The 72089-nt window shown below is 40.1% G+C and overlaps 1 protein-coding gene across 1 annotated transcript; it reads right to left on the reverse strand.

Moving 5' to 3' along the window:
- Positions 1-449: 449 nt before the first annotated feature.
- Positions 450-42275, reverse strand: LOC117388913 (matrix-remodeling-associated protein 5-like). Its single transcript, XM_055230382.1, has 14 exons — positions 42097-42275; positions 39984-40113; positions 28194-28435; positions 24148-24299; positions 18726-20649; positions 18394-18483; positions 17986-18054; positions 17189-17378; positions 12749-12890; positions 10990-11125; positions 8809-9918; positions 5530-6202; positions 3709-3930; positions 450-2523 (listed from the first exon to the last, which is right to left on the reverse strand). Exons 1-14 carry the CDS (start codon positions 42273-42275, stop codon positions 862-864), a joined length of 6921 nt encoding a protein of 2306 aa, XP_055086357.1. The 3' UTR covers positions 450-861.
- Between the last annotated feature and the right edge of the window lie 29814 nt (positions 42276-72089).

Consider the following 72089-nt stretch of genomic DNA (forward strand, 5'->3'; position numbering starts at 1 on the left):
ATAATTTGGCCTAGTTCTGATAAAAAAAACTAAAAATAAGACCAGGTTATATGAAAAGGTTAAAGGTCCTATACAATACAAAGCTTCTTATTCTAATGTTGTTTCCCCTTCAAACCGTGGAGTTGTGTTCTGCTTTATTCATCACTGCTCATGTTTGAGTCACTCTTGGCTCCAAACTCTTGCCCCATCAGCAGGAGGATTAGCCTACTGAGCAAGATTTGGGACACCAAAGTTTGAAACAGAAAAGCATCAGCTCTGGTAATCCACCCTGGGACCTTCTTAGTGTGAGGCAAATTTGATTTTCTTTTTATAGGTTTTAGTAACAGGCTTACTATGTTTTGTTTTTAATTGTTAATTACTATGGCAATGGTGCTGATTTTTCATCATACTGCAACCTCTGGACACAGTGTACATTATTTTGTGTAAATGACCAAGGTTGATGTGTTCAAAAGAATACAAAAGAATAATGCAGGACTTTTAAGCTCCCAATAATGTTCACTTTGGGAAATGAATTACTTATGTATTTTTCTTTTGACAAAACACAAAAAGGACATAGTTGCTTTTGTGGAGCTTGTAGTTGTTGTCTCACTGCTTCGTAACTACAAAAATACAGTTTTCATCACAAAGTTTCCTCCTTGAGCTGTAGTCTTCCAGATTCAGATCCAATAAGTTCTTAAAAGCACCTTCTCTCCTTAAAATAATAGTTATTATAAAAATACATTTATACACTGCGTGAGTTCTGGTTCAGTCTTTTCTGCTGAGGCTGTGCAGTTGTTGGGCATGAGGACTTTGTGCTGACAGCAGTTCATCTCATTCTGTATCTGTAGTTGGTTTACAATATTCACATATTGAGTTCATGTTTCATATGACATGCAGGTATGTGGCTTTGGTGTCCGCACCAATGACGTTTTTGGCCGTACAGCGGTAGAACCCAGTGTCACGGCTGCTCGGACTCTGGATCACCAGGGACCCCTGGGGACTCAAGTAACGGTTGCCATAGATACGAGCCTGTCCCAGTGCGGTCAGTTTGGACATATCAGGCATTTCCCATGTGATGGTGGCTCGAGGCGTAGCAATGGCGAGGCAGGGCAGCTCCACAGCCACCCCGGGGCGGGTATAGGTGACTGGGGCGGGTCCGGTGGTGATCCTCGGGGGGTAGGCTATGACTATGACCGGTACTGTCACCTCCACCACACCAGAGGGAGCACTAAACCTGCAGGTGTAAGTGCCTCTATCAAACACAGACGCCTGCTGCACCGTGAGTGTGCCGTCTGTCTGCACTGAGTACAGGCCCTGCCTCTCTGAACTGCTCAGCCTCTGCCCGTTGGGTAAGCTCCAGGACACAGGACCCTGGGAGTGTGCAGGGGAGTGTGGAGCGGAGCAGGGCAGGTGCAGTGTTTCTCCATTGATGATGCTGACCAGAGCAGCGGTCTTTGTGCTCACCACTTGCTCAGAGGAGAGGGTCCGAGATGCAATGCTGAGAAGGCTTGTGGGAGTTCTGGGCACAGGTCTGGGAGAGATCTGGGCTCTGCGCTGGTCCACAGGTGAGCCTGGATGTGGCTCTACTCTGTGCGGCTCCTCCCTTACCTCAAGCTCCACCTGCAGTCTGGTCTCCCCTCTGTCTCCCCTCACCACACACACAAACCTGCCCTGGTCGGCCCCGCTGACCCCCCTCAGCTCCAGAGTACCGTTACGGTGCACGGTGAGCCGGCTGCCGTAGTGAGGCGCACCCAAGGCAGTGTTACCGGGCAGGAGCCAGGTCAGACGCGGTGTCCAGCTGCCCCCTGCTGGACAGTGGAGGAAAACACTTTGCCCCTTTATTACCTGCTGCTTCACCGTTAGCACCACGCCTTGACTTAAACTAACATTACCCGCTACGCTATTTCTTAAACCAGTATTAGCCACACTACTACTAATATCAATATCTCTTCTGTTAGCGTCATTGCTAGGCTTACTGGCGACCACTTCGTTGTGGTTTGTTTCCACGTTCAAAACTGCACCTGGTCTACTAGCTAGCTTATTACTATTCACGCCAATATTATTTCTGTTTATTGCTGAATTCTCTGCCCTAAAGCCAACATTGCCAGTGCCGCTCACCCCTACGCTCACTACACTCCTCCCGAGCTGCGTGGTGACTCCTCTGACATGCCCGTTAAGGACGTGATTCCCTGGAACAGAATTTCGTATTGCGCTGGGGACCTCCACCTCCAGCCTGACAACCTTGCTCCTAGTCCCAGCTGCATTGGAAGCCTGGCAGGTGTAGTTGCCGGTGTCTTGCTTTTGAGCGATGCGTAGCTCCAGCGTTCCCCCAGACACCACCACACGCTCGGTGTAGAACCCGGAGCGTGAGGTCCAGGGAATGACGCGGTTCATAGGGGAGAACCAGGTCACAGAGGGGGCGGGGTCTCCGGTGGGCGCGCAGGGCAATTTGGCGGTGGTGCCCAGCTGCACTTTGACCACGCTGTAGGCTGAGTCGTCTTCGAATGTGGGCGGAGATGAGGAAGGCATGATTTTGACTTTGACCTAAGGGATAAAAAGGGACGAGTCAGTGGTCTGTACTTTAGAATTATGTTCAATTCTACCAAAAGTAATATCAGGTAAAATGAACTATTCATTATTAATAACTTTCTCATCATGTGTTATTCATGCCGTTCCATTTGGCATTTTTTGTATTTCACATTACAAGTTACAATATTATAAATGCAATGAAATAACAATATTCAGAAAGCTATATTTCCTCACATCGCAAAAAAAGGTTGGTTTATGTTAATGCTGCCGTATCTGATTTTTACTGTCTTACAAACGTGAAAAACAAAACTAGTTCATTTAAAACAGTTTGCAGTGGTCCATAGTTATCCCTCAATTACCTTATGCATTATGAACATCCAAATTATTCACCACAAGGAGTTTATAAGAGCTTTTCACAACTTTCATAGACCAAGTCAGTAAAGCAGCCTTTTTCCACCTGCGAAATATCACCAAAATCAGATATATCCTGCCTAAAAGTGATGCTGAAAAACATATCAATGCGTTTGTTGTATCAAGGCTAAATGACGGTAATTCCCTACTAGCCGTGTGTCCTAAAAGCTCTTTAACAGGATTTCAACTAGTTCAAAATGCAGCAACCAGGCTCTTAATAGGACACTTCATCACCACAGTGCTGAAGTCCCCTCTGGTTTCTGTCGAGTTTAGAATTACATTTAAGGTTCTCTTCCTGACATACAAAACCATAAACGGCATGGCCCCATCCTATCTGCAAGATGTTATAGCACCATATCATCCAAACAGAGCACTGCACTGTCAAAACACTGGACTACTGGTGGTTCCGAGAGTGTCTAAAAACACAGGAGGAGGGAAAGCCTTCAGATACCAAGCTCATGTGTTATGAAATTAGCTCCCTGCCCGTGTTCAAGAGGCCCCCAGAGTTTCTACATTTAGGACTAGGTTTAAAACGTTCCTCTTTGAATTAGTTTATGGCCAGGTCAGAAGCAGAAATAAAAGTTTTAGCTACACATCTGCAACCTGCCTGTCCATGGGAGTCGATCTCTCCTTCACTGTTTTTCCCTTTTTTCTACTTTTTTTTTCCCCCCTTGCCAAGAAACAGGGTCTAAGGACGGGGGATGTTCTGAAACAGTTATCCATTTGCTTTCTGTTAAATCAATGATCTAACAAATTGAATTGAACTGATAGTTGTGTTGCTAGCGTTACCTTCATAGTATCGCGCCCAGCCTGGTTCTCGGCGTAGCAGGTGTACTCCCCCTCCTCCCCTCTCCCCACGGCCGCCACCAGCAGGGTCCCGTTGTTGAACACCGTCAACCGTCTGGTGCGCACAGCTTTATCTGCCCCCTGAAACGTGCTGCTCACTATGGTTCCATCTGGGAGGCTCCAGCGCACAGAGGGTTCAGGGTGACCCGAGGCCAGACAGTCCACCTGGCAGACAGCACAGAGAGCAAAGAGAGGGCGCTAATGAAGACAGCCTCTCAGAATAATAATGTACCAAGACACCAAGGCTGAAGACGGGAGCTATGTTACAAATGTTGCAGTCTCCCATCCAAGTCCAAACCAGTAGTAATAATAACACAGTGATCATGTAGAGCGGGTTAATATAAACATTTTAAGTCCAGAATGACGAGCCTGACAGCAGCAGTTACAGAGAGAAGGGTGACCATTTTTCAATAGAAGTCAATTGAGACCAGAGCCATGTATACTATTTACAAATACAGACTTAAAAATCTACTAAAAAATCACAACAAGACATTTCAGAAGATATTTGTAGAGCTCTAAACAAATTAAGCAAATTTTACACAGAATAAACCCTCATGGAGACACAGGAACCTTATATTACCTAGCTAAATGCAGCTTTTGATTTGATTGTGATGAATATTTCAGCATTATTTAAGAGGATTTAAACATGAAGAGCTTATTTTGCTTTTTCAGAGATGAATTAAATATGCATGAGTTTCCTGAAGGCAGTGATTCATTCTAAACTCTGTCCAAAAGACTCTTCCTCCAAAAATAACCAGTTCTTTCTTAGGTCATCGTTCATGTTTTTATTCATTCATAAGTCCTTCGTCTCCTGCTCTGTTTTAAATTTGTTGTGTTCAGTTTCTGCGGTTTTGTTTTGCTATGTCAGAACTCTTTTCAAGTTAGTTTTTTTGAGGAAGGATTTTTACACTGAATGCGAGTGGACAATAGGTTACCACGTGGCTGTTGGGTGACCACTTAAGCAATCAAGTAGTTAAGTAATCTTTTAATAACTACTTTCTGAGTATTTTTTTAGGGCATCATATTTTTACTTCTACTTTTACTTCTACTTAGTTCTACTTAGAGATGTCAAAAGTCAAAACTCATTTGAGCAAGTATCAGTACTCAATCAAATGAATCAAATTACCTGTAAATCTCCTGAACAGTTTCATCTTGATGTTTAATTAGCACTAGGATAACTATACCACAAAGTATTATAAACAAATGCTAGTATTTTGTGTTGTTTGGCTAAAAAACACTCTCTTTAAATCGGTAATGAGTCTATTCTTTATCATCAAAATTGAGTTTGAAATTTTAGTATCATATCAACAATACTCCTATTTGAGTAATATATTTGACAGTTTAACAATACTCTTTCTTTCTTTCTTAAAAAAGCTTTATGTTGACAATATGAAATTATTTGAATATTTGTGCTTCTTGCATCGCTCCTTCAGATATGATTTAGTTTGTCAAATTTTTACGAACCGAACTGATTTTGTGCTTTAATTAAAGTTTTGGCCTTCCATCATATTATTTTGAACTAGCAACACTCTCACATGCAAACTTTTTTGGCTGCTCTAACCATCTCTGTTACTGCCAATCACAGTTCATATTTAGTTCAGGATATGCAGACCAGACATAGCTGCACTTGTAATTATAAGTGAGCAAGAAAACCTTACAAAACCCTGCTTTAAAATTCAGGCACTCACGGTTGTGCCTTAAGGCTGAGGAAAACTACTTTCCGCTCTGATAAAAAGGAAGTGTGGAGAGTGGGAAGGGCCTCACCCGGAGCGTTTTACCCAGGGACACCAGCTGATTGACGGGCTGCTTCTGTTGGATGGAGGCGGGTTTGGCGGCGGGGTGGGGGGCAGGCTGGCGGGCTGGTTGTGGGGCGGGTTGGCGATTGGGTAGGAGAGCGGGTTGTGTGGCAGGTTGTGGGCGAGCTGGTTGTGGGTGAGCTGGTTGTGGGTGAGCTGGTTGTGGGTGAGCTGGTTGTGGGTGAGCTGGTTGTAGGGCAGGTTGTGGGTGAGCTGGTTGTGGGTGGTCAGGTTGGCGGGCCGGTTGTGGGTAAGGGTATGGGTAAGGTTGTGGGCGAAGGTGGTGCGCTGGTTGTGTAGCAGGTTGGAAATTGGGTTGTTGGGCTGGTTGTGGGCCGGGTTGGCGATCAGGTTGTGTGGCCGGGTGACGGGCAGGTTGTTGGGTGGCTCGTGAAGCAGGTTGGAGGTCCGGTTGTGCGGCAGGTTGACGGGCAGGTTGTTGGGCGGCTCGTGAAGCAGGTTGGAGGTCCGGTTGACGGGCAGGTTGTTGGGCGGGTTTGGGGGCCACAGTCACGCGCACCAGCCTGTAGTCGTCGCCCACCTTGTTGCGGGCAATGCACAGATAGTCTCCCCCGTCCCTCTCTGTGACACCCCCCACAGACAGGGTGCCGTTAGGGTGCATCCTCATATGCCCGTCAAAACTAGAACAAGACCACAAGCAACGCTGGGTTAGGTCACATAAAATTACTGTACAGCCTTTTGGTTTGTGGGAAGATCCTCAAACCACTTTTTTAGCATCTAAAAATGCATTCGGGCTAATCATTCCAAAAAGATTACCCCATTCAATTCTGTCAGCAGTGGGCTCAAACTCACTGTAATAATTTAGTGGCTTTATGTTCAGTCAACTAAAACGAGACTAAATAGCATCAGTCATAACCAATGTTCCCTCTAATTTTTCACAAGTCTGAGCAAACACACAAACTCCCTGAGCGGTCCCATGGACGACTGTGAGCGACATCAGACGTGCGCACTGTGGTCATGCTGCATCACATCCATCCAAGTTAAATGGTTTATTAAAAGAATCAAATTACCGCATTTACATTTCTGTGATAAGACTTTTAATTAAGTGCTTTAGCCACTTATACAGTGAAAATGACAAAAATCTTGCTCATGACCTGTGTAGTATGTTAATGCTATTGGAAGTATAAATATTTTACTTTAACTATGGAAAAACATGAGCTTCCAACCAAACCAAGACAACTGTAAACTCCAATGTTGAAAACACACTTAACATTTTTATGATAAAGCTCTGACTTGTATTATGAGTATAAGCCATTGTGTGAAGCTTTTGCTGTGCACTGAGTGAGATTGTCCTACTGTGTCTGGGAGACAGTCCAGTAACTCTTTTTCAGTATATGACACGATCATTTTATTTTTACAATTCATAAACTAGTGACCGTCAATGATCAACACACACTGAGAGGAATCTGTATCTGCACAGCTGCTCTATTACTGTACATTTACATAACATATCAAAACACAATATATAATGTGTATTTGTATATAAAATATATTAAACAAGTTGTATGGGTCAAAATAAATATATATTTACAAACCACACACTGCAAACAGTGAATAAACACACACACACTTCAAAATGAAAACAAACACACACTGGAAACTAAGAACACACTGGACATGATTGTACAGTGTGACAGTCATTCTGCTGCAGTGGCTCAGTGGTTAGAGGTTAGTGGATAGAGTCCCGCTCGGACCAACTTCTGTCATTGTGTCCTTAGGCAAGACACTTTGGCATTAGCTAACGCTAATGATTACGCATGATATATTTGACCCACAATTAGGTCAATAGCAGAATAAACCACACTTACCGATCAGGAACAGCATCCAGTCCATCAGCACATAAGGTCCTCTGCTCCTGAGTCCATCATGAGATCTTCACTTGGTTCCACAAACCGCTCCGGGTCCGAGATGCCTCTAGTTTAACTTGTACAAACATCCACAGTGTCCTCGGTCGCGTGCTTCCTTTGTTTTGTCCGTTTCGTCATGTTTAAAACCCAAAACTGCTACAAAACAGTGCGCCAGAGCGCGGGCCGTCGGAACGTTAAGGGGATAAACAGCACTGAGAATCATTAGCATCATTAGCATCATTAGCGAGTCTTCACTCCACATCGGCCACATCGGCTAAAACTCTGGTAGCGGCGCATGAGGAGCCTGTCAATGACGTGGATAAGATGCGCAAATACGTATGTGAATCACATAATTGTCTGGAACAGCTCGTCCCCGGTCACACTCACTGACTCACATTGACAGATAGCGCAGAATGAATTGTTGTGTGTTTATTTTATTTCCAATTCCGGTTTGATGTTTGTGCGCAGCGCAGATTTTCTGTGCGCGGAGACCGTGTCAGCAGTGCGCAATTGCGCACGCGCGCAGTTTAGAGGGAACAGTGGTCATAACTCAAAGCTGAAATTCTTCTACAGAATTCTTATCTGTCTCCTCAATTGTAAACAATTCTACCTTATGCTCATCCAGAAATTGAAGCATAGGATTAAAGGGGACATATTATCTAACATAGACTTATCTTGTTATAATGTTATAATTAGTTCTCATCATTATCTTACTCTTAGTTGTATTTTGATTGATTCATGCATTTTATGTGTTGTCCAGCATTGCTGTTTTCACCTAATCCCTATCCCTAATCACTGCTACACTGCACCTTGTACTTGCAATTATATAAAAAAAGAAAATAAAATAAAAACAATAAAAACACATAAATGGAAATATGCTGGTTATTACAGTGAAAAATGCCACTATGAAGCAGGGGCTTCTCAAATATGCAATTTTGAACACGAAATCTAAGTAATTTTAGATAAATATTCATGTTTATATATATGTATTTGTATTTATTCAGTGTGTTTATATTGCACTTTTTCACCGAAGCAAGTTCCTAGTTTGTGAACTGTGTTCACAAACTATGGCAATAAAAGTCTTCTGATTCTGATTCTGATTTAGAATGAACAAAACTTAAAATAGCAGGACAGCGTCTGGATGTATAAAGACCTGTGTGATTGGTCTAACAGATATCCACACTTCAAACCCTGCCCCTTCAGCCAGGTGTTTACAATAAGAAACATGTGGCTGTAATCAAGGCAGCCCTGTGTTATGTTACATAGTACATTGTAGAGGCCACTTGAGGCAGCACACACGCTTTTGACAGATTATATACAGAGTTTAGTAGCAATAAAGTTGATTTACTGTTTAGTTTCATTTAAACAACAGTGCTTACCTGAAGTGCACGTCGACCAGTTTCCTGCTTGGTGTTCTCCAGATGACGTTGGGCGGTGGGTGTCCTGTGACCTGACAGTGAAGGTCCATGCGCTCTCCAACCTGCACCGTGCTGAGGGAGGGCGAGGTGGACACGATCTGGGCCTTAGTGAACTGAGCGACCGGAGAAACCTTAAGAGGAACCCTAGAAGAACTCTCTGGAAAAACTTCTGAAGAACTTGCTATTTTCCTACTATCCTCCACTGCGGGCCTGGCGTCATTACCCACTGCTCCTGTGAAACGCTTAGGAGAGGGAGTGAAACTGATTTTAGGTAAGGTGTTTGCAGAAATTGTCTGTATCACTGTTCTGGGCCTCTCAATGGGAGACGACGCTGCTACTTCTGTTGCATTTAATGAATTTTCCAGGTCAAGCTTTGGCTGTGTTTTGTCTTTATGAGCTGCTGATGAATATTGCTCCGTAACAATCTGATTCCCTGCTGCCACATTTCCACCCAGCTGCACTCTAACTACCCTCTTTTCCATGCCCACAGCATTGCTCGCAGTGCACTCATAAGTCCCTGTATCTTTTGAACCCATGCTTACGATGTGCAAGGTGCCGTTGGGGAGCACAAACAGGTTGCCGTGGAGATACTGCGAGGGACGAACGTAGATGCCAGAGGGGATCTTCCAGCGCAGGGAGGGGTTAGGTGCACCGCGGGCTGAGCAGTGAGCGTATAGGGGCATCCCGGGAGACAATGTGAAGGCTTCTTCTTTGGGCTGTTGGATCACGGGGGGTAAGGAGGAGACGTGGATACGGACGGAAGCGCTGGCGGCTCCGGCGGAGTTGGAGGCCACGCAGCGGTACATGCCCCGATCGGTAGGAAGGGCGGCAGACAGGTGCAGTGTGCCGTTGGTGTCCAAGGAGAAGCGGGGTGCGTTGGAGGGGGAGTTGGATGAGCGGGAGGTGGAGAGGACCGAGCGGTCAGGGAGCACCCACGACAGCAGCGGGGAGGGGACTCCTTCGGCTCGACAGTCCATGCTGAGGTCGCCGCCCTGGTGGGTGGTTAGTTCTCGGTAAGAGGGCAGCTGCATGCGAGGGGGGCGTGTCCAGACGTCCAGAGTAGCCAGCAGCCTGTGAGATGACAGTAGACCAATAATCAGGGAGCAGATAAAAGAGGACAATGGATCCCCTGTCCTGGGCTCCAGGGTCCTAACGGGGCAGAATTGGACCCTGTTACTATTACTTTATATTAAAGGGGGCTATGGCAGGGCTCCAGACTAACAATTTGAGTTTATTACACCGGTGCGCCTAGGTTTTTCATTAAGGTACACCAGAACATGATTTGGATGGACCAAAGCCTGCTGCATATCTAAGCCATGTTATTATGTTCTTCTTACAATAATAAGAGCTAAATAAATTACTTATTATTATTATTATTATTATTATTATTATTATTATTAATAATAATAATAATAATAATAATAATAATAATAATAATAATAATAATAATAATAATAATAATAATAATAATAATAATAATAATAATAAATTAATAACTGTTAATACATTACAAATCATATCCTATACAACACACAAGAACCTTTTTTCCTGGGCCTCTAAATGTCTGTCAATCAATGTGGCAGAAATTAACATTACAACAGTGTGATTTGTTGAATGGTAAATTTGCAAAGTCATTTGTTTTGCATAAACAAATGGCTTTGGGCTGATAAAAAACATGATTAATGAATTCAAACCAGGTTGGACTACTAATTTTTACTAAAACACAGTAAAGATATATATTTAAGGTTTTACTACAAATATTGAACTATTTTTTTTCCCAATCTGGCAATTATTTAGTTTTCAAATTTTACTTCCTGGTTGGAAATCATGACATTGCACTAGGGAATTACATAACTGTTATGTACCATTAGGCCAAAGCTCCTCTATTGTACACATAAATGAGTATTTGACAAATAAAGATATAAGAAAACACCTTTATTTTGTTGAAATAATGTTTAAAATCAGAAAAATGTGTTTGGTGCGTGTAAATTCTGCCTTACTTTTGGACAGAATTCTCCCCAGCATGATCTCATCAATGTGGAACTCTCTAAAATAAAACTCTCTACTTACTGTCATTTGAGAATGAGAGAATTGTCAAAACTTGAATAGCTCTGTATAAACTTTCTGGATGCCTGCTCTCACCTGTCCCGTCCCATGTAACTGTGGGCACTGCAGATGTAGGTGCCCCTGTCCTGGAGCTGCAGACTCTGGATGACCAGGGTCCCATTGGGCAGCACCTCGAGGCGCTGGGCTCTGGAGCTCACGGACATCACCGCTCCTGAAGCATGCCGTACAAACAACACACAAGGAATTTTAAAGCAGACATGGGCCCATAAATACATTGGACAGACCCTGTCTCTGGCCATTAATGTAAGAGGTTTGTAAGACCCATGTTATAATTTTTCATCCCGTTTTCCCCGCCAACAGTACACGCCCCCTGCTCTTTACTTACTCCGTTCTCAAATTTGATTAGTGTCACATAGCCATTTTGGCACAAATGAAAAGAAATCCGCTAATCATGTGTGGCTATCCATAGGAGGGGCCGACGGCATGCAGCATTCTGATATGATGACGCACTGTAATGATGTACTGGCTGTGACCAGCTCAGTCCTGTGTTATGTCATGTAGTACTTAAAACTGTAGTTGCAGTTACTGCAGTAGGAGGCAGCATACACTCAGTTTGGACTGTTTTTGAACACAAAGCTGCAAATTGACCTAGTTTGCACTAAAATTACCAAAAAATAAGAGTACACAATACTATTAAAACACAATATACACAGTTTAGCAGTGAAGTTGACTTAGTTCTACTTAAAAAGTTTTTGTTTTCGACATTACTAGCAGAGGGTGCATACACTAAACTGACATTTAAAAGGGACAATCATTTAGCAGCACTTGCTCAAATTGCTCTTTGTCTATATACATAATGTCCAAAGTTATACAAAAATACTAACCAAAGTCTTCCAGTCTCCTTTAAATGAGATTTTCAAATGAATAAGATGAAGTCAGTGAGGCACGAACTGTTCCATTACACTTAAATGTCATACGCACACACAGACTGAGAGAGGCCTATTGTGCTGTTTCATGGTGTTAATGGTTATTTCATCAGGGTACAGCCGCTCCTGGGCTTTGGCTCATAAAACACGCTGAGGAGCGGAGAGAAAGCGAGGTCTGGAGCCTAGTGGACTGACATGTGGAGCACTGACCAAAACACATGGGTTTAGGTGTGGTCTGGAGGAACTACAGTCAATACGCAGATATACTTTGATTTAAAATGACTTCAGACTTTCAGAGCCATATAAAGCCAAGGTGACACTGGTCTTAAACGTCTTGTCTTAGTACATGAAATATTAGGCCTTTACAAACATGAGATTTTTGTACAGGTTTTGCAGTTCATATTTCAATATAGTGTTGTCATTCGTGACACTAAAATGTCAAACTCATCAGTATCTTGTAAGGATACTCAATACTGATTCTGATTCCTTGATGATGATAAAAAAAAACAAAAGTTTTTATTTAGAAAATAGAATGTCATTTTCAACATTAAATCGTAGCACTTTCTTTTATATTACCATGTAGCCTTAAATCTGTGTAATCCCTGAGTCTTCCATGTAGGTTTCATAGTGGTCTATGGGTGTATGCTACTCTATGTGTCTTATACTTGTGCTGATACAGCTTAAGTGTGTCTGCGTACACTGGTGTGTGAAGGTGTGTGTGTGAATGTGTGAATGGTTCCTTGTTGTAAAGCACTTTGAGTCCCTTGAAGGCAGAAAAGTCCTACATTAACGTGACCATTTAGCATTTACCAAGCGTCATCCAGGCCTTCTCTTTACCAAAGCTAAAAATGCGCTGGAACTGAATATAAAAATCCACATGTATGGTCTATGTGTAGCCAGTATGTCACCTGTGGAGACTTTGGTCCAGGTGATTGCGGGCTTGGGCTCCCCCTCGGCCTCACAATGCAGCCAGGCGGTGCCCTCAGCTGGGTATGATACGGACCGGATGTGGGGGTCTGAGATTCTTGGTCTGGAGCGAGGGATGGGTAACTAGAAAAAGAATATAGTGGACCTTTAAGAAACATAATTTTTAGGGGGGGAAACGGGGGAGCAAGATCTTGCAAATTCCTATGACATTGTGCACACATTGAATCAAATAACCAGTGCTAAAGTCTGTAAAAAATTGTCTTGAAAAAACACAAATCAAATATATGTGTGTATAATTCAGCACAGAACATGCATTGTTTTCCTCACTAAAGCACAGAGAGATTTAGGGCATCTTCATCCATAAGTTAGTTTAAAGGTGGATTGCACAAGCTGAAATGCTCAAAATTACTATATTTCACTCCTATATTTGTTTAAGCAATTGCCTATAATCTCACACAGTCAATTAGCAAGCAATTAGCAATTCAGGACTCAACACACTGGGTCTTGCTGATACACCACCGTCACTAAAGAGAGTGGGTTTTTCACGATCATAGCAGAGTTGGAAGATGAATTCTGGATCATCAACTAAGAGGCCAGGCTGCACTGCTTCCCAAACACCATCAGAGACTCCACGTAAAATCAAGAAAAAAAAGGTTTCATTTAGTGCAACCAAAAGGGCAAAATTAGAGTCCGACCTGCACTGGAGTCAGACAAGAGTAAATATCAAATCAGCATTTGAGAAATGGAGAGATCTCAGATCTGCTCTGGGTGTAAGAAGGGACCCACAGTTGACTTTTCTTCTGATGATAAGGAAAGGTAAGTCTCTCTTATATTCATCTTACTAATCTAGATGGTAGCCAGTCATTAAATTTGTGTAGTTATGTACATATCGTGTTATTATGTATTTATGCAGTATGTGAAAAGCAAGCTTGCTGTGAACAGGCCACTTGCTGTGTCTTACTGCCAATATAGTTATGATTGTGAAGTAATGTTTGACTTGTCGCAAGCTGCATTTACGTGAGTCATGATGGCATAGTAATAAGTGTTTGCCAGGAAAGCTACTAGTAACTCACAAGTTCACCACAACATACCTCAACAGCATAATACAATCAAAACAGAATCAAAGTTCATCAGGTTCTTTCTGGAGAGGAAGGCCGACGATGTGTCTTTGAGAGTTGTTTGGTTTGTGTTCATACAAAAACTCTGTAACCTGCACAATGCCCCTTTAAAGTAAAAAAGGAGGGAAGCACTCCTCCTCTGTCGGACCCTCAGCATCATGAACGTGCGCAGGCAACAGTGGGAGAGAGGGGAAAAGAAGCTGGAGTAAAAACAGAGAGAACAGAGGAGCAGATCCAATTTTAACCAAAACTGTGAATTGATCTGATTCCTGTCAATTATTTCCAAATCTCACATCTCATCTCATGAAAACTGAGCCTCGTCCCATCCCTAATTATTTGTCATTATTCATATTTTTAAACTGCATTTATACAGTAATCAAAACAAGAACATCTTTCTTCATACCCTTTCTGTAATTAGGAGCCAGTGCGTTGAGCGGCATCACTGCACACTGCACTCTTAATGATTCATTTGTTAGCAGCCCCGCGGTCCGCTCCACAGCTCTGGCACCACCGCGCTCAACTCATTAAGAATTGATCATTTCAGGTCCCTCTGGAGTGAGCTCTCGGAAGACACGCTGCCGATGACTAAACATATGCTTTTTATTCAAACGTGATGCAGGCCCGCCATCGCTGAGCAATCAGAGACTCACAAGGATCTCATACACTTCATACACCAGGTTTACATGCACAGGTAGCTCTGTTTATCCCATTATAGTCTGATTTCTCCAGAGAACTGCTCAGATATCCCAGTCCACATGAGGTCAAAGAGCTGAATAGCTGTGAGGGGGGGCTAAGAGAATGAAGCTGGGCAATATTGATGTTTTTTCCTGTGTTATTATCTATCACAGGTTTCAGTTAGATTTGATTGTTTATTACCAGGGACATGTCCAGACTTTTGTCACTGGAGTGGCCCAAGGTTGGAACCATGGCCAACCCACATCATCAAGGTGATCATTTTGAGAATCTAGCACTTAAATTTTATATATTTTTATGAATAAATAATTCAAATAATTAAAAAGATTTATGTTTATTTCTCTTTTTCTGTTTTTGAGAGTAAAATGTAACAAAAAATGGTGATTTACCCTAATATACTGCCTCAGTGCCCTGAGTTGGGGGGCATCTGGCAGGACCCATCAGATTTCAGTGGTGTCCTGTGCCAAATAAATAGATCTCAATTTGATAAAAAAAATTACTAGAAGTTCAAATTCTCTAAACTGTAAAATAGCTTTTTAGCGGAAATGCATTACTCATAAGTTACTTCCTCTGCACAGGATAAATAAACACACTGAAGCTCCAGTCCTATAACAAAGCTTGACAAAAACAGTGCAACAACAACTATGCGGTGGGTGAGCCATAATTTATGTCACTGATAATGTAAGATGAGTGAGTACACGTCCAAACACACGTCTAATATTTTTTCCTGTTTGTTTCTCGCCCAGGGCAGTTGAACGCCTCTCATAGCGTGATCGGAGTGCACTGTATACACGCCGCTGTTGTCCAAGTACAATCAGTTGGTGTTCTCCAGTTGTGTTTATGCCATTTGAGAGATTCAAAGAGCAACCCTCTCAATCAAAGTTACTGTTCAAAACATTTCTCCTGGTGTGTGCGCAAAACGTGGTGACAAGTTGAACAGCAGGTCATGTGTAGATTCAACTACAGAGGACTTCAGAAAGAAACTACAGTCACTTAGCAAAACATAAAGTACTTAAAGAGGGGGTTCTATAAAGTATTAACTGCTAACACATAACATACTTAGATCATCATGTAACCATTTATTGTTTTGAAAATGCTATATTCACCAAAAACTATCTATTAACATGTTTTATAAGTTTAATTTTCGTTTTTAACATTTAGCCCTTTGCTCCCCGCACACAGTCATTCCCCTTTAAGAGCACTAACATAACACAATCAGCTGCATCCCACTAATGAAGCTACTGCACATCACATGAGGTTTGTCAAGCTGCTGTGTACAGTTTTGTGTCATGCTTTTGTATAACCGTAAGGAGAGTTCAAATAGGGCCGGGAGAGATCGCAATCAAATATGCATGGATGACATCTAAAACCTCTTCAGGGATGTTTTTGATGAAGGAACAACATGAACATGGTAGAAAGCTCCAAAAAGTTGATTTTACATAATACCCCCTCTTTAAAATGTGAGTATAAATTATTGATGTCATGAATAATGGAAAACCTGGAGATATTTTTGAAACAAGTACAAAGAAAAACATCCCCCGTGTATGACATTTTGATTTGAGTAAAATACTGTCAAAATATTCTATATTCTTGTCATGTCTGTAACTCCACTGAGTAAAGTAAAGTGTCTAAGCGATGCAAGTCCCTCTATGACAAAGTCCAACACTGCAAAAAAGCAGCATGTACAAAGACAGGATTTGAACTCACTACACCACTGTCACCTCTAATTTCTAACACGTTTACCAATTTAACTTTTACATATATTTGTCGTTGGTAAAAGTTTTCAGGATCCATCAAAATCGTCTTAAAGCTGCACTGCGTAACTTTTGTGGTGGTGTGTATCTATAAAGATGTTAAAGGACTCACATTGTGCTATTTTCTGATCAATGTTATAATTCCTCATCAAAAACAGACCTGGAGTTGTGTTTTGTTTCATTCACACATTTAACACACAGACCCTGCATATATAGCCTGAGTTCTGCTCTCAAACAGAAAACACTCTGTTCCACCTTGTGATGTCATGTGTTGATACAGGAAGTGCTCCACTGTGTTTTTAAACTCCACACACCTTCACTAGAATCATTTGGATGATTACAGCATTGGATTTGCCGATCTCTACTAAACAAAAAGTTAAAGACAGCTGCTAACTTGAAAATTACACCAGATGACATCACAAGGTGGAACAGAGCATTTTGAGCTTTGGGGATGTAAACAGACATGTGTTAAGGAAACAAATCACAACTCGAGGTATGTTTGATGGCAGCAGCAGTAACAGCATTAAAACATGTCTAAAATATCTAAAAGTGTCAATTTTGCGTAATATAGTGCCTTTAATACTTTTCCCTAGAATGTCCCACAGTATAGCTTTAAATGTGTCATTCAGCAATAAAACTGTAACTGAAAAAATGGAAGATCAACAAATGAAAATGTCTTGATTTTTAATATTGATACTTGCATTCCTTTTCTGTTTGCACACTTTACGTTGCAACACTGACTCTAATCTTATCTAATTCTAGGCAAAGCAAAAACATCTCCATGGAGACAAGCAATGTGACAAACCCACCACCAAAAAAGTTACATAATGCATAATTTAACTTGAACTGGACTCACCCGGGGGGAGATTGGGAGTGACGCCGGGGGAGGTAGATGTGTCCTGCTGCTCTGTGAATCTGGAATAGAATTGGCTGATCCAGGTTTCCTCCAGTCTGTGGGGGGTCGACTCTGCTGCGGTGTCCCAGGAATGAGCCTCTGTCTGGGGTCCACACCGTAAACCATGGGCCTGTCCCTGGTCCCTGAAGTGCTATGTGCGGTTGTTGTAGGAGACTTAGTATTTTTTGAAGAAAATTTTGCAGCAGCAGTAGTAGTAGTAGTAGTAGTACTAGTAGTAGTAGATCTAGCATTGTGCAGTGCTTTTTTTGTAAAGGTAGAAGTAGTTGTAGTTGTTGTAGCTGGAGTAGTAGAAGTAGTAGTAGGAGTAGTGGTGGTAGTAGTAGTAGTAGTAGAAGTAGTAGAAGCAGTAGTGGTAGTAGTAGTAGTAGCAGGAGTAGACGTTGTAGTAGTAGCTGGAGTAGAAGTTGTAGTACTTGTAGTAGTTGGAGTAGAAGTTGTAGTACTTGTAGTAGTTGGAGTAGAAGTTGTAGTACTAGTTGTAGTTGGAGTAGAAGTTGTAGTACTTGTAGTAGTTGGAGTAGAAGTTGTAGTACTTGTAGTAGTTGGAGTAGAAGTTGTAGTACTTGTAGTAGTTGGAGTAGAAGTTGTAGTACTAGTTGTAGTTGGAATAGAAGCTGTAGTACTAGCAGAAGTAGATCTTGTAATACTATTAATGGCTGGAGTATAAGTTGTAGTACTAATAGTAGTTGTAGTACTACTTATTGCAGCTGGATAAGTACTGGTAGCAACTGGAGTACTTGCAGAAGTTGAAACTGTTGTAGGTGCAGCAGTTGTAGTCTTTGTTGCAGTGATAGTACTGGGAGTATCTGTAGTCATAGTAAAAATTGGATTCACATAAATGTCAGTGTGAATATTATTTGCAGCTGCAGTAGACGGAATCAAATTTGCAGTCGTGGCCTCTACCGAATTTGTTGTTACTTGACTAATTAAAGAGACAGGCAGAAGTGCGTCTCTGCTGTTAGCCGTGCTAGTACTTGTACTGCTCCTAGCTAAACCTGATTGCACCCCCTGGGGAGAGCTGGTGGTTATTTTTGTACTGGGAGAAGCAGTGGAGGAGACAGCAGAATTGGGAGGAGGAAGTAACCCATACAAGTTCCTTTCCGTGTCCATGTCATGTTTGCCTGCAGGTCTATTGGCGTGTTTACTTGAAGTCATCTGGAAGCCAGAAGTTCTGAGGGAGACCTGTGCCCTGGTTGTCCCAAAATGTGAAGAGGATGATGGAGTAGCGGGAGTGACTGTACGCATGGTAGACAATGTTGAACTTGGATGTTCTGAGGCCCTTATATAGCTGGTAGTGGTTGTAAATAGTATTTTTAAGCGACCCAAACTATCAGGTGTGACATTCTGGTTTATGGAGTTAGGCAGAGGTCGCGTCAGAGGTCGTCCTCTCGTCCGGTTAAACATACGTCTGTGTAAACCTATGCGTCTTCGATTGTTCCAAGGGCTAGAGGGTCGTAGGTTTGTAGGTCTTTCTTGCCTTTCCGCTACTTTTGGAACAATTTCACTAGTGGTCATTAGCGGCTTGGTTGTTGTCATTGCATCTTGAATACTCATTGACGTAGTAGGCGTAGTAGTTGAAGTCGCTGGTGTAGTAGTAGTAATCCATTGTCCATGAGTGGTCGCTATTTCATGTGGTTCTTGACTTGTAGTTTCCTTGAACTTAGTAGTGGCTTCATTGATTCTTGAACTTCCATCAGTCTCCATGTTTGTTTGAGACTTGGCAGGGTAAACAGTCTCTTCAAACATTCTCGTGTCATCCCCAGACGAACTTTCTACTTCCTCATTAACTTTGCTTTCACTCTTCTCAGTTGACTCAGCTGGCTGGTTGTCGCTCGCTGTAATTGCTTTTTCACGTATCTTAGCCAACAAATCTGCCCACTTTTTCGGATCAATCCTTTGCCTGTTGGGGGCTACCCTGTGTCTACCCCCGAGGCGATTCCTCCTCTCATTCACTAGTCCAGTTCGCCCGGGCCCCCTCCTTCTCTGATTGTTTAAAAATGGCCGCCTGTTTCTAACCACACTTTCCTCTTCCTCCTCCTCCTCCTCCGCCCCATCTCCGGATCCTTCGTCTGACCTCAACAACGGCGCTCGTATCTTCGTTGACCTCCCTGCGGCGGACTGCGGCCTCCTGGGAAACGTGGTCTTGAGTGGAGGGGTTTGTAGAGGTTTTAGCTCAAGCTGCGTTGAGAGTGAGTCGCTGCCATATTGGTTTACCACAATGCATCTGTAATGACCAGCGTTCCTTAGGGAAGGCTTGGGAAGGGAGAGACTTCCATTAGCTTCCATGGTGACCCCGCCTGAAAGTGCTGAACCGTGCCGGAGTAGATTTCCATTTGGTAAAAGCCAACTTGTAAAGGGCGGAGGGGATCCAGAGGCATTGCAGGAAATAGTGATAGGTTGTCCAATTACACCACTTAGTTCAACTGATTCCCTTGTTGCAGATGCAGGCAATTCTATTACTACCAATTGCAATGGCAGAATGTCCGTATCCTTCCCATTAGAGGCTTTGCAGTAGTATAAACCGGCATCGGACAGCTCCAGTTTTTGTAACGTCAACCCTGATGATAAAACCTTCCATCTACTGTTCGAACTCGAAGAAGACGGAATTATTTTAGAGCCATCTGGGAAAATCCACTCCACTTTGTGCCCGCCAGAGCTGAGAATCGGACAAGGTAGTTCTACAGTACTCCCTGCCAGTGCCGACAGCCCTTTGACCGTACGATTGGTTGAAATGAGCACCCACGGGCGACTGGTAGCGAGATCAGAGTGCGCAGACACCCTTGTAGACAGCACTAGGTGAACTGCCTTTCTGTTCGACTTGGCTCGGTTCAGCTGAATGCTAACAGCGGGTTGTAGTAACCAGTGCGGGGATGCTGCCATTGAGGCTTTGACCCCCGTATGATACTCCCCCTCTGTCTCGGGGGCTTGCCTGTAGCGGTATGCTAATGTCGGGGCTTTACTCAGCATGAGCCCCCTTTCGAGTCGCGCGGCTGACTCGCTGTAGTACGCCATGATCCGCCACAGCTTTTCGTAGTTTTGTCGTTCAGCGTAGCACTCCAAGGAGAAAGAGAGAGCGAGAGAAAGAGGGAAAGATTGGAAAGAAGCGAGAGCAGATGAAATATCTGGTGAGGTATATGTTTGAGAGACGTTGCAGGTTACATCCACATTGAAGCCTTGCTGGTCGGCTAGAGACAGGGATAGAGTTCCGAGGGATTCGCGGAAAGATTGGCGTGGTAGGATTTCAGGGATGTCGGAGGGGTCCAGAGGTGTATTGCGTCCAGGGGAGCTGATCAGAGGTGCAGAGCAGGGCAGGTTGGGTTGGTCCAGAAGGCCCTGATGCTGCAGGGAGAGAGGGGAGGCGCAGACCGGACACTGAGGACTTCCAGGGCATTTCATGACACCTGTATAAAACGTAAACGTGATGATTAGTTTGGGTGGGGTATTTTTTCAGAATATGATATAAGTAAGTTAGCACAATTAAGTAGACTTGATGAATTTGTAGGCCTGTCACGATAACAAATAACTAATGTGATAGTTGATGTAAATATAGATGATAAACTGAGACAAATTTATACCACTCACATGATAACCCTTAAGATTATCCCCAAAAAATTATTCTAAATTGTTCAAATGCATGCATGTATACAGAGGACATTATATGTTACTGCCTAAATAACTGCATACAAGAGTAGCAATAATTCATTGACAAATTGCAACTAGTTGATAATAATCTTAGTTGCATTTCTAAAATCTGAATTGTTAACTGGACTATACAAACTCTAAAAAGCATATGAAGACCTTCAATAACAAAGACAGAGGCTTTAGACCAGGGGTGCCCAAACTCTTTTCACCGAGAGCCATATCTTGAAAAATATTTGACACGGAGGACCACAGATCAGTGGTCAATACAGTGGATAATTCAGACGGTGCATTTAACATAGTTTAAATAAGGCTTGAAATATTATTATTAGGTCTGTATGACAATGCAATGTGATGTTATTTAGGTTATATTTGTAGTTCAAATTTGCTGTAAAAAGTACTGATTATGATCAATTGGGCCAGGCCTGAGGGCCAATAAAAAAAATAAAATAAAATATTTGGCCCCTGGACCATAGTTTGGACATGCCTGCATTAAATCATACACACACACACCCACACACACACACACACAGAAATATTCTCTATATAAAATCCTTCAATTACCATATTTCAATCTTCATTTGGTTGATAATGTATTAAAAAGTCTCAATCAGCAATAGAAATAATCATCTGACTTAGTTGACTAATAAAAAAATACATTTTGAAGTTGACTACTAAAATAACTGTTAGTTTCAGCCCTGTTGCATACAGAGCGATTTCCTTATTCCATTCAAATTGAAATAAGGAAATCACTTATTCTGATCTTATGCATTCCTCTTTCACTCTAGTGGCTTTGTTGTGGACTCGACTTGCTCTCTTGACTTCGCACCACAAACACATTAGACACATTTCATCTCGTCTATTGGGATTACGGCTGGCGTGTATTAGCTAAGGCCGCTACTCCAAAGCCTGCATTAGCCTTTCCATGGCATCTTAATTAGGTTACTCCCATCTCGTCATAAATCTGCGATGTGCATAAGTTCATTATTAGCCGATATTTCAGGCCTGCGCAAACACTGGGGCTGTCATGGTGGATTAGTCATGGGCTGTTAAGTCTGGCTGGCACATTGCAGAGTGGGGCTGGTTTTATGGTAGGGGCCAGTCACACGGAGAGGGGCATGACAGGACAGAAGAGGATTAGAGAGACAAGGGGAGTGTGGAGGTCATTATTCCTCATGCATATCATCTGTAATCTCTGGCTATGATTTACACTGTTAATTACAATTACAAATAGGTGATATATTGATTTCAAATTGATATTAAAATTGCGTTGAAGATATGCAAAATTAGAGTAGCAAGTACGCTGTCTATTCTATAACCGGAAAACTGCCTAATAACTGGTTCTCAAGCTTTTCATACAAAGTACCACCACAGAAAATACTTGTTCTGAAACGTCCCTGTGTGTCAGATGCCCTCCCTGTGTCTCCGTGGGGTCTTATTCTGCGTAAAAGTTGCTAACGCTGTAGTTTAGCTCTCTACAAACATGCTATGCAGAGGATTCCTGCATTGTTTCAGCAGTTAATTTTTCAAACTTCTACCAATTGTTGACGCTCCTGGGCATGTCGAGTTTTTACAAAAGAAAACAGAGTTGAACCAAATAATAAAGGCGGTCCATCTCCTGTGTCCCTTGTTAGTGGAAATGTGCCGCCTGTACACACTGCAAACGATGAGAGAGCACAAATACATACAATCCACTATATTCATGTCCATGTCCACAATCGATTTATAGGGCAAAATGTTTCTGTAAGTCTTTTTCAGTTTTCTTAATTGCAAAGGTTATATTTGGAAATATATTTGTGTTTTCATGGCTGCTTTCTGTCTTGAAGAATATCGTTTCAAATGCAAATATGGCTCAACAGTCAGATGCTTTGAGATATTGGTCTTAATATTCAAAATAAGAAGATCCTTGTTATAGCAATTGTGAAAAAGGCAGTATATGCTTTTTAGTACAAAATGTCAGCAATAAAGGTGATGATGTAAATAAAGGTGATTATGTAACTTTTCTGATTGCATTGCTTGGAATGTTCCAGTGTATATGGTCTGTTTATGAATTCAAATCCTGCTGCAAATACCTCGGAAAAACATGCATGCTTACTGTGTTAGTGAGTGGAGTCTCCTCCCCACAGATCTAACCTGTAACCCCACATGTAGGTGGCAGGTTCTTCACCAGAAAAGTTTACAAGTCAGGTCTGTGGAGAGATGACCCCCCCCCCCCCCCCCCCCCCCCCCCCCCCCCCCCCCCCCCCCCCCCCCCTTACATTGAGGGTGCATGTTTTTCAAGGTCTTTTCATGCTTTAAAAACACCCATAATTAAATAAATGCCTTAATTTCTATTCAAACTAAATCTTATGTGATGAGGCTTTCACTATCTTATAAGTGATTAAAGGTGCACTGTGTAACTTTTCTGGTCACCACCAAGCCAAGTTACGTGTCAGATCTGTGGAGAGTCAAGCCCATTCACAATAGAAATGCACATTTTTGAAGGTATTTTTAAGCAATTAAAATACCTGTAACTGAACAAAAAAGCAAGATGGCTACATTAATGCCTTACAGTGTAACATTCCATGCCAAACAATAAAATCTCCATTGAGACAAGCAGGAAGCGTACTTTCCACTAGAAAAGTTACATAGTATGCCTTTAAAGAGGGGGTATTACACTTATATGGGGTATTAACTGCAAACAGATAACATATTTAGATCAACATGTTACCTTCTATCATTTTAAATGCTATATTTGCTGAAAACAGCGGTTAACATGTTTAATAAATTTCTTTCCCCCCTCCCTTTGGTCTCTCCCTTTAGAACGCTATCACATTACAATCAACGTGCATCCCACTAATGAAACTACAACACATCGCATCAGGTTTGTGAAGTTATAGTGTATTGTTTTCCTTCATGCTTTTACATATTTATGGAGAATTGTCGCATGGGAGCCTGGGTGACATAAGCTTGTGGGTTGAGCTTTGTACAGGAGCTTTATGCACAGATGACATATGTTCTGATGAGGGAACAACAGTATGACATGTAGAAAGCTCCAAAAAGTCAATTTTGTATCTTTTTAAATAATCATATTTTAACACTAACTACATATTAGTGATACTACACATTAACTGTTGTGTGTTTTGGCTCTTTCTATCTACCCCACTTTTAATTCCAGCTTGTCTTTCATGTGTGACTAAACCTGCTGGCTAAACCCTCACTGAGCAGTCCTTTGGCAGCAGAGCAGTGTGGAGCTGCTGTGTGGCAGTGTGGCGGGGCACCTGGGTTAGACACGGTCCAATCCAGGAGCCAGTTCATTCCACAGTCACAGCTCCAGGGGTTGGCATGCAGTACCAGAGTCTCCAGCAGGGGTGCTGTCTCCAGGAGCTCTTTGGCCACAGTGGACAGGCTGTTGTTGGACAGGTCTAAGTGTCTGTGGAGACAAGCACACAGGTGGTCAGAAGTGGGGAGTACTCAAATAGTAAATACTGAAGTAAATACAATTGTACCTCTGAATAGTTTCCAAATGTAAAGGTTTTTTTTTTTTTTTCATTTCAACTACATTAACTTGAAACTATAAATAAGATCAGGATTTACTCTTATAGTTACTCTTACTCAAGTAGTAGTTTTTCCTATATACCAGTACTTTTTAAAAACTTTTCTTAAGTAATTTCTGGAGCACTACTTTGTAATTCTACATGAGTAATATTATTTTGAACCCCTCACAGTAGTGGTCAGACTCCATACAAATTACTCTCACTTGAATAATATAATATACAGTGTAACAGTACTCTTACTTGAGTAAAAGTTTTAGTTTCTCTTCTTACTGTGAATAAGTCTATGAGTGAGTGGTTTATGTTGACAATATGAAATGATTTGAACATTTGTGTTTCTTGCACTGCTTCTTCAAAAATGACTTTGTTTGTCTCATTTTTGTGTCTATCCTTTGAAAATACCATTTTCTTTTATTTTACTTTTTTGTTGTTGAAATGTATTGAAATTCAAATTTGACTGAACCCTTTCTGACCTACCAGAGTTCTTGTTTTGTATTGTATGCAGTATTACAGGTAGAAACAAAAAACGTATCTAGTTTGAAAAAAACAAACTTTCTAAAACTTTGAGTAATTTACAATTTCATTTCAGCATTTGGAAAAAATATGTAAAAATATATTATATGGTTACGGAAAGATAGAAATGACAAATGTGGATTCAACATTTTTACTGGGTTTTTTGTTAATACTAGAAAGTGTTCAGTTAAAACGAGTTTCTTTTTTTGTTAAAACATAATTATTACAGGTTTTAACAAGGTTTTAATGACATTTTACGTTTTAACGTGAACATAGTAAGCTCATACCCAATAGGGGCTAGTCACTTTAAGCAGGTCTGACTACACAATCTATATAATCTGTATCAATAAGCAGGGTGTTTATTATTTTACTTATGTCTAATGACAGAATAGTGTACATGGCACTTCAGCTCCACCGACTTGTAGACATGGGCCTACTGTAATAAGCTTCAGATGTGCCAAGGTGCCTGGAGACCAGCGTGCACATCCAGAGCGTGGAGTGAGAGAGCGCAGGAGTGTGTCTGTTTGTGCGTAACCAAAGGCACACATACAGCTTTATGGGCTCTGGGCTGTTGGGCATGTGCACTTTACCCAATGGGTAAATAATAACACCCTTTCTATAATAATAATAATATAAAGGATCATATCCCGGTTTTCTCTTATTTCCCAAGAGTGTTTGTGCTTTCACCTGCACGAAGATGTTTGTTCAGACATGACATCTGTCAAATGATCATAAGAAAGCACAGCGCCAAAAACGACCTAAAGCGTGGTCCGGCTTTCTCTCCAGCGACTGTTCAGTTAGCCATGTGCTATCTTCTCTGACACCCTGGTGATGATGTGGCTGTTCGCTCCTCTGCGCTCTTCGATCAGGTGTGCTGGGAGAATGTACCCCATTGTGCCCCTGGATGGTGCCCTGCCATCTACAGCAGTGGTCCTCAACCACCAGGCCAGGGACTGGTACCGGGCCGTTACTCAATTGCTACCGGGCTGCACAAAAACAGTAAATAATTTATCAGCAACCACATCTTCTCCGACGTAACTTTCGCCCATCCCTCATGACACGCTAATAAGCTTGTCCATAGATATATAATGTAAATCCTGATAGGAAATCGCCACAGAAATCTATTTGATGTAGTGGCAAGTTTATTATATCTGTGATAGATCTGCTCTTGTCCTCCGTGATGACGTATCACATATAATGTATCAGGCATGTCACCCAAAAGTAGAGCCACAAGTGAGTGAAAGTGAGCCAAAACAAAAGTCTTTGGAGAAAAGGCCAACTGAGGAACCAGAAGAGGAGTCTACGACCTCCAAGAAAAAGAAAGCTAAATTTAACAAACAAAGATTCCTACTTAAAATATGGGTTTGTCACCACAGGTAACTCTCACGCGCAGAGTCCACTCTGCATAATATGCAGGAAAAGCAAATGAGGCAATGAATCCTTCAAAACTGCTTTGGCACAAGACTAAGCACCTGGGATTAAAAGATAAGATTTAGAGTTTTTTGAAAGAAACAAACGTGAGCAAGAAGGAAAGAAGAAACAAGTGCAGAGCTCCCTCTGATGCAGCGGTATGGTGAGTTGTATTTTTTATGCACTTAACTTATTTTTGCCATATTTATCTGCCAGGCGTAGAAGGCCGGTCTGTGAAAATAAAACCCACACTGTTCCGGCCCGTGGTGCAAAAAAGGTTGGCTCTACAGAACAGAGAGAGCTGAACATATGTGGAACCCAAACTGCTCCAACCCCATGTATCAGAGACATGGTGATCTCCATGTGAGTAAAGGCTTGAGCACTCTTTGCACAAGCAAAGACAGTGTGAAGAAATCAGTGGCTATAAACTGCAGCTCAGGATCTACACAGAACAAGTTTGGGCCCAAAATATACAACAGAATTGTGGGATGTCTTGGAGCGAGTAAGACTGGAGTTCACACACAGACGTGCCTCCGACTGTGCCAAACTCAGCAACACAGGATAAACACAGATGTGAACATGGATGACCCTTTCATCTTTATATGTTATACTCGGTGCCACCAACCACTGGGTAAGGTGCACACTGACATGCCCAACAGCCCGGAGCCTGTAAAGGTTTGGCTGAATGCTCTAGACTTCAGGTGCATTGGCCCAGAGCTAGAGTAGGTGCACTACAAGTCGGTGGAGTAGGAATGTCATGCAGACTATCCTGTTGAATGAAAAAGGAAATTAGACATAAGCAAACTGACTTTCCCCTAGTCAGTGCATTGGATATGAAGTTAACATGTTCACGTTAAAACAAGAAACTGATGTCATTAAAACGTGAGACTGAAGTCGTTATAATCTGTAATGATTCCGTTTTAACAAGAAAATGTTCTCATTTTAACTTAGTACTTTCTCGTAAAAACTAAAAAGCTGGTAAAGTATGTCATGTAAAAAGTGAAATAATGCTTTTTCTATGGCAGGTCTCCATGGTTAACTTGAGTCATTTCTTGCACCACTACATTGTACTTCTATTTGAGAAATATTATTTTGAAGTAACAGTGCTCTTATGTAAGTACATTTTTTGGCTGCTCTACCATCTCTGGAAGTGGTATAATAAAGGGTAAGTGGAGTCGCATACCAGCCAAAGGAGACAGGAGGGGAGCCAAAGGACAAGCCAGGAGGAAGTCATCTATCATAAGTTTTACTATCTGCAGATTCAATGGAAAATGTATCTATCTAAACCCAAATCTTTGAAAAGACTCAACAGATTATCCATCACAAGAGCTTATCTCACCTCTACTCTCTGTTTTCATGTGACCAGCTCGATAAAGTCTCCTTTTATCAGTATTTTAGTTTTTGGTTTTGATGCATGGTGTAAAATGTTATTTCTTTAAAAAATAATAATAATAAACTGACTGAAAAACATGAATCAAAGACGCTTCTTCAGTTCTGACAAGGTTCTATAAGTCACTGCCTTATATTTTTATGAATGGAGGAGCTTATTTTATTGAATTATTTGACGGATAATGCAGTCATACAAGGTTTCAAGCAAAGTATACAGCTAATGCAGCACAGAGTATAATATAGCTAGTGCTAATTCATTCTCAGCTCAGTAACTACAGAGAAACTAACACACCCTAGTTGTTCTGTATCTGTTATTCCTTATGTCACGTGAGTTATATCGAAATCTATTTTTAGAAATTTGCTGCTCTTAAAATCACAAGATGGGAGCTGCAATTGCCACAGAATCAGAATCTATGATCTCTTGTATCGTGGATATTTATTATTCCTCATGCAGCACTTACCTGAGGGTGGAATAGCAGTAGGTCTCCAGCACTGAGAGCGTGCACAGGGCCTGGGGATGCAGCTGGAGCAGCCTGTTCCCTTGCAGCTTCAGCAGGCGTAGGCGGGGCAGCAGGAGCAGGGCCCTGGGGTGGATCCATCGGAGCTGGTTATGGTCCAGGTACAGGCGCGTCAGAGAGGACAGGCCCGAGAAGGTGTGCTCCGACCACAGCTCCTCCAGCTTGTTATAACTCAACTTCAGGATCTGACGCACAGGAGAAAAGTAAATATGGATTATTATTCAATCCCTATTCATATATCGTTCATTAATATCGATATACTGTGAATGTTAAAAATGCACGATGGAACCCTTTATAGAGGGGAGTCTCTTAGTCTCGATGGGCATCTTTTTGCTTTGCCTGGAGTGTCCTGTCGATCGATTAATTGACTAAACAAAGGGTGTGTCAAAAGCTCTCAAAACTATTACGTATCTCTATGTATCTGACCCAAACTGCACTCACAAGACTACACCTGCACGAGTTAATCCAATAGTTTAATCTGCCTTTTTACATATAAACACCAAAAAGTGCCAACTCTTCAGCTAACACACTCACTAACCCATCCTTTCTGCTGTTATCACATATAAATCCTTATAATCGAAATAAAATAATTTAATACACATTTTGGTCACCTGAGACATCATCAACAACTACAGCCCTACAAGGTTGTCGTTCCACAGATCTGATCCATCTGTGGAACATTCAAAACAAAGCAAAAACATCTCCATGAAGACAAGCATGTGTGAAACCTCCCCCCAATAAAAGTTACACGGTGCACCTTTAATTTCCTGATCCAGTTTCAATATCATCGGCTCCTGTATCGCTATTTTGTTGCCTATTTAGAGAAAGTAAATATATTTATGTAATGCAGGCTATTCATAGTTTTGATTATTGAGTAAAGTGTATTTTATAAACAAATGTGGATGTAGTGGTTTAACAAAGAAATATTGACGCAAAATTTCAATGGATTAACTATCACTGTACCGCCATATATCCTGTATCGTACATCGGCAACACTGAAAAATTTGCTGGATCGGGTATCGGTTTCCATATATCGGTTCAGCTGATATCCTGGTTGGACATGTAAATTCAGGTTCAGGTTCAGGTGACTATTCGTATCCGTAGGTAAGTTTGTTTTGCAGCAATTTTCAGGTTTGGTGTCAATACATATTATCAAACATTCAAAGATTCACACTGGCTCAGGATCACAATCTAATAAATACTTAAAAAATATAAAAAACAAAGAATAAAGTGCTATGATTTGTACATAAGGACAGCTGCTGAAGGAACAAAGAAGCTCCTGTGACGTTTTTTTCTGCAGCTGGGCCGTACTATTACGCAGAGTTTAAGATGCCAAACACTGGCTGCCAGTCGCTGTGTGCACATGTGCCTCGGTCTAGGAAAGTGTTACCTTACTCCTAAAGTGATGTGAGAAAACTATGTACTGGTCATAGTTGGCACAAACAGTCTCATAATGTTTGAATTTCTATTTACACAAAGTTATTCTGTAATTACTTGAGGGACAAATAACAGTTGCATAAGAAAACTGGATCAGTTTCATCTTGTGTTAATTTAGTTTTTAGAAAATAGGTGCCATTCTCTGTCCCTTCACTTGTGTATCAAAATCGGTATCGGTGCAGCCCTAATCGTACTGAATTGTGAGGGAATCTATCATTTGCAGCCCTATTCACAATGATATGGTACTTTTATTAGAAATGTGCAAAAGGAAAATCCACATTTTGTACCTGAGATATGAGATTGGACTATACATTATTGAATATCCTACACACGCCATGAGCTGGACAAGAATTTCACATAAACCACACAAAGTAATTGGACTTGATAGTTACTAAAATATGAAATGATTACAGCAGCCATTAAGATGTATGTCATAGGCCAGGGGTGTCCAAACTATGACCCGGGGGCCAAATGCGGCCCGCAGACCAATTTATCTTGACCCTCAGGCCTTTAGTTGAACTGGTCCAATTAATCATAATCAGTACTTTTTACAGAGAATTTGAGTAATCCTACAAATATAACCTAAATAACATCACATTGCATTGTCAAATAGACCTAATATTAATATTTCAAGCCTTATTAAAAAAAAAAAAAAGTTAAATGAACCCATCTGAAATATCCACTGTACTCACCACTGGTCTGTGGTGTCAAGTATTTTCAAGATATGGCCCTCGGTCAAAAGAGTTTGGGCACAATGTCATAGGCAATTATCAACAATAAACAACCACAACACAAAACCAATCATATATAGGTACAATACAAGTGTCACATGACAAATACGGATATCTGTGGGTTTCAGAAAGATGAAAAACTAGAACAGTTGCCATAGCAATTAACAATTTATATCTTAATTTATATCTTCTGAATAGTAAAAGTCATCAAAATGTTGCTTTTAACAGGAAGCTGAGACCATAAATAGTTTTAGTTAAGCCTTTTTATCCTATAAAATTTGACACCCACTCAAACGCTCTGTAGTATCTGTGATGTATGTTTATGCAAATTAGCCATATGGTTTCATCATTGATTAATGCAACTTATATCTCGGTATAAAGCTGGTAAGGCTTGAATATAAAACATGTACTTTTATTTTTTGCAAAGTCAATAAAAAAAAAGCTCAAATATTACAAAAACTAGGTCCTCTGAAAATCCTTTGGAAGTAACTTATTCTTTCTGAATTTGCTGATGCGATGCTGTTTGTTTTGTGTCGGCATTGCACTTTTAGAAGAAAGACTAAATAAACTAGTTTTCCACTGTATGTATTATTAAAGCCGACTTTCTGAGAATAGAGGGTAATTAGAATTATTTTCATGACATTATCACACAGGGATTTGACCCAGTTGTCGACCAAGAATGAATTAATTTTATGAATATTTTAAACAATGGCCCTTTGTGGTGAAGTGTGTAGAAAATGGCTTGGATTATGATTTCAAAAAAGAATTTAGCTTGACATTAACATGGGACTGAACTAGGCTTGTCACAATAACAGTTTGAAGTACAATATATTGCTAAAGTAAATATAGACGATAAACGATAATATTGAAACCAAACCATAAAGTAGAGTTATCCCCCAAAATGTACTCTAAATGTATTATTAAAAAAAACAATAGAAGTTCATAGAAGTTCATAATTCATCCTTCTACAGCTCAAATCTTATCAACAACTAACCACTAGTACAAAGAAAAGGCACAGACGATATTTGTGCTCCCCAAAAATATTGTTCCATCTGTCATATATTGAACGATAATCGATACAGTAATTATTGTGACAGGTCTAGACTGAACACCTAAACTCGGCCCACAACCGCATTTCAAATAGAGCTGTTAAACTGGGCAGTACAGGGAGGACTGAAGAGGAGAGTGAGAGAAGAGGAGGGGTGGGGTCATATGAAAAACAGTGTGATTGGTTTAACAGATATTCACACTTCAAACTCCGCCCCTGCAGCCAGGTGTTTGGAAACAAAAAAGGAGTATCAAGCAGTGCTAAAAAAGTTGGCAGAATCATGGGGAATCAGCGTTTCTCTTTTAAAAGATGTGAGACAGGCCTCTACTTTGACAGCGTTTAAATCCAGTCTCTAAATGATTCTGTTTAGCTGTGGATATGACTGACTTTATTCTGCACTCTTCTCTGGTAAAGTAAATTTTATGACGATTATTTATGTTTTGATTTGCTTCTTAGTCCGTGAAGTACCTTGAATTACTTATTTAATGTGTATAAATACAAAAAAACAACATATTTGTCAAATTGTGATACATTGATTATTACTTTTCCTTTATAAAAAAACAAAAAACATGTTCTGAAATGGATTGATTACTTTAGCAGTTCAGATTTCCGTCTCCTCTCTAATTAATAATCAATGCTACTGGACATGCTTCAATGATGCACTTTGAACCGAATCCTGATTTGAAAACATAAATTACAATTACAAAACTTTCACTTTGATTTTTCCCCAAAATTGTGCAGCCCAAATTCAGATCAAAGAGCATATCCAATCTTAATCTTAATTTGCTAATTGCACAACCTCTGAAACTGTGATTTCTGTTTGAGTTTGCCCTCACGGAGCACTACATCTCAACAGTGACAGCATAAAAGAACTACTGGTCATCACATGGTCATAAATCACATTTCTAATAAACGTTATAAATGGAATTTGAACCAAAATGGCCGGGGTGACAAACTCGGTCCAAACCCAAATATGACAGAGCCACATAGTTCTGCAGCGGCTGCTCTCGACACAGGAACACATGGAGGGAGATGGAAGCGAGTACTCGTAACACTGCGTTTGAAAAATATTCAGAATATGTCAAGTTTTACAGGGCTGGACAAAATGACAGAAAAAAGTATCATGATTTTCTAGTTTACATATTCCATCGCTTTTTATGACTTTCAATTTGAATTTTCCTGAACATAAACAATAAAAGGCTTTTAATCATTGCCATTGAACTCAACATAATTTTGCTGATTTGAGATTATCATTAATTGCACAGCTCTAATCTGCGTTGCTAATAGAGCCATGTGCTAGTAGTGAACACATTTTAAGTGAACACAGTTTTTATGTTTTATGGACATAAAAACTGCACAACAGAATTCAGGATTTATACCTTTTACACAACAATCTGGGAAATATTGAAACTAATAGATTTTTGATTTTTGCTAAGAGAATGGGATTAAGTAAATGTGTGAATGAAGCAAAATACAACTGCAAGGTATGTTTTTGATGAGGGAACAATGTGATGATATGATTAAAACTCCTTTTTCTTAAAAATGTGAAAACCAGAACTAGTTCATTTTAAACGTTTGCAGTGGTCCAAAATTATTCCTCACTTACCTTGTGCATTCTGAACATCTTAATTATTCAACATCATGACTTTATAGGCAATTTATACAACTTTTAGAGACATAGTTTTGGTAAAGTAAAATGTTCTGTAATTAGGGCAAGACTAATTTTACTCAGAAAATTGGATACATGACCTTTAACCCTCAAATGCATAACAAAACACCTATGTTATTGTATATTATTATTATTATTATTATTATTATTATTATTATTATTATTATTAGTAATGTATAAATTTTTTTTCTTCCCATCTATATTCTCTATACCTTCCTTTCTCACTTACGAATGAGTAGTACTAGCACTCTCCTCTCCCATCTTCACCTTACCCCCCTCCAAAATCACTGTCACACACACAGGTACACCCCCACACACACACACACAACACACACAACACAGATTTGTCGCATACAATTGTAAAGAGCTGTTACATTCAAAAATGAATGACTCAATCAAAATACAACAGAATAGATAATAATAATAATAGATAATTTGTCTCCTTGAAACTATCGCCTCTATAGAATTTCCTCATGACCCTCATCCCCTGCCGTATATAATAGAAGAGTCCAATATGCTGTTTAAGCCTCCAAATATTTAGGCTAAGTTTGACATCTGTGTTATGGCGATGATATTTACGAGCGGTTATGATGAATGGGCCGGTCTCCAGGGAGGCTACCGAGCAGAGACGTTCAAGCTGCGCAGATATGTAGCATGTGCGGCTGTCAGCTCTGGAAATATGAACACCATTATCGCATTATGACAAATATATCAGCATCTGCCGCCCCGCGAAGGCAACAATCGCTCAGTGAGTAATAGCACTTCCCCATAGAGTGTTCCCAGCTCGGGCGTTTGAGTGATCAGTCCGGGCGTTTGGCTCAGTGTGCGTCTCCACTTGAGAAGAGATGGATGGAACATTAATAATGGATTTGTTGAACGTCATAAACAAAGAATTGGTTGGGGATTGGATTATGCTGAAAGGTGCTATTGAGACTAATATACAGGCTGAGAATGTGGTATTTTATGAGTACTATTCATTCTGCAGACTTTGTTGTCCCAGTAGGAAGACTTGTGGCTTGCATTTGACCCATCCTTCAACCATTTTAATTTGGTTAAAATAGTTTCTACCGTTGAAGTTGGTTAGCTGCATTTGAACACTTAAATGATCAGAACAAGCTCACTGAGTGGACTTTAAAGGAGCCATGTTATGTAAAATAGATGCCCATGTTATAACAGTATTCTCTGATTGTTGATTGATACATGTTTGAGTCATCCTATATTGTCCTGCATGTGAGATTTGAGTGCTCTGAAAATTTCAGTTTTGACCTACCCCCATCACCTCCTACAGCGCAGTATTTATTTGCAATTATTCAGAAAATTCAGACTTATGCTGCTGACCGGAGTGTTAAAAAAATGCGTTGGATGCTTCTACTTGGACGCCTTTGCATTTGAGGACAAATTCCTCCGACGCATGTCATGGATGCCATGGATGCACGTCGAAGAAAAATACTTGACGTGCGTCCAGGGTGTCCGTTGCGGTCTGTGAGTGCCTTTGGATGTTTTGTTTTCCCTGTGTCTTTGTGAACGATGCAGACCAGGTTGAAACAGTGGCTTTATTGTATTTATTACATAAAACTCACCAACGGAGGTGATCGGCTGGGTGGTGGGGTGTCTGGGTCCGTGATTAGCCTTTATGCTAGCCGATGTTCCCAGCAATAATCAAGTTGCTGCTAGTTTGTAGCTGATGTCTTTCTACTTTTTCCAGATAATCACGTCGCTAAATCACTAAGCCTAGTTTCTGATTGGTTGAGGCTGCGTGTCAAACTCCAAAAGTTCAGTTTTTTTCAGCTTTGGACGCATGAATAGAGTGTCCAAAGTGTGAACGCTCAAGACGCGCCGTATTAATGCCAGATTCATGCTGCTCTGACACACAAAAATGCAGGGCGGCCAAGACTTTGCATGTAAACTCGACGCCCCTGACGCCCCGGTCTGAACAAAACATTAGGGTAAAAAATGTGTTTTTCCTAAATGAAAATTCACTTATGTTACACTGAAATAACAGTATGAAGAGCCTATTCTGAGTTCCACAGGAACAGAAGTTACTTTTACAATCCATTCATGGTTTAATACTTGAACCAAGACATTTACAGCTATGTTTATATTTCTTTTATGTCTAACTTATTTGTAGAATCAAGTCTCCATGGCCTCCATGGTCATAAGCATGAGGCTGAGTGCAAAATTATAATTGAGCATGTTTTTAGGAGCTTAACTGCACTTTAAACAAGACTGTGTAAACAAACCTTGCTTATCAGGTTAGCTTCCTTGGGGCTAGCTTGTTTTGCTAAGTGCTGGAGTGATGCAGGCACACACTGGCTCTTGTATCTGGTCTGTATGTGTCTGTATCTCATGCTAATTGGAAGTAAACGACATCTCATTACAGGTACGATTACTGAGAGTGAAAACTGGCTCATTTAAAGGACGAATCTATCCCGGTGTGATCTGACTGCTTTTAAAAAGTCAGTGGTTAAATACAGAGGGAGCTTTTCTTCTGACCATAGCCAAAATACAATAATAATTATGCCTCAAACTTGTAATGCATTTTACAAAAGTGCTCTCAAAGTGGTACGCTACTACTGTAGCCACATCTGCCCTGGAGTAGACTGTAGGAAGCCAATCTGCCACCTGACCATCACCAACACTCATGCACACACCACTTTCATACTAGACAAGGATGCTGAGTAGCTAACACTCTTGCTTCACAGCAAGATCATTCCAGGTTCGATTCTCAGGCCTTTCTGCACAGAGTTTTGCATCCGACATGCACAAAAGGTCAATTCAATCTAAAGCGGTCCAAGCCTAGTTCAAGCTCTGGAGATGAGTCCCGGGTGAAGGATGTGACCTCTAACGACTAACCCTCTGTCTCCCCACTGAAACTAATTTCCTCCAAACATCTAGTGCTGTGATTCAAATAACCACTACTGTCTTTGTGTTACTGTCAAACAAGTACAGAAAGAAAGGCCATTTAGCCCAGATTGAACTGCTAAACTAAATCTGCAGGATTATTGAAATGTGTGACTGACGTTTGACACCTACTAATGTCCAGTCACATTTTATGTTATTTTGTAATTAAACTACCTTTATTTGCACCAACTAGTTGGTGTACTGTAAGTAGCTCCCTGTATGATAAAATGCCCTAAATTGTCATTGTAATGATTTTTTTTTTTTTTTTTTTTTGAGGTACTCTTGCATTCTGCAACTGACTCACTACATTACTACCAGAAGGTAGCAGTGTAGTGAGTCAGTTGGTCTTCAAACCAGGCAGCTTCATGAGAAGTCTAGTACTGCTCCCTTTCATACAATAAAGTGAAGCTGCATTGAACCATGGCTCTTTTAAAATAACTTTGTACTGCTATCTTAGATCTGTCGTGAGTTGGATTAGTGGCCACTCATTGGTATTCCAATGAAAAAATCTCTCCTGCCCAGAAAGGATTTGTCTCATACAGCTCAATGTAATCAGAAACTGCTCATGTTTGGCTGACAGGGCACATACAAAGGTTACACTTTGTAGTCATTTTTTTTACCTATTTTTAGATCATAAATGTTTCTCAGCTTAAAATCCATCTGCTGATCGCAAGAAACTGGATTAGACGGTGACAAAGGAACTGTTTCACCTCTCAGCAGATACTATTCAAGCTAGTAAACGAAATCCCCAGAACATCTGATCTAGATCCAGCTTATACAGACCAATCAGATGAAGAGAGCTGCATAGACTTTACTGTAGACGGTCACAGCAATGTAGAGACTGCTGTGAATCCCTTAACGTTGCCTATGTAGTGGCAGATGCCCAGCCAACTGGCAATGCCCAACATGATAGCAATCATACTCACCAAAATGACACCACTGTGTCACAGCTGGTCAAGCTTCTCTCTGGCAACGAGTCTTTGACTCAAAAGCTCAAAATGAGTGATGTATCTCCAAATCCAACCACTGCAGATGAAGATAGCAACTCCCAGATTAAGTACTGAAAAGTACCAAAGGCTTCAAACGTAGGTCACAGCAATATTCACCAACAGAACTGAATGAAAGTAACTTTCTGCTGATGTCATGTCTGCATCAGAAAGAAAAGCAAAAATCTCCAAGAGCAACCTAAATGGCTGCAGTGACTATGCTCCTGAACACTGTTGCTCAGCCTTGTTAATCGTGTTTGGAGAAAGATCTTTGCCCCACAACAAACTCTTCGTTCTCTTTGTGAGTTGTTGGGACACAAGCCCCTCCATGTGACTGAGATTAATGCTGAGTCTGTCCGTTATGATAGTTGTTGTTTAACTTACCTGACAATGACAATCCAGATCTCACTATCAGTCCCATTCCTGGTCAGCAGGGTCATTCTTACATACATGCTCCATACATTTAAGATCTTCTGGTCAAGCAGTGGATCGTCAAGTCCAAGTCCCCTTATGCAGCTCCAGTGGCCTGTGTGCATAAGAAAAACAGAATCCTCCTGTCTTTGGCTTCTGAATCAAAAGACAGTCCCAGATAGACATCCTCTTCCCCGCATTCAACATGTCATTGACATGCTGGGGGGATACGGCTGGTTCTTCATTTTAGCTCAGGGGGAAGCCTACCATCAAGGCTATGTGGGTGAGGGATCACAGCAAATGACAGCATTTATCACCCTGGGGATTGTACGAGTGGGTGTGCGTTCCCTTTGGACTGTCCAATGCGCCAGTCATTTTCCAGAGGAGCATGGAGGAGATGCTGAGCTCTATGAGAGACAAATGCTGCATCCCATATCTGGATGACATCTTTTGTTATGCTAAGACATTCTAACAATATGTTGAAAGATTAAGGCCTTCAACATGTCCTACGAGCAATTTAACACCATTGTTGCCTATGTTGGGTGCCTGGTCTCTGCTGACAGAGTTTGTATTGACCCCAAACATTTGGAGGCCATCCAAGTCATCAAAGACAAAGCCCCAAGCACTGTTGGAGATGTCTGTAAGATGCTTGTTTTTTTCAGCTACTATCACCCATATACAAGATTAACCAAAGAACCAAAGAAAACAAAGTCAAGTCATGTAATGTATGCAGATGCCAACAAAAACCCATATGCTGGACTGAAGAACATCACAACCCCACAACCCTGTCAAGCCCGCCTGTACTCGCCTACCCAGACTTGAGCCTTACCTTTGTGCTGCACACTGACGTCTTGGAGCGGGGGCTCATTCTGTACTAGTGCCACTGTGGGAAAATGCATGTTATAGCCTACGGGGTTAACACTTACAGAACAAAATTACCACCTCCAGTCAGATAAATTACAATTTCTGGCCTTAAAGAATACCATTTGTTAAAAGTTCAGAGACTCTTTACGATGTTTAACTTTTTAACCTATGTGGTGAATACAGCAAAGCTTAATGCTGCCGGCCTTTGCGGGGTTGGTGAGCTGACTGAGTTCTGATTTGACATTAAGTGTAGGGCAGGCAAACTCATATGTAGACACAGACACACTGTCCAAACTGCCATTAAACGTAGACAGCTATCTAGACGCCTGCATAAAAGAACTGTCTAGAGACACTTTTCAGACCATGTGGGAGTCTGATCCGTAGACTGGACCCGTAACAGAAGCAAATCACAACTCCAAGTACTGTATGTTTTTGAAGAGCAAACTTCATTATTGCTTGGTAAAAGCTCAATAAAGTCATGTTGCCATCACATAGACCTCTTAAAGAATAATTGCTGAACTCCGCAGGGTTGAAGAGTGTTTACGTCTAACCTAATGGGCCCATTGCTCATGAGGGAACCATCAGTGGGTCACAGCTCTATACTGTTTGTAGCCGTTAGCAGGGCCATAGAAGAGCTGTCAAAGTAAACTGTGAAGGGGCACCACAGGCTAAATATTTACCTTCTCATGAAAGGATGCAGTCATGGCCAGGGAAAGTCCACAATAGTTCATCCTGTACAGGACATGGCCTAAACCTGACCTACATATGGGACTGAGGCTGTTCAAATAGTACTTTATGATCCAAATGATCAATCTTATTCTCATAAGGCTCTGTACCTGATTTTTACTGTCTTAAAAACATGAAAAACAGAACTGGTTCATTTTAAATGGTTTGCAGTGATCCAGAATTATTTCTTACTTACTTACTTATGCATCATTATGCATCCGAATAGACTAATTACAATCTAACCACAACTAGCATGCTAATGTGTACTTCCTCATTATCAGACAATAAAACACATCATTAGATGCAGACAGCATGTAGCTGACTTATTTTGACCTCAAGAGCTGCTTTTACAAAATATATGTATTGGGGCAACACATTTACATCTCCACATTTCTCAATACATGGATAAAATCACAGGAACAGTAACAGTTTTCTAAAATATTTGTCATCTTTTTTGGTTACATTAAGTGACCAGCATATTTGCAAAAGATTCTTATCTGAAATTGCTTTGAAAAAAAAAAGTCTGGATCAAATTGAGGACTGTGTATAATGGAATAAAAAGATTAGATTTGATAACGATTTGATTTGTTTTCATTGTTTCATTGGGAAAAATGTCCAAGCAAAATTTCTGCCAGTGGCTTAGAAACTTGAAAGTGGCTGAGCAAGTGGAGGGGGGACTCAGAGCATCAAAAAGTAAACTCATTAAGCATTTAATACATGGTTTTCTGTGAGTATAGCACACATGATAAACATAAAATGATAAAAGGTAACATGGTGATCTAAATATGTTATATATTAACAATTAATACTCCTTAGAGGTGTAATACCCTCTCTTTAAAACTGTTGGCATATAGAATGTTGCGATATCATCTGAAAACTAGGAATTGATTAATAACAAGCTAGATCAGTTTAAAACCATACTGTGGAACATTCCAGACAGTCAGTGTGTGTAAGTCTTACCTGCAGGTTCTTCATGTCACTGAACACTCCTGGAGGGATCTGCTGCAGGTGGTTACTGTGGAGCATGAGCAGCTCCAGGTTCTTCAGACCTGACAGGGAGCTGTTCTGTAGAAGGTGGATGCTGTTGAACCTGCAGCACAATCAAGCAGTGCTCAGGATTTTATAGAACACAGCAGGTTTTACATACTACACTTTTAGAGAAGCAACTGAACGCTACACATTTGAAAGGATTGTGTGCGCACGTGATTATAACTGCTTTGCCTCATCTATGAAAATAAGTGAATCCTAATTTCAAAAAAATGATTATTACACCTGTAGAAACACAATATGAGAACATAACATGATTATTTATAATGATTATTTCTAGAGGTTCTGAGCTTTATATTGAAGTATGGTATGTCTATATCGGCGGAGTTTAAGTTGACTGGATAACGTTGATAAACGTGTGTATGACCTCAGTGACCGCTTTGGGCTCGTATGTCGACCTCTGCATGATGATCAAACATATAGTTGAAACCAGAAGTTTACATACACTATATAAAAACACACACTTCTGACATGAAATCAGACTAAACTTTTCCTGTTTTAGGTCAAATAGGATTAGCAAATAATTTTTTTTTTTTTACAATTTTTTATTACTTTCTTCAAAATCAGAAATTTACATACAGCAGGATTACTATGCCTTTAAACTATTTCGGAAAACCCAGATGATGATGTCATGTCTTTGGAAAATTCTGGTTTATTAGCAACATCTGAGTTAATTAGTGACACACCTGTGGATGTATTTGAAGCCACACCTGAAACACACTGCTTCTTCCTGTAACATCATGGGAAAGTCAAAAGAAATCAGCCAAGATATCAGGAAGAGAATTGTGGACTTGCACAAGTCTGGTTCATCCTTGGGTGCAATTTCCAGATGCCTGAAAGTGCCGCGTTCATCTGTTCAAACAGTTATAAACACGTATAAAGACAGTGCGAATGTCCAGCCATCAACCTGCTCAGGAAAGAGATGGGTTCTGTGTCACAAAGATGAACGTGCTTTGGTCCGAAATGTGCATATCAACCTCATGAACAAAAGCAAAAGACCTTGTGCAAATGCTGCTGAAGCTGGTAAGAGTGTGTCATTATCTACAGTGAAACGAGTACTGTACCGACATGGGCTGAAAGGCCACTCTGCAGGAAGAAGCCATTACTCCAAAAGAAAAAGGCAGATTACAGTTTACAAATGTACCAGTGACAAAGACATACATTTTTGGAGACATGTCCTGCGCTCTGACAAAACTAAAATTAAAATGTTTGGCCATAATGAGCACTGTTACATTTGGAAGAAGAAGGGGGAAGCTTGCAGGCCTGAGAACACCATCCTAACTGTGAAATACTGGGTGGCAGCATCAGGACTGGTGCACTTCACAAAATAGATGACATCATGAAGAAATAACATCATGTGAAAATACGGAAGCAACATCTTCAGGCATCAGCCAGGAAGTTAAAGCTTGGGAGCAAATGCGTCTTCCAAATGGACAATGACCTGAAGCATACTACCAAACTGGTTACAAAGTGGCTTAAGGATAACAAAGTCAATGTTTTGGAGTGGCCATCACAAAGACCTGATTTCAATCTTATTCAAAATGTATGAACAGACCTGAAAAGGCATGTGTGAGCAAGGCAACCTACAAACTTGGTTCAGTTAGGCCAGTTCTGTCAGGAGCAATGGCACTAAATACTAATGAAATGTTTGTAAACTTCTGACTTGGAAGAAAGTAAAAAAAAAAAAAAGAATCCTTCTCTCATTATTCTAGCATTTGGCAAATACTAATAATTTTGGTAATCATCCTAACTGACCTAAAACAGGAAATGTTTAGTCTTATTTCTCTTTAAAATGAGACATGGCGTGTTCATATTTGCGTAGCTGAAGTTGGAATTGTCCACTCCCCAAAATCATCTAATGAAATTGTGGTGTTTTCATTTTCTGAATCATTTTTCTGAAGTGTTCCCTACTATTTACAATCATGTTCAGATATGCCAAGTGTTTATTAGCATACTGTGTCAAATTTATAAAAAAAAAAAAAAAAAAAAAGAACTTCAAATGATTAGTATGTGAGTGTGTGAGTACCCCAGGTTGATCCGTCTTGTGTGAGGGGGCAGTCCAGAGGGAACAGTCTGCAGGGACCTGAAGGTACAGTGGACCTCTGACGCCTGGTAACAGTTACAAGAGCGGGGACAGGACCGGACCAGAGCTATGGAGAGGAGGGAGAGGAGGAGGAGAGGGAGGAGGAGAGCGGTCCCAGACATCCTCAACACTCTGGGGGAGGCAAACCTGAGGGGGAGAGAGAGAGAGATGGTTAAGCCACAGACAGGAGGAGAGGGAGAGAGAGGAGGGGGAGGAGAGGAGGAAGAGGAGGATTAAAGTGGACCCAGACATCCTCAACATGCAGGGGGAGTAGGAGAGTCACCTAAGGGGGAGAGAGAGATTGAGGTTAGGGCATGGAGAGGGGGAAGAGAATGTGGAGAGGAAGAGGAGGAGAGGGCTTGAACCATGCACATACACTCATGTCCTGGGGTAAGACACTTGACCAACACTGCCCAAGTCTGAATGTGGTGTGTGTGTGTGGGTGAGTGCTGGTGGTTGTGGGGGAAAATGTTACAGATTGACACCTTTGCATCAGTCAGTCTCTAACCACCGGATAGATGGACAACTTCAGTATATCTGCTTTACAAGGTTTGCAAAGTTTGTATCAGTTCAATTTGAATCCTATTTTATTTTTGTAAGACCCCATCACCTTGCAGGACTTAACAAAATTGTTGATTTAACCAACAGAAAGTTAGAAAATCAAACAGTGAAACAGTCATTGGTCAATAAGACAAATCAACATTCATAGAAAACAAGGAAATGTAGAGCTGTCCAAGAGCGCCCCCTGTCTTTACACTCTCAAGGAAGGAAAGGAAGTAGATTGTAGAGCACAATAAAAGTATATGAATCTGAGCATTAAAAATAATAGAATTTATTATTTACTCTTGGACACCTTAAAGCAGACCTATTCAGCTCTTTTAACCATGCTGTCGTTGTTTCCCCTCACCATTTACTCACCTGTAGTTGTATTTGAAATGATTTGTACAAGTTTGAGCAATCTTTTCTCAATCACCGACACCAGTACACGCCCACTGCTCTGTACTTACTTCATTCTCCAATTTCATTTTCTTCGTCTGTGATACGCGTAGGATTCGGCAGTGTTGTGTAATCATTTTGGTACAATGAAATAAAAATTGGTGGCTCGCTACTGTGATGTGTATCTATCCTTCGGAAGTGCCGACAGCTGTCTGGCTTTGTTGTGATGACGTTTACGATGTCTACTCCTATTGGGCACTGCAGTTTTCTAACACGGAAGTGGTGGACTTGTTTCCCACTTAAGTTGTCTTAAATGAATAATATTGCGATTTAAAACGTCCAAGTTAAAACATTATCCATGTGTATCATAGACTATAACTATGTAGCAGACACAAGAAATAGCCCTTCTGTAACAATGACATATCATGTTGTATAACTTCAAACAATGTATTCACTTTATTCCAAATGTTGCTGTGGGCGGTGCTATCCCTATTTGGGTTGTATTATTTTGCATGGGGCTGCTGATCTTGACAGCAAATAAATTATATCTGCATTACAAAGTCCCTTTAAAGCCTCCCAGAGAACAGATGCAGTGTTGACTTGTTGTTGCACATAAACATTGAACATTTGACACAACTCAACCTACTTTATATCATATTTTAGCAGCAACATTTTCCCAAATACTCAATTGAAATGAATGGGATTCCACTTAACCGGAAACCACCACAAACAAATCACAGTTTAGGAGCATTTATGGCAAAAGTGGGTGGGGTGGAATAAGGTCAATACAAAGGCAAGTGAGCCAGTAAAGGCTATTCAGTCCTGATTTACAACTAGAGAATTGGTGCCACTGTTGCTATGCAGAGGTCTGGTGCCGGAGTGAAGCACTCTAAATGTGGCTAAGAACAATAGCCGACCAGGCAGCACTGAAGATTTGGGCTATCAGACCGACCCAATCATGACATCAGCAAGTGGAACAGAACTTTTCTGAGATGTTGAGAATGAGACAAAGTACATTTTCAGAATTCCTCAAGCATGCATGAAACAAATCACAGAAAAAATAAAAGAGGGAACAGCATTTAAAAACGTTTAGAAGTTTGATAAAAAGTGGCCCTTTAAACCAACTGTTACTGCCAAACCAACCCACACAGTTTTCCAAGTCTACAGTCTATAAAACTTCCACACAATCACTACTGTATTTGACCTCAATGTTCAACTCCAACACATAAACGACATATGTTCTGTAGGCACCACACTCCTATAAAGGACAATATTTAAACTATTTTTAACCTCCAGATACGGTCTACTACACCTGACTTCTGGATCTACTTACCGCGCCAAAGCCCTACGGTCAAATAAATAAAGACGCGGGGAAGTCTTGGCACATAAATTAAGAGTTAATGCAAACGAAGCCAAAGGATCCGCTAGTCAAATCGTAAAAAGGGAAGTTCAAACCGGCAGATAACCCTCCGTGACCCGGCTAATTTCATTTAAAACGTGCCAAATAATGTGCCATTCAAATTAGCTGCGAAGAAAAGCGATGCAACATGAAAGAAATCAGCTTAATATGCATATCTGATTTGAAATTATAATACGCGCGCCTCAGGGCTGAGAGAAGTTGGCTTTACCTTAAAAAAACGCCGTCCAGGGATGTATTTTATCTCACGGAGTAATACATCTCCCACATTATTAGCGATAATTATAATCCTGTGGGGAAATCAGCATAAAAAGTTAAAATATCCCCTTAGTTCAACGTCGCTTGAATGGAAAACGTTGTTAAAAGTACCAAGGAAACGTGTCACTTTAGGGAAAAAAGAACTTAAAAAGCAAAAGGAGCTATGAAAAATTTGGGTTTTAGGTCCAAATGGGAGTGTGGAAGTATCCAACAGGTCGCGAGGTCTTGATTGAAGTGAAGAGAGGAGAGGAGCGCGAGGAGAGTGGAGCTCGTGAGTGGAAGAGGAGGAGTGTGCGCGGATCTCCAACTTTACGCACAAGTTTGGAGCTCCAATGCGGTGTTCCACAAATGTAAGGTTTGTCTCAGGTCAACACAGAGCTTTTATTTATCTACAAGTTTTGTTAAATTAATGTTTTTTTCCACGATTTTGCGCGGTTTTATTATCAGATTATAGCGCGTAAAGCAAAAAGTGGTAAAACACGTGCTTAAAGTTGCAGGAAAAGTACAGTTACACGGTTAAAATGTACTCAATTAAAGTGCAAGTAGGCTACAACTGCCAAATATGTACTTAAAATATATAAACATTGAAAATACTACTCAGAATACTAGTAGACTCATTTTAAACACAAACTAGTAACACAAACTTTAACAAAGCATTTAATTGATGTCCTAATAGAAGCTAGGGGTGGGATTTAATAAGTCTTCTTCTTTCTACTCCTTTTTGAACTTATATAAGAATAAATTTGTGAAATGTGCATTAAGTGTGCCTGATACATGAGCTTGAAATAAATAAATAAATAAATAAATAAAGGAATTACACAGACATTTCAGTATATGTTTTAATAAGGACTATTGGGGCTTGTACAATACCCAGTAACTGCAGGTTTAAAAGGGTAGATGGTAATGAGAATACATATTTGTTGAACTGTTTTCACTCCGTTGGTAACATAACCCACATTGTACCAGTTTACACCTCATGTGGTCCACTTTGATCTGGTGGTCATTATTTGCACGTAAAGCAGAGGAGGAGGAGGAGGAGGAGGAGGAGGAGGAGGAGGAGGAGGAGGAGAGGTGAATAAGGACTGACTGAGGAAAAGTTGAGAGCTACAGAGAAACGCTCCGCTGACAGGGGAGGAGGAGGAGGAGGAGGAGGAGGGGTGGGGAGGACACATGTGAGAAGAAGGGAGAGGAAGCCTATGTCAGCGCTTCTCAACTCCACTGCAGTCTATGTAGGTTTTTATACAATAACAAAGTGGGCGGGTGACAGAGGTGTGTTTTTTTTTTTTTTTTTTTCAGGCTTAATGATATTCTGCTGTCCACACCGAAAGACATAAATAAATGTATAAGAAAATAACAATAAGTTGTGTAAAAACTGAAGAATTATGAGAATCAAAGCTGAAAGTGCACTGTAACTTTTCTGGTGGTGGGCCGTTTACTTGTCTGCACTGAGATGTCATTACTTTGGCTGGAATGTTCCACAGTATGGCATTAAACAAAAAACGGGGTGCGGCAAAAGCTCTCAGATCTGACCTATATCTACACCTCATGGAGATAGTTAGGTATTTTATGGCATACTGTGGAACAATCCAGGCTAAGCTATAATATCTCCATGGAGACAGCAGTCCATAGATCCCCCACTGGAAAAGTTATATAGTGCACTGTATTGTATATGCCACTGTTTGGGATTTGATAAAGACGTTATTTGTACTAAATAATGACAAAGACCCTATTGGAGTGAGGCCTTACACAAAACTGATCCGATTGCACATTTCTGTTTCTGTCAAATACAAGGCCTCCACTTATTATTCACTGTAGGACCTGTTATGATAATATAATAAAGATAAATAAATGAGATGATGCTTAGAAAAAAAAAAAAAAGTTTTGTGTGAAGAATGTAAAATTCATTCTCTGCATCTGGCCCATCATTCGGTGTGTCTGGGGAAACCGGTAGGACGCAGTGGGACCATGTCTGATCTTGGGCTAGGCTTGGTAGCTGGAGGATTTAATCTGGAGGACACCCACCCAGACCATAGACTGATCTGATGTCTCTCTGTAACTGCTGCTGTCAGGCTCATCATTTTGTCTTCAGCAGCTTCACTCTGGATTGGCTCTTTGGTTGCTATGATACGCGCAGTGGGAATTCCAAATATGGAGCTCCGAATTTGTCCTTATATCTTATCTTATTAACCTTCTTGCTGTGAAGAGAAAGCGCTAGCCACACTGCGCGGCCATATGATTGACAAGGTACACAAGTTATATACACATGGAAAGAGCAGAGCTAATTTACTGTGCATTAATTCAAAGTGGTTCATTCAGAGTGGGTCATACTGTTGTCAGACCTTTAAAAATGAGTTCAATGTCTGTGTGTGTCATGGACCAATATAGTCCCAGGTCTAAAAGAGGAGCGGGTCGGAACATCAGCTGTTGTCTTGTGCAGCATCTTGTCTTCAACATAAGCGTGTCTTTTACATCTTAGTTAAACCTGGCCTTGAGTATAGATGAAATTAAACATAATGCAAAATCAACTGAACTGCCTCTTAATCATACCTGAAGTGCTGGTTTTATGCATCTAACTGTAAAGGGTTTTTGTCATCCATGTACCAGGAAGTAAGGCTAAAGCACTGTTAGCATACTAGTTGTTTGTAGCAGTGGCTCTGGCCTCTGAAAATTGTGAAAAGCGGTTATAAACTCAACACAGTGGATAATTAGGATGCCAGGGATGTGTTAGGAACATGAGGAATAACTGTGGACCACTATAAACCATTTAAAATCAACTAATTCTATTTATTTATGTTTTAGGTCAGTAAAAATAAGGTACAGTGCTTTTAAAGGACACATATTCTACAAAGTAGGTTTTTTTTAAGCTTTTAATCATCTTGTAACTGCCTTGAATCATGTTCAGTATGTCCTTTCCCTCTGAGCACTCAAAACTGTATGATTTTGAATTTCCCAGCTTTATTATGTTATGAGGTAAAAGTCTGGAGGTCTCCATAAAGTTCATAAATCCAAATCCGAACATTTCTGCTGTCATTACTCTGTTTTCTTATTCAATAGTAATTTCCTCCGCTGCCAGCAACCTAACCCCAGTTCCCAGTGTAGGGAGTGCACTTGTAGGGACATGGTGTCTTTCGTCAGAAGACAAAGGTACTCAAGAGCATGCGTAATTGCCAATTTCTTCCATGTTATAATGTTGTTCCCTCATCAAAAACATACCTGGAGAGGTTTTAGATGTCATCCATGCATGTTTGAGTATTTTAGCGATCTCTCCCGAACCGATTCAAACCCTCCTTATGTTTAGCTGTACGTTTCTGTGCAATGCTCCACCAACAAGTCTACATCATCCATGCTCCCACAGGACAATTCTCCATAAATATACAAAAGCATGATACAAAACTGTACACAACAACTTGACAAACCTGATGCAATGTGCAGTAGTTCTTTTAGTGGGTTGCACGCTTGTGTTGTGATAGCGCTCTGAAGGTAGACTCACTTAACATGGAGAGCAAAGTGAGGGGAGACTCTGAGCATCAAAAACAAAAGTGAAATTCCTTAAACATGTTACTTTGTTGTTTTCAGTGAATATAGCATTTTCAACACAGTAAAGGTTAGCATGGTGGTCTAAATATGTTGTGTGTTAGCAGTTAATACCCCATAGAGGTACAACACCACCCAAAATGTATCCAACAACACCAGAAAGTATCTGTGTTATGTCATGTTATTTATGCAGTATAGGTGGGAACTAACCGGAGCAGCAGATGTCAGGAGCGCTCCCTGTGGAGGAGTTTGCTTCAGTCCAAGATGGAGACATGAATATGAAATGACGTTTTCCCCTCGGCAGCTGACACCCAGTCATTTAACATCGTGAAAAATCCTCAAAGGTGAGTGCTGATTTATATTAGCCATATTACTGTGATCACTAAAGCTGGTGCATCGAATTAGAGCATCAAAAATGTGTCAAATAAACCTCTAAAATCTATTGCAGTTGCTCCCAGTTAAGTTGCTGTAGTGAGTTTCATAGCCAAAGCTGCCCAGGCACTTTGTGGCAGGGGAGTGGCTGCTAATTAGGGATGCCCTGACCCATTTTTTTGAATCCCAATACAGTTTTTTAAATATTTACAAATGCCTAGATCGGCAGCCAATACCAATACCAGTATCGGCTCAGGACATCCCTACTGCTAATGTTCATGCCTAAACTAACACAGGCTAACACAATACTACAAAGACTTCAGGGTCTCGTCTCCCCGATTTCAATGGGTGTGATTGACAGGTGGATTAACCAACCAGAGAAACGTGTGATCCGTTCAGTTCAAAACAAATATGGCGATTGAAAACTATTGCAGGAAATGTTTATGGACTTTAAAATCACAAAGGAGCTGTTTCAGGTTTTACAAAAAGTGTTCCAACCATCTGTGCAAAGGGAGAGAGGAGCGAGGAGCGAGCCCACAACTAAGAGGCAGTCTGCATCATGCGACCTATGACCTCAGCTCTAAAAGTGTCACTCATAAACAAACCAGATGTGCTTATTTAAGCTAACCATTCTGCCAACAGTCCCTCCCATGCAAAGAGCACACTACCACTTACAATCACCACTTACCCACTTCATCTTGTAAAACAAATACCTAAGTTGTAGTGTCAATCAAATCAGTGGTCAGTATAGGCTAATGAAAAGTCTGATGATGCTTTGCCTGGAATGTTCCACAAGATGTCATAAAACTTGACAATCTCCATGGAGACACGCAGGCGACTCCACCAAACCAACCTTTTTTCTGAATAAATAAAAGGCAGATACGTTTCTACTATAGTGGAGAACATTCCAGGCAAAGCAGAAAGAAAATCTGGTGACACATCCACCGGAAAAAAGTAAAATGCATCTATAAATGGAAAATGTGCATTTATTTTTCTGAGAAAAAAGGCTCAATAATTATTAAAATTCCTCTGAAACTAAAGGTTTTAATAAATACTCATTTAGACATTGTTAACAAGTATTTCCTCTTGAGGAAGTTTTGCTGTGCTGTTTGACACTCCTTCTTCTCTTCTCCTGAGAGTGTAGCAGTACTCTTACGTACGTTTGGTTCCTCTTCTTCCCATTGTGAGTAAGATTACAAGTGACAAAAGCGTTATGATGACAGTGTGAAATCATTTAAACGTTTGTGTTTCTTGCACCGCTCCTTCAGATATGATTTAATTTTTCAGATTTTTGTGTTTATCCTTTGAAAATACCAGATGTTTTGTCCTTCCAATTACAATTATTCTTATTTGAGTAGTTTCACCATTTATTCCCACAGTAGTAAGTTCTTGAACTACTCTTTTCTAGTCTATATTATCTGGTGGTGACAAGAGCCGTCCTGACTCCTGTCCCTAAGACTGACCTCTGACCTGTGACCCCGGGCGGCAGGGGTCATGCCACCACAGTTCAGCTCAGCACTAGAATGCAGTTTCTCGCAACAGTCAGAGTCAAGTGCTCTTCTCTCTAATGGATGACTATACTTAGAGGTTCCTCTCTTTAAATGGCATTCAAACCCATGTGTCGGCTGAATACCGTTCTTTACAATAATATGAGAAAGCTGAACCCAGATCTCTCAACGTTGCAGTACTATTGAAAGGGGAAAATGGACGTTTGAAGTAACATTTATTCTGTGTTGGTAAAGAATTCGAAATATGAGCAGAGGTACTAAAGCTAAAGGCAAATGACAGAAAAGACGAACAGAACGAATAGTCTTAAAAAGAAGATATGTGTGATGCTAATGCTACTGCTGATGATGATGGCCGTGACTCAACGGGCCCAGCTAAATTTGAGAGATATAAGCAAGCGAATCAGCAGCCTTAACATGGAATTAACTGCTAATTTGGCCATATTCCTGAAAGACGAGTGTGCACAGTTTAAGCAGCAGATTGACCGAAAGCTAGCCAACATTTCACTAAAGCTACAAGAACACAATTAGAAACTGGAGGAGGAGGCTGCATGAATTGCCAATCAGGAAACATGGTCTTTAGTACAAACAACGTGCTTAAACAGTCACTGAAGGAGCAAACGACACTCCTGGAAAACCCAAATGACTTGGAATCAATGTCAAGAAGGAAGAACATGAGGATATACGGATGGATATATGCCTGGAGGAACGGAGGGGGCTCGGTGATTCAGTTTGTGGAGAGATTGATTGCTAACGAAAACTTAATCGAAGGAGGAGCGTACGCACAATTAAAACGAGCACACCGCTCAATCGGACTAAAGCCGAGCCCCAACGTACCCCCAGATCGATAGTTAACCGTCTTACCTTCTAACTTTCTAACTTATCGTATCTTTGACTTTGGGTAAACATCATATGTGATTCAGAAATGCAAGGAATACAAAGCTGTGCTGAAAGACACAGGCGCCTACGCATTCGTTGGGACAGCGGACCGCAAACGAACAACAGCGAGGGAGAAGGCTGAAAAGGATAAGCGTTGGAATGGGTTTCTTGTTGGCCAACACGTTAAAAGAGAACCTGATTGCTGCCACTCCACAGGGCTGCTGCAACTGGAGCAGACGTCACCATGGCAACGTCTTCCTCGATACGGAGAGTCAAGTACGGGAGCGTCTCCAGGAATTTCAGCGGAAGTCTAAACCTTGACACGACCAGCAAGTGTTTGTTTATTTGGGATGTCAAGCAACCAGATAACAATGAAATACTTTCAAAAGCAATGCAGAGTCAGAAACATCAATGGGTTAGTTAGGTAATCCTGTGAAAAGAGCGATGGAAAGTGTGCATATTGTTCTGCGAGAAACTGATTACATTTGGTTACAGAAGCATTTTTACAGTTCATTCTCACAAAGTCACAGAAGGGCATCCAAAACGACATAATTTGACAAATATTCAGTAATGTAAAAGATAAGGAGGGGCCATATGTCATAGTTACAGCAACATTGAAAATAATCTTATGCCATTTGTAAATATCTACGTACCTCCAGAAAGTGAAAGAAGCTTCTATTGAATAATATTTAATACTGTAATATAGAGGCAGAAGGAATTTGTATATGTAGAGGTGATTTTAATGTGACTCTTGATTTAAAAAAAGACACCACTAGTACTTACAGGAGCAAAACATTTATTTATTTAACTAAAACACTTAATACTACTTTTAATCTTTATTTATCCGAAGAGAGCCCAATGAGAGTACAAGACTCTTTTTCATAAGTGCCCCGTTAAAATACAGAACAACACAAAGAAAAACAAAACAAAACAAATAGCTACATAGGTCAATTTAAAACATTAGGGGCAGGTGCGATTATAAATGTTTATCACCAGATTATTAAAGTGCATTAGTGGCATTGGTGTATTCAGAATGGTTGCCATGTGGAGAAAGCTTCATCCCACTGAGAGGGATTACACACATTATTCTGTGTCTTATTCAGTACATTCGGGAACAGACTATTTTCGTAATTGGACAAGACGACTGTGATTGGAGTAGCAGATGTGTCCGACCATAACTCAATTTATTTATCTGCTAAACTGTAAAACTGTAACCCTAAAAAACACTGTGTGGAGACGGAACATGGGTCTGTTCAGCAATCAATCGATAGTTAGCAACATTAAACAAGAAATGAAGACTTTCACTGAGGAAAATGATCATGGTTTAGTCGACCCATCAGTATTATGGGACGCCATCTTCTTAAATTGCAAATTGAAAATCATTTAGATCATAAAATAGAAAAAGAGACTAGATATACAAAACAGTTACATTATGAACTTGGTCCAAAAACTGCACAAATAGCAAGGAGATTCAACAGTTACAAAAATAAAATAAAAAACACTTCACAAGAAATACAGACAGACCCAAAACAAATGGAAAGTGCTATATAAGTTCTATCAATACTATTTTAATGTATACTTAAGAGGGAGCCATGACAAGGAATCAAGGATTTTTGGAGAAATTGGACTTTCCTTGTATAGGAGAAATAACAGAAATAACAGAAAAAGCAGTTGAGAATACTATAAGACTCAAAACCAATAAGGCCCCAGGAAGTGATGGTTTCCCCACAGAATGGTATAGAAAGTTTAAGGAAGAGCTGTCTCCACTTCTTCGCAGACCTTATATATATCCACAAAGACCCCTCCATCATGGAAAGAAGCAATTATTACTTTAATCTCCAAAGAAAATAAAGACAGAGAAAACTGTGCCAACTATGGGCCAATATTAATGTTAAATGTGGATTACAAACTCTATGCCTCAATATTATCTAAAAGATTTGAAACCTTTTGCAGATCTCATTGATGAAGATCAGACTGGCTTTGTAGTCTATAGTTAATATCAGAGCCAGTACGTAATTCATACTATAACCAAAAACAAGTTAAAAGCAGCCTTAATCAGCCATGATGCTGAAAAGGCTTTCAATCGATTGGGATTTTTTTAATGAAGTATTAGAAACATTTGATTTGACTCAAGAGTCAATCAAATGCATTAGAGCAATTTATGACAAGAATAAAAGTAAACAGTTCTCTAACAGACTGTTTTCAAGTGAAAAGAAGCTTGAGGGACACATTGTGGGATCAACCTTAACCTTTTTGCTCTTTATTTCGAGCCACTGGCCCAAGCCATAGGTCAGAGCAAAGACCTGAAGGGAATACAGATCAATGACAGAGAACAAAACACAGGATTATTAGCTGATGATGCACTGTTAATTTTAGAAAACATCTCCTGATATAAATGAATGAAACTTCGTAAGAATTGAATTCATATTCTGGATACAAATTGAATCCCAGGTTCTCCTTTTCAAACATACACCCTCAAAAGAAGTACATCTATACAATATCATGTGGCATGGTAAAAAAAATAAGTACATCAGTGTATTTCTGTCTAAAGATCCAACACTCCTAAATGAGGACAATTATAACTCAGTTAACCTAAATATTATATCAGATATTCAAAGATGGTCCACCTTTCCTCTGGAGCTTACAAATAGGATACAGTAAATGTGGTAAAAATGAACATCCTGCTTGACAGCTTTATTTATTTCAATCACTTCCTATAGGCATTAACTTTGCACCCCAAGATGGATTCTCATGACACTCATCTTGGTGTGTACTCACTGTAAAGATAATGAGGTGGGTAGACCAATCACAGAGCAAAAGGAAGCCACTATTTTAACATCAATATGGACTAAAAATGTGCCGAGGGAAACACTTTGTGCATTTGTCGACAGGGAAGATGTCTGTGCTTTTCTTTCCACGGGATGTAACAAAAGTTAGATTTTTCATCTTGTTTCGCAGTTGTGATGTTTCGATGATTCATGATGCTCTGCATTTTCCGATCACTTTCAGTGAGAGCCATCCCAGACTGATAATGTGTAGAGCTCAATTTAGAGTGACACATATCAGTGTGGCGTGAGACACGTTATATAGACTAGACTCCAAACTGTTCATAGAATGTGATTGGATGTTATCCCGGTTCATTTGGGAGGGGTGTTCCACACAGCTCAGTTGTGATATACTGTATGTGTTGCTGGTGTGACCCTGGAGACTATGCCAAATAGAAGGAGATTGAGACATGAACATCTGAATATCACATCCAGACTGTTTAAGGGGAAGATAGTTTGCCCAGTGATGTTAAAATTAAACTCAATTCAAGGCAAGGCAAGGCAAGTTTATTTGTATAGAACAATTCGTACACAAGGTAATTAAAAGTGCTTTACAGAATAAGAAAGACATTAAAATCACACAAATCAAAACATAAATAATCACAAATAATCATTTTAAAATTAGCATTAAAAGAGAAGAGTGCAGAATAAAAACCTTTCAGTCATATGCACAGCTAAACAGAACTGTTTTGAGCCTGGATTTAAATATTGTCAAAGTAGAGGCCTGTCTCACATCTTCAGGAAGACCAAGTTTTAGCTGCATAAAACTTAAACTCTGATTCTCCATGTTTAGTCCTGACTCTGGGCACCAGCAGGAGGCCGGTCCCTGAAGTCCTCAAATTGCGAGATGGTTCATATGGCACTAACATGTCGGAGATGTACTTTGGACCTAGGCCATGGAGAGACTTATACACAAGCAGAGCTGCAGTAATAGTATTCACCATCAAAACTTGGTGTAAAGTTGTAAAGCAATTCACTTTGAAGAAAAAAAAAAAGTTCTAAAATAGATATTTTTAGATAAAGATTTTAAATCAGCAAAACATGATTCAACATTTAAGAACTGGATTGACAAGAGTGTCATAGCCTTCTCTACAGTTGTTAAAAGCAATGAGAAGAGGAGCTTTCAAGATCTGAAAGACTGGACTCACTAATCAGTCAGAATAGTATAATAAAGAAATTGTCAAAGAAAAGTAGATCAGGAATGCTGCAGGGTATGTGAGTGATCGCAGTCTTCTACCACTTCACTAAAATTAAGAAGTATTAGAAGAACTGTATTTGTTTTTAATTCCTCCATCCTCCTCCAGATCAAACCTTTTTTGACCTTTATTCATTCATCTTTTACAAATGTGCTACACCACTTCATCCCTTTCACACCTACAACCTGTATTTAGGTTATATCTTTGTGGTGGTTGCCAGAAAAGATCAATACTTGGTTAAAATATAGTTAACTGCAGCGAGGAAGGCCATAACAACAAGATGGTTCAAGTCTGAGTCACCCGGTCACACTGTGCAGTGACATTGTGCAGGACATATTTGTTATGGTGAAAATGACCTTCACTCTTAGAGTGAAAGAAAACAGAGTTAAAGAAAAAGAGACAAATGCTTTGCATTCAAGAACTCTCTGGACATTACATAAGTAAGACTTGTACCTCTTAGTTTTTATTTTATTCAACATCTTAAACATACTTTCACTTGCTTGATCTGATGATCTGAGATTGAGACATTTTTACTTACTAAAAACATGTCCTGATGGCCTTCTTGGTTTCCATGGAGATGGATATGTTTATATAAGTTGTAGGAGGAGTAGGCGTGAGGGTCTGTAGGTGAAGGATCTTAGTGCCATGACGTTCATTCATCATTCAGACAAAAACACGACACTTCTTCTGCAGCGCACGGACACCTAACAGCTTGTGTAAGTGATCTTTTTACCTTGTTCATTAAGCCATCTTTTTAACTTGTTCATTATACACTTGTCTTGCACCCGTGTAATCTTGCTATTTGCACATTCATACTTTGTCAAATAGACTACCTCCAGCTATCCATGACGTGGGCAGAAGTAGCACTAAGCACTTTATGATTTGTGGGTGTTAAGCCGAAGAATGAGAAGAACAAACATTTTGAGCTCAACCTTTGGCAAAGGTATTGTTATTCTAATTGATTATATCCAACTGGTGTGGGTTTTATTCTTTTTGTAATCCCACTGCTTTGTTTCATTTTACTGACAAATGATGTACATGGGCCTTTTACCACTTAACTCTTGCACTTTATATGGTTTTAGTCAAGTTCTGACAGTGGTGCATATGGCAGTGTAATGTAGTGCCACACTATTCTGATGCGTCTCATTTTGATTTGCTGTTGATTTGTTAATACTGATTTGTGTGCATTTTGAGGTTTTAAATAGAACGGGACATTTTATCTACATTTACTAACTTGCCTATTTCCTATTCATTAAATGTTTTAGAAGTGCTGCCATTGTTTAATAAATTTGCTGAACTTATTTCCAGCCTCAGTCCAGTTTATTCTGGCACCTGCATATAATGAATACCACATTTAATGAAATGGCTCACACCAGATGGATATGTGTAGCTCTCTGAATTGACTTCTACACATCAATCTGAAATGTCTCTCACTGAAAGTGACTGGAATAAGCTGGAATGTCATGATGTATATTTAAATCTGAAGCACCACAACAGCAAAACAAGGCGAAAAATTGTTACATCCAGATGAGAGAAAAGCACCGATATCTTCCTTGTCCACAAATGCACAGAGTGCTTCCTTCTGCATGTTTTTCACAAACTAAATAGTCTGCATTTCCGCTAAAATAGGCTGAAGTGCATCTTTCAGTGTTGCCATGTTTGCTTTGGTTTGTTTGAGCTTCACCTTTGGCTTCCACACAAACTTTAATGCTGCTCTGTGATTGATCTAGTCTCCAGCTCACCAGCGGGTGGGCCCTATCGCACCATCCGGTGCCAAGATGGATTCTCGTGAGTTTAAAAACTCACAAATATTGTGAGAATCCATCTTGCTGTGTAAGGTTAATGTTTAAAGGTCCTATATTACACAAAATGAACTCTTGTGAGCTTTAAGCCATGTTGTAATGTTGTTACCTCATCAAAAACATACAAACAAAGTTATGTTCTCCATAGCTCTGTTCACACCTCTTTCATGCAGTAGAGATGGGAAATTCCAGGTCTGAAATCATCCAAATGATTCTAATGAATGTGTATACAGTTTAAAAACACAGTGGAGCACTTCCTGTATTACCACATGACATCACAAGGTGGAACAGAGTGTTTTTTGTTTGAGAGAAGAACTCAATATGCAGGGTTGAGGGATGAGGAAACGCTTTATAACAAAGTTCAGAAAATAGTGTAATATGGGCCCTTTAATGCCATACTGTGGAACATTCCAGATAAAGCAATACATAATGTCCATGGAGACAAGTAGACGTTTTTCTCAAAAGTCTATTTGAACTATTAGACTTTCACTGATAATGATTGTACATAACTGTGATTACACTGTCGGACAATTTGAGCAACAAACCACTGACCACATCCCGGCCACAACAACTGCTTTCTTCTTTTCTTTAATGATCCCAGTACAGGCCCTGGTTATTAGATATGTTATTCATTAAGCCTATATAAGCCTGTCTGCCATTCTGTGCCCACAACCGTCCAACCGCGATCATGTTTGTGTTCTGTGGTTTAGCCCTCAGCCTGACCACATCTGTCAGCTGTGACGAATGGAGCAACATTACAATGCTTTAATCTGGCTATAGTCAATGGTAATGTAGCAAGTTCATTACAGAGACCTTTTGGTTGTTTGTAGCCAAAAGGCACAGCAGGAACCTGTGAAAGAGTCAAGTATGAGCGAAGTGTTTCTATGAATGGTTTGTGTATTTTTACCATACACTGTATACGGTGGGGCAAAAAGTATGTAGTCAGCCACCAAGGCAAGTTGGGCAAGTTCTCCCACTTAAAAAGATGAGAGATGCCTGTAACTTTCATCATAGGTTCACTTCAACTATGAGAGACAAAATGAGAAAAAAAAAATCCAGAAAATCACATTTTACAGAATTTGCAAATTATGGTGGAAAATAAGTATTTTGTCAATAACAAAAGTTCATCTCAATACTTTGTTAAACCCTTTGTTGGTAATGACAGAGGTCAAATGTTTTCTGTAAGTCTCCACAAGGTTTTCACTCACTGTTGCTGGTAGTTTGGCTCATTCCTCCTGCAGATCTCCTCTGGAGCAGTGATGTTTTGTGGCTGTTGCTGGGCAACACGGACTTTCAACTCCCTCCAAAGATTTTCTATGGGGTTGAGATCTGGAGACTGGCTAGACCATGCCAGGACCTTGAAATGCTTCTTACGAAGTCACTCCTTTGTTGCCTGGGCGGTGCATTTGGGATCATTGTCATGCTGAAAGACCCAGCCACATTTCTTCAATGCCCTTGCTGAAGGAGGTTTCACTCAAAATCTCATGATACATGGTCCCATTCATCAGTTGTTCTGGTCCCTTTGCAGAAAAACAGCCCCAAAGCATGATGTTTCCACCCTCATGCTTCACAGTAGGTATGGTGTTCTTTAGATGCAACTCAGCATTGTTTCTTCTTTAAACACGACAAGTTGACAAGTGATCATTTTGACTCTACGGGGTGAGGTCTTGCATGGAGCCCCAGATCGAGGGAGATCATCAGTGGTCTTGTATATCAGTGGTCTTGTATGTCTTCCATTTTCTAATAATTGCTCCCATAGTTGATTTCTTCACACAAAGCTGCTTACCTATTGCTGATTCAGTCTCCCCAGACTGGTGCAGGTCTACAGTTTTGTTTGTGGTGTCCTTTGGCAGCTCTTTGGTCTTGACCATAGTGGAGTTTGGAGTCTGAATGTTTGAGGTTGTGGACTGGTGTCTTTTATACTGATAACGAGTTCAAACAAGTGCTATTAATACAGGTAACGAGTGGAGGACAGAGGAGCCTCTTAAAGTTACAGGTCTGTGAGAGTCAGAAATCTTGCTTGTTTGTAAGTGACCAAAGACTTATTTTACTGAGGAATTTACCAGTTAATTCATTAAAAATCCTTCAACACCTTCGCTCTGGACTGGCTCTTTGGTTGCTATGATACTTGCGGTCAGATTTCCAAATATGGATTAGCTCCAACTTCGCTGCTAGCCTCAATGAGCTTCATTTGGCTGGAACCGAACACCATGGGTGACATCACACTCCCTGAGTCCACTTCATTATACAGTCTATGATTTTTACGTACATTTAATGGTGCTGTACCTAATTTTTAATGTTTTAAAAGGTGTGAAAAACAGATCTAGTTCATTTTAAATGGTTTGCAGTGGTCCAAAGTTATTCCTCCTAGTCTTCCTCCATCCTAACTATTCTCAAAATAAGTCCGCTGTGTACTGCATCAAATTATATAGTCCAATATATATATATATATATATATATATATACTGTCCAATAATCAGGAAGTGCACGCTAGCATGGTAGTTGTTGTTAGCTTTACTGTTGCTGCAAAACTCTGCTCTGCTGTTTATTGTGATGACGTTTACGGCAACGTGCTGTGAAGGGACAGGCAGAAAACAGTACTGCAATTTTCAACCCAGAAGTCAGTGTTTCTTTTATTAAATTATTTTAGTTGAGTATTGCAATTAAAAATTGTCCAAATTATCGTCATAGATTCTAACTCAGAGTGCATAAGGTAAATGAGGAATAACTTTGAACCACTGCAAAATGTTTAAAATGAACTGGTTCTGTTTTCCACTTTCGAGCTCCTGCCTCACATTTATTGCTTTTGAAAGACCCTCAGATGCCCTGACTTCTTGACTGAGGTCAGGACTCATACCTCTCCCTTGCCGCTGTTAAGCTGTTGATAGTTAAGTTTTTTATGAATGGGCTAAAAGAGTTTGTGTTCTCTGGGATAAACTCCGGTGACGTGAGGCTGATGATAATGGAGGAGTGGAGAGAAGACTGCAGCTTTAGGAAGTGAGCTCAGAGCACAAGTGGGTCAGAGGCTTCACAAATGTCCTCAATAGTTTTTGTCTGTTTAAATCTTTACTCAACAAAACAAAACAAAAGTGAAAAGAAGAGACAAGTGCGGACAAGATTTGAGCTCTCAATGTAACCGTTTCTATTCTTTTCATAAGATAGCATAAAGAGCACCAAACCAGACCATAGACAAACTGGAAAAGGAACAATAAGTCAGTTCAGTGTCTGAAAAAGCTGTTCTAAAGCTGTGAATACAATGTGCCAAAGCAACTGTGGGGACAAGGACATAGTTGAATATAGTATAACACCTTCCTCCTCCTTTCACCTGAACCTGGGTGGCCAGTGCCTTAACCTGCATATAGAGGACACAGAGACCTTACTGACGTGTTAAAGCCTGATCTCATCAGATCTCTGAAGCTAAGCAGGGCTGAGCCTGGTTAGTACTTGGATGGGAGGCTGCTGGGAATCCCAGGTGCCACAGATGGGAGCCAGTGGCAAAAAAAACTGTTGTTGTGTTTTTATATGAAAGAGTGTGAGTGTTGGTGGTGGTTGGAGGCTCTCATCATGTATGAAGTGAATAAATGATGCAATGTAAAGCGCTTTGGGGTGTCTTGAAAGATGTAATATAAATCTAATGCATTTTTATTATTATTATTGTTATCGCAAAGTGATGCTAATAGTAGCCAGTATGTGAACTGGCGGGAAGTGAAGTGTGCATAATAACCAGAGACCCTCACCACGAAAATTAATAAAATGGCATGTCAGCGTCTTATATCCTAAAAAACATTAGGATATCAGAATGATGCCAAAAAACTTACATGTATCAACATGAAATTTCACACAGAAACAGATTGTGATAAGACAAGTAAAATACATTATTACAGCAACAGTGTCAACCAGGGGTCAGCCATATTGGATTAAACTTTGCTAAGCATGACTCAGCATGTTTGTAAATGTACTTTTCTGAACTCTAGGGCGTTCACCAAAACAATCTCAAATTTGTTACACATTATCTCAAGGGGTGGGGCATCAAAAGTTATCCCAATTTTTTTACACAAATCTCACGGTCTCTGTGTGGCAAAGCCACAAAATTTGCCCAGAATTTTGGACATTTTACAACAATGATATTTGAATCAGTTGTTAAACTTCAAGCACTGATGTTATTTAATGGGGAAAAAATGGAATGTGGCACATTAGCGCCTCCTATAGACTGAGACTAAATCTAATATGGGGAGATTTCATTTTTCTGAATTTTCTGAAATTTTGGCCAAAAGTTTCGGCATCTTGATCACAAAAGTCAATGACGACCCGTGCCATATTTATTGAGGCGCCCATTGTTACGACAGAAACATGTTATTGTAATGTTAAAATTGCCAAATCTCATAAAATCTGTCTGGTTTCATTCAAACTTTAATTGTAGGTGGATAGAATATAATGGGTGCAATAGCTCCCTCTAGGCAATTTGTATGGAACAATAACATTCTTTCACATTGTGTTGCCATGGCAACAAGCCAAAAATCTGGCCCCTTCAATGGGAGTTCCTGACAAAAAAAAATGGCATAGCTAAACTAAATTTGGTAAGCAGAAGCAAATGACAAAAGGAACAAATTGTGACCACTACAGATCTTCTTGTATTTAAAAAAAAATCCCTGCATAAAAAATTTGAGAGAAATGGCAGGGTTAGGTTAGGAGTTAGCGTTAGCTTAGGGTTGTTTTAAGGCTTAGGGTGTTAGGGTGAAGGGTCACGTTTAGCGGTTAAAGTAGGGTTAGGCTCAGGGGTAAGGTTAGGGGTTAGATCTAAGTTTAGGCCAGAATTAGGGCAAGGCGTGACTTGAGTGTACATGGAGTGTGGCACATGCATGGGTCGCAGCATGAGCGAGGGTCGATCATTGCTGCTTATGGCCATATTTATTATTATTATTATTATTATTATTATTATTATTATTATTATTATTATTATTATTATTATTATTATTATTATTATTATTATTATTAAGGTAGCCTAAACTCTGCTTATAAATCAACGCTCTGAGTGGTGACTGGTCAACAGACAAATTGTGCAAGCTGTGATTGGCTGACAGGTGAACAAGTAAATATGCCTTTTAGTACTACTTCCCTACACTTCTTACAATGCGCATTACTGCGACAGTGCCGTTTAGCGCTGGGCTGTATAATGCTTATTTTTGAGGTGGCGGTAACAAGCTAACACGGGCTCCACACTGCTCCCGCTGGCTCCCAGGGGCCTCATTCTCTCTCACAAACACAAACACTTCGCAGGCTCATTTACTTTTACATCCAGGAGCGGCATGTAGGAAAAATTCGGTGTCAAAGAGAATAGGAAGGAGCTACAGTAATTGGCGAGAAGAATCTGGACCTGTGACATATGTGGGCTGTCTGTGAAAAACAAAAACTAAATAAAAACATGGGGACTTTGTTTACCGGAGGATGTTGTAGCACCTGTGAATTTTTCCAAAACCATAAAAACTATTTTCAGTTTTTGACTTGGAAGGTAATTGGACAAAAATATGAGAGAGATGGTGTAAGGAAAGAAGTGAATCGATGTGCTGTTGTTCTCAGCATAGGCCTCCATAAGAAATAAATGCACTGAGGAATTTTGCATGTTTTGAAAACCTTTGCATTGGTATTTAATGAAACTGCTGCATATCGCATGAAGTTTGTAAAGTTGTGTACAGTTTTATATCATGCTTTTGTATATTTATGGAGAATTATTGTGTGGGAGCATGGATGATGAAGACTTGCAGGAGGAGCATTGCACAGAAACTTACAGCGAACCATAAGGAGGGTTCGAACAGGGAGAGATTGCTAAAATACGAACATGCATGGATGACATCTAAAATCTCTTTGGGCATGTTATAATATTGATTAGCGAACAACGTCATAACATGGTAGAGCGATCTATTTGGAGTGATTTGTGCATGTCTGAGCAATCTTTAATCGCTTATTTTCAAGACGCCATTTTGCCAATCAATCCCCCATTTTCATCACTACCCTGCTCTATCCTCTGTACTCTCTAATTTTCTTTTCTTTCAGTGACATGTGCAGGATTTGGCAGCCTTGTGAAGCCTTTTTGGTACAAATGATCCGCAGCTCACTAGTCTGATGCGCAGCTATCCAGGAGATGCAAACAACTTCACGGCACTTTGTTGTGACGATGTTTACAGAAACACAGAAGCCAGCGGACTTGTTTCTTGTTTGTTTTAGATGAATATTGCGATTTAAAATGTGCAAATTACAACGCAATGATCCACAGGTGTCATAGATTAAAACTATATAGCAGACAAATGCACTTCTTAACATATATTTACCCATTTATAAGAAACAAGCTATTAATTTATTATATGTATTTTACATTTGCCACACAATCCAATATGATGGCACCGGTTTCCAGAGGTGGATAGTACATTTACACAATTACAAATACTTGAGTAACTTTTTTTTCTTGAGTATATGCTGTGTTTCAGATCATCACATCATTCTATAGGCCAATAATACATAATACAGATGGAACAGCTTAAAAGAATACTGTTAAAATGCAGTTTTTGTTGTAATACAGTGATTTCTTGATTCTAGTCACAACAGAAATGACCAGATTCAACATTTGTGACTTTACTTTTTTGGATATTTCATGGCAAAAAACAATGTAATCAATCAGAAAAACTGGCTCTTACTCCCATCTGAGCGTATGACATCATCACATTCTAGTAAACCACCAATTGAATACTTTAAGTTACTCATACTACTTTTTTACTCTTGGACCACTACTTTTTTGACTACTCGACTCACCTCTGCCGGTTTCCCCAGCCATGAAACCTCTCCGATCATAAACCCCCAGTAAGGACTTAAACTAAAATAGACTGTGCATTGCGTGTGTTTGCGGAGGGGAATACTAAAACTGCAAAACAACTTTAGTGAATGTGTGTAGACTTCAAAAGCACGAGTGCACACTTCTGCATTACAAACAGGTGATGTGAATAGGTAGAACAGTTTGGAGCTATGGAGAAGGAGACAGACTTATTAAGATGATTTGAACACGTGAATAAAACACTAGGGATGTTTTGGATGAACATGATAAAAAAAAAGATGCACTGTGTATCTTTTCCGGTGGAGGGTATGCTGCCTGCTTGTTGTATTGGTGATGTATTTGCTTTGCTTGGAATGAACGTCTATCGCCATGGAGACAAGCAGGTCATTTCGCCAGGCCAAGATACAAGTCACGTGTGTGGAGAAGTAAGAATGTTTGTTTGTCAAGAAATATTTTAATTCAACTTTAGACTCACTCATTACGAAACTGGATGCAAAAAGTGGTCCACAGTTCCAAGCATCCTCATTATTCTCCATGATGAGTTTATAAGCACTTTTCACAGCAAAAAAAAATTGAGTGCAGGGAATTTATTGTAAGGCACAAATACACAGGTTTGAATGTACGAGTAAAATAAAATCTATTCTAGCAGTAAAACACCAGTAATAAAAATGCATCAAAGATAAGTTTAAAGATAATTTACACACCACTCCTTTAAAAACTCAAATCAGGTCAACATGTATGGTCCCTTTAAGCTCAGGAGTGCCAGCAGTGCCACCGTTCCCAGACCGTGGACTGTAAAAGAGCAGAAATAACAGGTTGGTCACACACCCAGAGGCGTGTGGAGAAGCAGGCAGTGCTCCCAGACTCACACCCAGAGGAGGGCTTCCTGTTGGGGACTCTGACATCAACTTTTCCCCCTGCTCCCCCTCACACACTCACACTCCAGGAACAGAGGGGAGAGGACAAGCTGCTAATGTGGAGGAGATAAGACAGCTCACAGGGAGGAAAAAAGTCTGCAAGGGAAAAAAAAAAAAAATAATAATAATAATCTAATGTGAACTACAATACAATGCAATCTCTTTTTCATCCATGTAAATCAGCTTTATCCAATTGGGTAATTTGACCTATGGCTCTTTTTTATGCCAGATGCCCTTCCTTTTGACTGTACGAAATATTGGTTGTGACTCTTGCCCAATGACACATTGGTCAAGCATTGATCCAGCCACTTAAAGAACCCAGAATGATTTAAAGGTGCCTTATGCAACTTTTCTGCCGGAGGTTGGCCACTGGATTGTCTCAAGCGAGGAGCCACAAGGGGAGCAGAGAGGAGCCACGAGGGAAATAGAGAGGAGCCGTGAGGGGAGCAAAGAGGAGCCGTGAGGGGAGCAAAGAGGAGTCACCAGGGGAGCAGAGAGGAGCCACGAAGTGAGCAGAGGGATGTTTAATTCTCACATCGTGTGTGTTTGATGCTCCCTCTTAGCAGCCTCTCCAAAACATCAGTCATTTCTATAAAGCTCTTATTTTTGAATGCTTCAATGGCAGGATATGTCAGTGTGTTCAAATGTTGCTTCAAAGAAGCAGAGTTCACTTGTCACTCACCTATGTCCCCTGCTGCAGCATCTCCCCCGACCCCTCCCTCTTTGCGCCTGTGTGTCAATCAAACCTGCTCATTATCGGCTCATGTTTAGGTCAATTTCATTCAGAGGTCACTTTGCAGTGTCCCTTTATGGTGAAATGTGCACAGAGTTCTGCTGCTCTCTGCAAACTCTGAGAGGAGAGCGAGTGTATGGAGGGTTTTATAAATACCAATATTGTTTCACCTATGTGAAATTTATATTTTGTCCATAAATGAGGTCCCTGACCTGTAGATTTGCTTGGTAGTGTCCTCTGTTTGTTTCCATAAACATAAGAAAGGTTTAATGGTGCGGTGGTTTTACCTCCACCACAAAAGTTTGTGCCTCTTTAAATTTAGAACTTCCTTTACTAAGGCGAACATAAGCCAATGCAAGAAGATACTATTTGTTTTGAGCTTATTTACAGCACTTCTCTGTGCTTGCATGCAAAAAAAAAAAGTTTGTTTATGATTAATATGAATAGTATTGTTGAAAATAAAAGGCTGTATCTATAAATTTTATTAAGACTGAGTTTCACATGTGTTTATTTCCCTTATTGCATAATGAGTGTCTGCTGTGGGCTCTGTCAAAAATAATGATGCCACATTTCACTGTTGTTATGTTTGGCCATTAACATTGCAAATATTTATTTATTTAGTTTACTTTTCATTAGTTCCTTCCCTGTCTCCGGCTACTCTTATTAGCTTCAGTCCATGACCAATAGACAGTATTGACAGAGCATCAGCCTCCACCACAAGGCCACTGGCCCTGCCCAGACCAAGACGACATCTGAGGAAATACTTAAAAGGAACTTAAGCAGCCTGCGCTGCTATTGTTTTACAAAACCGTATTACACTCACAGCTGAACCTGTGGTGCCAAAGACTTAACCTGCAGATGGAGAACACATACAGGTTTGTCTCATTCTCAGTAAATGGACAGGCCTCATGTGAAGCTCAGAACCTCTAGAATTCGCTCACTGAGCTGCAGAGGCTGCACTAGCACTGATTAATGACTGTCTGCAGGTGCTGGAGTTTAGTTAGTGACCATTCAGATCAGAGAGAGTCCTTTAAGGTTTAAACCAACCAACTGTTGTGTACAGCTGTTAACTTGTTCCGCAATGCATTGTGGTCTACACTGACCGTAGTGACCATCACTGGACACTACTTATCAAGTTGCATTGTGGGAATTCCACAATACTTCCCACTACTTGTCAGCTGCGGAACATTCAGACAGTACTAAAAATGGTATGTCCTGTACGGGATAGTGTGGACATTTGGGCTTGATTGCCTCTGGATTTGAAGGATTCCTTCTGGATTTGAAGGATTTTGTGAGGACTTTTTACCAGATATATTTTTATGTGAAAGCCAAAAATACATTTTTGTTACAAAACTGAAAGTGAGCACAAAAACAGTAACCTCTTTTAATAGAATACCTTCAGCGTACACCCTGCAATTACCTGCCGATCATCTCAAGTTATGTTTCGCAGTTGCCATAGTAACCATCTGTGCTACTTTGTGAAGTCCCCACTCTCTCCTTATGTAAGCCGGAGACGTGCTGACACCACTCGTTAGGGTAATTTGAGGGTGTCACAACACAGCGCAGCGATTAGCCTCTTCACTGTGATCATTATGTAATCGGCCAGTGGAAAAGTGGCCAGGCTGGGCTCTATAAAGACACTCCATGCTGGGTAAGATCTTTAAAGTGGTGGCCCCAAAACACACGCTTGGGGGACTAATTATTGCTTTTAATGGGTCGCCATAACTTTAAGCATGCTCTAGACTGCAAAACAGGTCATATTTATAATTAGAGTCATTTAAATTAGATTGATCCAAAGAGTGCATTTTAAAGCCAGCAGATTTGGGAAAAAAGGAGGAAATTGGTGTAACATGTGCTCTTAAACGGTAAAACAATCACAACTAGACTAAACTGGGGGGCCCTTAACGGTCGTATACTGAGTACTAATGGTGGGAAGAATGGCATTCTCAAATAAAACTACAGTTACGGGACTAAAAATGTGCTCTTTTTCACACAATTTTAATAGCATTTTAGATCAATGTGTGGTTGACAGTTCAAGTTTGGAGATGTAGACAGACTAATACACCAGGATTACTCAAACATGTGTGAATGAAACAAAAAAGCACAACTCCAGGTAGGTTTTGATGAGGTAACAACATTCTTGCATGGTTTAAAGCTCACAAGAATCAATTTGGTGTAATATAGGACCTTGACCTTTAAATGATTGGCTGCAGGTGCTGGGGTTTAGCCAGTGACCATTCAGATCAGAGAGTTATTGAAGCATCAAAGCTCAGAAGAGACAAGGGAAGGAAACCACAGAGGAAACAGAGGGCTCAGGAGGCAGACGTCAGATAAAACAATAAAACTATATTTGTCTCACAGTGAGGAGTTTGTATTATAGTTACAGCTAGATGTTTCTGCTTACGAACACCTGCTGCAAGGACTTTTGAAGTTTGAAGTGTTGATACCTGTTAAACCAGTGCTCCTTTGTGGGATCTGGTTTTTTAAAGAGCCGTTCAAAAGATTGTCTCTTTTGCTATTTATTTATATGACAGAAGCCAATGTGAGTGGGAGTGAGTTTACCCTTTGAAATGATGAAAATCTGAAATGTTGCCCTACAATTATAATAAATTATGATGCCAAATATGTTTTTTTTTTTCATGCACAAAGCCCTCACTCATGTCGCCCGCTCTGCTTCTGTGCTGATTCATGTGTTCGTTCAGTGTTCATTAGTGTAAAAATGTATTAAAATTGGAAAGAAAAAGATTTGGTTCTTTAAAAAAATGAGATCCGGATCTAACTGTTCACATTCAAAAGAGCCGACGTCACATCCCTAACGCTCGCTAACATTTGGTCCCATGTGCCACTCCATATTTGAACATTTAGCTACAGTAGAATGCAGAAAAAAGTAAAACATCATAAAATAATTAGGTATAACTTTGGCGTTCCTCCCACTTCACCTGCGTCAGGGCCAACTGAGTGGAGGCAATATGCTCCAACTTTCCTACTCAAGGCTGAAAGGAAACTGTTCACCTGGAAACAAAACAACAATGGATCAAATAATTTCAAATCAGGAGTTTCAAGTAAAACATACCGCGTTTACCTCACTCTGCAGCTCTCTGCCAGGAGCCACGCCTCAAGTCTTCACACACATGAACTGTTTTCCCTTTCAAGTGGAAATAACACTAAATCAACTTTGTTTTGCTACTTTTTGAATAGTTTTAGTGCAAACTGTGTGTATTTCCAGCTTAGTGGACAAAAATATAAAAATGTGTGTGTCCTGACTCCGGTGACCGCTGCCAATTTCAGTTATTTGGTTTATTTTCCCATAATCAGGAAGTGTGTATTACCATGTTAGTTGTTGTTAGTTTTACTGTTATGGCCAAACTCATCTTAAATTTAGTTTATTCACACATTTGGTCATTTTCAATAATTTGGCAATATACAACTAAACAGAACTATTCCGGGTTTGTTTTTGTTTCAGTTTAACTTTAATTTAATCATCACACACCTGTTTAAATTAAAATTTTATTTGGGTATATTTTGTCAATTCAGTTTAATACATTCATCTACTCTTACCTGAATCTCCACGTGGTCCAGACGAAGAGGGGGCGTGCCCCATTTTTAAAGGTGTGGGTGTGGCCGCGGGCTGGAGTTAAGTTCTTTTTCTTTCTGTTTCAATGTCTTTCTGTATTTTGTAATGTTTAAGTGTTTATAGTTTCTAGAGGAGAGTGCAGCGTTTCAAAATGTAGGACCTCTTTCGCAAAATTGACTTTTTCTATTGTTGCCATGAGTCAGTGGAATAGTTTGCCCAATGAGATTATAACATGCACAAGTTTTCAAAAGTTTGCACATGAGACAAAGAAGTGGCTAATATCAAAGCAAGATTGCCCCCATTAGTGAATGTGTATGAAAGAAAGAAAGAGTATTTGTATAACTGAAATTGACTGATTGTGTGTGTGTGAATAAATTGGTATGTGTGTGTGTGAACTGAATGTTTTTTAGAAATGGTGTATTTGAGGAGCGAGTTGTGTTGTATTTTGATGTATGTACCATTTGCTTACAGGTCTTTCATCCACTTAAACCAAACTGTTCTTCTTACTTAACATCAGCCTGTCCAGGGACTACAGGTGGAAATTAGTATTTATGCTATAACCTGACATCATACATCTTATCTGTTGTCCTATCTGCACTGTCCATGCCTAAATAAAAGTATACCATACCAAGTCCTAATAAGTAAGCAGTATTGTCTAAGATCCTCCTAAAGTTCTTCTTATTGTATCTAAGAAGTAAATGGTGTTTACCTGGGGGAGGTGCTTCTGGGTCAGTGCAGCTGGGTACACGTGCGGTGTTTCTGTAATTTCTTAAGTTCTGTTGCTTTTTGCCTGTCGAACACAGTTATTTTTGGTAAATATGTATTATTTTTCCACATTTTACCACAGTGATTGAGATAAATTTTGACTGGAATTGGAATTTTTCTGATTCCGCCTCCTATTTCGACCACACAAAACTCATCACAGTGAGTATTTAGGATGTTCTGAACGCATAAAGTAAGTGAGGAATAAGTTTGGACTACTGCAAATCGTTTACAATTAACTAGTCTGTTTTTTGTTTGTTTTTTTACATTTTTAAGGCAGAAATATCAGGTACAGAGCTTTTAAAAGAAGAGAAAGTACTTTACCTGATCGACTTTTTGATGCACCAACCTTGTAAAAGAAATCTAAAATACTCTTTGACAACTGAACATTTTTACTCTTTAATGCGTTTGCTTCAGCCCATTTGGTGAAGTAATCAACCATGACAAAAATGCACAAGTGACCGACCAAATCTCCAACTCTAGAGACACCAGTGAAGACAGGAAGTGGCTTTGTGAATCAAATATATGTGTCCCTCATGTGGGTGGCTGACGTTTTCGGTTGGAGCAGTGCTTTTACGTCAACAGGGCAATACTCCTGTTTGTCCTTAACTTTTGTCCTTGCATTTTTCACTTGTTTTAAAGGGCACTGTGCCATCTTTGAGACAGGGGCACAATGGGATTCAAGATTCAATTTTAAAATCATTATCTGGATAAAGTCAGCTCCACCACTTCCTTATGTGCGCTTGCATCCCTGGCCAGTAATAGCTCTAAATAACATCCGGATGTGTTTTCTCTGAGCTAAAATCACCCCTGTGTCATTGTTATGGAATTCCCTGAAGCTGTCACTTGTCTCTCTGGCTGTTGTGACTATCTTGGCCAGGTGTACTGTGGAGAAAATAGAGATGCGCTGATATCAATACTGTAAATCGAATATATAAGCTGGTTCCGTGATAACGGTTAAGCTGACGTTCTGGTTGGGCCTTTAATTGGATCTAATGAGACTATTTACAGATGGATTTTGACCCAGAACGTCTTATAATGTTTGAACTTTTCTTCATACAAAGCTGTTCTTGAGTTATTTAAAGGGTTTTTAATAGTTGCAACACAATTGGATCTCTCGTCCAATACGTTAACTGTATTTTAAGGAAGTTTCCGTCCCTACATTGGTATCGGTTAATGTCAGGTATCGGTAGACGCTTAGGCAAAGTATTGGTATTAGAACTGGAAAACGTGGATCTGTGGTAGAAGAATTTTATAAGCAGATAATTGTTATTAAAAGTGACGTTTTTTCTAGAGTCTGAACTCATCTTTCCCCACAACTTTTCCTGATCACCTAAGACAACACCTCCTTTTAGCGCGAATACCTTTTGGATATATTGTATGTGTAAATTTAACTTTCTCAGATTACACTATGTTGCTCTCTCCTTTTTAGGTTTAAACCAACTGGATTTCAGCATTCAAACTCAACCCAAATGAGACTCGCGTGATGCTCAATCTGCTTTCTGATCTTGAGAACCAAAACGCATAATTATAAGATTAAAATCTTGGCAATGATGTCCAATACTCAGTCCAATAGTCAGAATAAATCAGCGTTGCAATTGTTATCAGTAAATTCTATATTTGAACATGTTGACCTTGTATATGAGGACGCAGATAGGTCAAGTTTGTGAAATTTATAATCGAACTCTTACGTACACTTTAAACTACGAATTGTATCACGCTGATTTATTTGTGTCTAAATCTGCGTCTTAATCCTTCTTAACAATGTAAAGGCAGCACAGTTAATCCCACTGCAGAACAAGTACTGAAATAAACCAGATGACATCGTGCTATTAAAGTGTACGCAAACCAAATGAGCTCACCATGTTCATTTTCAATAAAAGTGGGACAATGAAATTAGCTGTTTCCAAAATGTGTAAAAATACAAAACAAATAAGACGTTTTGTAATATCTGCAGTATATCCAGTTCAATTCAGCTGACTTTCTTTTTAATCAAAAACATAGTAGATGTAGTTGTGTTTCACTGACCACAACTAAACAAAAACAAAAATGTGATCATGATCTGATTTCTGGAGTTATCAGATTATTGGAATCTCATATAAACAGTTCCATCTGATGTGAGTAATCTGGTTTCTTTCTGATTGTTCCCAGGTGCTGGTTTTGACGTGGAACATTATGCAAAAAAAGGGCAAACTAATGTGGCAAAGACAAAAATAAAAATGTGAAACGTTAAAATTTGCTTTATTTATTTATTTTAAACGTCATTGTACTTTGTAAACACAACAGTTACTCTAAAAATCCATTGATTCACCGATGTCATGAGGTGTTTTTGATACTCAGACTTCTCTCGTGCATGTGTATCTCATTATTCTAGTTATTTGATTTTACTTGCCATCTAAATGT

Source organism: Periophthalmus magnuspinnatus, chromosome 21 (assembly GCF_009829125.3).
Source record: "Periophthalmus magnuspinnatus isolate fPerMag1 chromosome 21, fPerMag1.2.pri, whole genome shotgun sequence".
In the NCBI taxonomy this organism is placed as follows: Eukaryota; Metazoa; Chordata; class Actinopteri; order Gobiiformes; family Gobiidae; genus Periophthalmus; species Periophthalmus magnuspinnatus.

Excerpts from the sequence above, each read along its gene's own strand:
- LOC117388913 (XM_055230382.1), bottom strand. The coding sequence starts at position 42,275 with ATGTCTGGGACCGCTCTCCTCCTCCCTCTCCTCCTCCTCTCCCTCCTC. Across the intron at positions 24,300-28,193 it reads TACTGCTATTCCACCCTCAG|ACACTTAGACCTGTCCAACA; the intron begins GTAAGTGCTGCA and ends TTGTCTCCACAG. Across the intron at positions 20,650-24,147 it reads TTGGACCGTGTCTAACCCAG|GTGTCATGAAATGCCCTGGA; the intron begins GTGCCCCGCCAC and ends CGTTTTATACAG.